This window comes from Diadema setosum, chromosome 3 (genome assembly GCF_964275005.1).
Source record: "Diadema setosum chromosome 3, eeDiaSeto1, whole genome shotgun sequence".
In the NCBI taxonomy this organism is placed as follows: domain Eukaryota; kingdom Metazoa; phylum Echinodermata; class Echinoidea; order Diadematoida; family Diadematidae; genus Diadema; species Diadema setosum.
Genome location: NC_092687.1, coordinates 48,540,066 through 48,612,154, shown reverse-complemented (window position 1 = coordinate 48,612,154; position 72,089 = coordinate 48,540,066). Strand labels below are relative to the sequence as shown.

The following is a 72,089-nucleotide window of genomic DNA, read 5'->3' as shown; positions in this document are numbered from 1 at the left end:
TAGAATGTGGTTGAACGTAATTCGAATGGTCCAAAATTAATCTAAATAGAGATTATAAAATTGAAATACCGAACTTGTTATCTACGCTAAATGTTGCTAATTTGAATGCAGCAATAAAGAATTGGACTGACAAAAGTGCGAAATTGGCCGAAAACCCCCTATAATATCTTGAGAGAAATAAAAAGACAGAAACTGAAATTCATAGACAAGAACAGAGATGGATGGATACATAGACAGACACGTCCATATGAACATTGACACATGCGTGACTACATAATATTATTATTAAAAATTGCGTTGAATGATACAAACTCGCAGAGCTGGAATAGAGGACTGGACAACGGAAAACTTCCAGCTGACCTAATATCCAAATGATCTCATACTCATCTAATCGCGTACAATGTTATCATAATTTCGAGTTCAATTTTCTTATATAAACTGGTCATTGTAAGGCAATTTGAATATCATCGTTACTATTATGATCATTGTAACAGCATGCAATCAAGGCGGATTCGTGGGAAATGGTGAAATTAGTGCGTACTAATGTTTTCAATTCAATTCAATTCGTTTATTTCCATTTCAATCACAATAAAAACAACATGAAGCATTCGGTGTTACAGATGAACATAAACAACAATGACATGTAAAAGAAACCACAACAACAACATCAGAATTACAGTCATGAATTGTTCCAGAATACAAAAGGCAACAAGTAAAATGGAAAATGGTGTACATATAAAAAGCCAATAAGGCCTGTAGGCGCGCATACACCGTTGTTACAAATCGTGTAGAATTGGAATCAAAGTTGTTTTCAAAAATCATAAATCAGTTTTATACAGAAGAATGTGCGTTTCATGCTGAGTGAAGTAATGTATAAATCCGGTATATTGCAAAATGATTTTCAAAATAATTCTGAGTACAAACTCGAATTGACTGCTTTACTCATCTTAATATAATAACTTCTTCAGGCTGTGAGCACTCCACCTGAATAGGGGATATAGGTCTATGGAATTACATATTACGTTAGCCTTTGACTACTCATGCAATGACATATCAGATTGGCCTTTGCTCACTAGAGTAATATACAATCTTTACGGTTTCAAATCCCAAATGTCGTTGCTTGCACTACTCAAGATCATTATCATACACCAGTCGTGTGTAAATACAAATTTACGGTACCCCTCATTGGACCTTGAACTACGTCTACTATAAAAAGACAAGAACTCCGTCAACGGTTTGCCAGGTGCACACGACATGATCTACGATAAAAGGGATTGAATGGTACATTAGCGGGCGAACGGCTGATTCGCAGGAAAGAACGCCACACCAATACGTCTTTACTCAAATTCTCCTAAAAAGAACCCCATTGGTATCAGATTGATCGACTGGACATTATTAGATTGATCGACTTCCTTCCTCTGTTTTCAGGAATGAAATGATAAAAAAGGATTACACAGGTTTTCCTGAGATAAGGATTGAGACGTGTCCTCGCTTTGATTACCATCAACTCTCAAAGTCTTGACTACCTGCCTGTGATGGATAGAAAATTCAGTCTCGTTCTGCTCTTGACAATGGCTGCTTCTATGTGCGGCTTAGCTGCAGAAGGTAAGTGCATTTTTGCACTTGTGTTTACATTGCTAGATGATACAAATTCAAATAAGTCACTAAAAAGTGCGTATATTTGACTGTGCATAACGAAACCATGCAGCAAAACAGTTCACGCACTAATTTGTGTAAAGACTGAAACATTGATGAAATGGGTCAACCTAGACAATCATGAGATTTTTTCTTTTCATATTTTATGAAAGAGTAAGTCTTCTTATTACATTATCCCTGTTTCGATTATAAAACAAATAAATTAGTTTTTTTTTCTTTGTTTTGGTAGAATAGTATAATTAGGTGCGTCGTCTAGAGTTCCCTTTTCATTCCATAAAAAAACACCCTGTACACACTTTCAGCCATACACACTTTCCAACTTCAACTCAAATAACTTTAGAAGGATGATACTACTGCTTTGAAAGTTGGCATTAATCATAACAGAATGCGTTAATGATGCATGCTAAAGACAATGCCTGGTGATATGTTATCTCGCATATACCAGCACATCCCCAATTTTTCATATTCATACAACTCCACAAAAACCGAAAAAGAAAGTTTTAACACTGAGTGATAGATTTATTACCCTTCGCCGATCGAAGAAAATGATTTTGAGGACATCAGGTCAGGACAACAATACGCATAGTTCAGCTGCACACAACATGCAATTGTAACTATACGATTCTCACCAAGTGGATTATGATAACCCTTTCAAGTAAGGTTGGTTGGGGTAGGGGGATAGAGTATATGATTTTGCCTTCATATTAGGCCTTTTTTATCATTTGTGACCGTGCACCTCAAAACGAACATAAAGTCGCACACACTGATTTTGCGTGAGGAATAAAAATAAGTGAACTGGGTGAACCTAGCCGAACTTGACTTTTTCATATTTTCTGAAAGAGCGGGTCTTCTTTTACATTATGCTAAAATTTGGTATCATAGAAGGTGCAGGAAATTGTGTTTTTTAGCAGTTTATCTCGAACACTTTTGGTAGAATAGTGTGATTATGTGTGCCTTTAGAATCCCTTTTTCATTTCTGAAAAACCTTGTCCACTCTTCACTTTCAACTCTAATAACTTTTGAAAGGATAAGGCTACTGCTTTGGAAGTTGGCATTGATTATGGACAGAACGTGTTAATGAGACTTGCCTAATTTCAGTTTAATCTGATAATCCCTTCATTGTTGTTACTCTGGTGGTTTACTTCCTGTTTTTTGTCCCATTCATCGCACAGCCAGCACGGTTTGGTATTCAAAAGATTAAGCGCTTGAATAGACACTGTACTTCAGAGCCTCTTTTCTCAGTTCACACCTTTTAAAGCTTGAAGTCTGCTCTTTCAGAATATGGTCTTAACTAAAAATTCATGTCCGGCGACTTTTTGTTTGTTTTGAGGTGCAGAGCCACATTTAATGTTTTAGTGTTGCCACATGGGTAGAGCAGCTCAAATTATTTTCAAATGTGTCCATGCATCACAAAATAAACATAGGTCGGGACCCATGGTTTTACGTGAGGACTCAAAACAAGTGAAATGTGACAACTCTGTCAATGTTGAGTTGTTCATATTTTCTTTCTTTGTCATGAGTTTTTAGTTTTGGATCATAGAATAATAAGGTTTGAATAAGAGTATAAAATGATAACGTATGTATTAGAGGCCCCTTTTCATTTCTTGAAAACTTACACCCTTCACTTTCAAGTCCAATAACTTTTGAGAGAATAACGCTACTGCTGTGCACGTTGGCATTAATCATAGACATAATGCGTTAATAGATCATGCTCAATTTCAGCTCAATCTAATAACCCCTTCATTGTTATTGCCCTTACGGTTTACATCCTGTATTTTGTCCCTTTCATCGCACAGCTTGCACGGCTTGGTAAAGACTAAGCTTGAATGGACCCTGCACTTCAGAGCCTCCAAAGAGTGTGTGTTTTCTTTCTATTCATTAAGTAGGTTAGGGGAGTTCAAATGAATTAAATTATACATAATTTTAAAGCTTAGAGTCTACTCTTTAAGAATCTGCCCTTGTAAAATAAAAATCCATGTTTGGCGACTTTTTGTTGGTTTTGTGGTGCAGGGTCACATGTGATCCTACATTTGAACATTCACAAGGTCATCCATTGAGGGAGGTATTGCTACAATATTATAACGAAGTACATAGGAAATATACGATGATAGAAAAAAAAATCCTTTTTATTTCTTTTTTGATCTTTAATATATCCTTATATGCCACAAAAATAACAAGTTAAAATCCACGATTTGTCACGGTTGACATGTCTCAAGCTTACTACTAAGAGGGAGCTACTTTATTTGTTACGATAAAGATATTATAATTATATGATACCTATGATGTACAGATTTGGATAGTTAGGCCTACATGAATAAGTATCACGTTCCATTTTCCCATAATTTTTAGAATATTGCAGATTGATATTATGACAAATAAACGATACTACTGGCACAACTTATGTGAACGATTTAAAACGGCACAAAAAGAATGGTCATTGTTGGAAAATAGTGTGTGTGTTGTTGTTGTTGTTGTTGTTGTTGTTTTTGGTAATCATCTCTGTTATATCTGTTCTTCGATGCCTGTGTGACGGATTGTTATAATCTGCAATCACAATGAAGGTCTAGTTTTACTTAAATGTTCATTTTACCAGGAATAAAACACTCCACCTGGTATTAACTTATCGTTAAAGCAGAGTCGATGTATAATAAATGTGTTCAGTTTGCAGGGTTTTTTTATTCGGTCTGGGAGTTCTTTAAAAGAAATCAAAGATGAGTAAAAAAGGTCAAAGCAAAAGTCAAGGGAGTCGCTATCGTGGTTAAAATTTCATTTTTTACTCTTTAAATACACAGTGAGAGACACTGCTCCCGTCTTTCGGGGATGGAAAGGGGAAGACATTCGGCTGCCATGTCACTTCCAAGGTGAGACTCAAGCTGTAATCTGGCTCAAGGAGAGTGACTCACAACAGCAGCGATTGACGGTGAAAGCTGGATTCATCGATGGGAACTTTGAGATCCTAGAGAAAGGGATTGACATCGACAAGAACTTTAGTCTCGTCATTACGGACTTGGAGGTTGCAGATGAGGGTCTTTACCTGTGTCAAGTGGTTTTGACGAATTCGGAGGAATTTGAGCTCTCCAATCTTTTGACGGTCAGCTGTAAGTGATATTTTGCCTTATCATGACAAGGATGGAAAACATCTCATTTGCTGATCAAAATTATAAGCTTTCCTGAAATTTTCTTTCAAAGCCGTGCGTAAGAGCATAAAGGCTATATTTGAACTCTCACAACAATTTGTCCCTAATGCTTGAGAATTGTCTTTCTAAAATATTATGTCTTTTGTAGCATGAACAATAAAATTATCCAAAGGAAGCAGCAACAATAAGTACAGTTAACCATAATTCATTATTGATGATCATGGTTACTATAAAATATGACAGATTTAAATATCAATTTCAATCATCTCTCATTGAGTACGAATCATACAAAGATCGTGAAACAGACAAAGGAAAAGTTCATCAATATTGCACTCGTATCTCTTCATGCCAACATAATATTCTGACATACAAAACATGTATGTAGTTCATACGATGTGGGTTTACTTTAGTCCCAAGGTACGTTAAAAATGATGGTTATTTATTCTGAAGCTTTATTATTCCAAAACACACAAACTTCCTACACTTACAGGTTCGTTCGTCTGTCATTCTCAAAACGCAATCTACAGGCCCTGATAAGGAATTACGTTTGAGAGAGAGAGAGAGAGACAGACAGACAGACAGAGAGACAGAAATATGATTTTCCTATGTCGATTTTGAGTGTTTTTGAAACGTGATTTTAGGGGGAATTACGTAAATTCCTCTAATCAATAGGAAACATTCGCAATTGGGGCGTTTTCACAGCTGTTTCATGCTGGTCGATACGTTACGTAAGGGTCAACTGCGGCGCGTGCTTTTTTGTGGTGATATTACTGTTCAGTACGTACAACACTGACGGCCGTATACACATCGTATATGCATGCTGCCTAGAGGGTCAACTTTCCCTATTTGGTCGACTCTTATATTAATGACGAGGATGAATGTCAGCGAGGATGAATATCCGCTTCCAGAATGAATGTTTAAACTGTACAGGCATTCAGAGCTGGCAAGTGCTGGTGATGCTGAGCACTGACATCTCTGTACAGAGTAGGAGGATATTACAAATTAGATACTTTATCCTTCTTTGAAGAATCCTTCTTTGAAGAAAATTGCCCGCGTACGCACATGCATCACTTTTTATATAGGGTCCAACTGTCTACGCAGCAATCTGTCTATAGCAGCCACCTTTTTATTGTGGCCACTGAAAAATCCCCGAGCAAAACTGCTGTATTTTAGGCCCTTTATAATAATTAGCTGCCACTCATTGTGTATCTCGTAGTAAACATTTGTCTGTCTGTAGCGGTAACAAAAAATTACAAGCACTTTTAACTCAGCCACGAATATATTTGAATTTTGCGTTCATTGCATGAATTCTGCGGAGTCCTAGCTCAATCACAATCACACGGATATGGATGATTGACAAAATTAATGCAGCTCTTTGTAATGAAATGCCGTCTTACCACTAAAATCTTACGCTAGATTAGATCTAGGCTTCAATAATGCCGCCCTTTATAAATGATTTAAAGTCAAAGAAAACTCTTATAAAATCTCAGCATTTTACCAAAATGTAGGCTATTTAGGTTTAATTCCTGTCGAATGAGAAAACAATATAGTACTTGTCTGGGTATTGTTTACTGTTTACGTCAGCTTCGCACATTATCACCTCGAACTCACTCGTGAACCCGTCCATGCAAATAGGTACGAACCGGAACATTTCCTTGATAAGCTCGAAATTGTATTTTATTCTTTTTATCAGGAGAATAGAAGGAAGCAAAAAACAAAACAAAACAAAGCAAAGCAAAAAATCGAAAACAAACACAAAAGCAAGCAAACTAAAGATTAGAATGTACAACAAACTTTTTTTTTTTTTCTAAGGCCGTGTCACACCTTTCCGGACAAGCTACTCGGGCTTGTTGAGAGGAGGAATTTTCGAGCATTTTCGAGAATTTCCCGAGCGGACAAGAATATTTGTGAGTTTCCCACTTGTGTCTCACCTGCTAAACGTGTACTTGCGTTTATTCCGTGTGACCTGCGTGAGAGCTCTGAAACCGATCCGTTTACTGTTACGAGCGACGTACGGGTACTGTAAAGTACCTTCGTTTGGAGTTGCCTGCGTGTTCTGCGCTTGTACTTCTGCGAGCAAACCCTCGAGACTCACTCCGGAAAAAAAAATGAGCATGCTCTAGGACTTGTTATACCGTATCTGGGGATTTTTTGCGGCTTGACTTGCGGGGAAACAACTTTGCTACCCGGAGCTCTCCGCAGTTGGTCCGCAACTGAGACTACCTGGCGCGTATTTTTCCCATAGTTGCCCGGAGGTGCCCACGCAAGTCCGATTTACCCGCAGCCAAGTTTTGAGCACGACAAATCCCCCTCCCCCCCTCCCCCCCCCCTCCCCCCCCCCTCCCCCCCCCTCCCCCCTCCCCCCCCCCCCTCCCCCCTCCCCCGATGAGTCGCGGGGATTGCTCGAAGAGGTCCACGCAGAACGCCAGTCGGAAGCCCTTAAGGCCGTTTCACACCTTTCCGGGTAAGCTTTAAGTGCGACTTGTGAAAAACAATTTTTTTTTTGCTACCCGGAGGTCCCCCCTGATGACCCGCGCATGACAGGACTTAGCACGTATCTCACTCGTAGTCGCACGGAGGGATGATCACTCAAATCTTTTAACCCGCAACCATGTTAAAGGACAAGTTCACCTTCATAGACATGTGGCTTGAGTGAATGCAGCAATATTAGGAGAGCACATCAGTAAGAGTTTGAGCAAAATCGGACAATCCGTTAAAAAAATTATGCATTTTTGAAGTTTCTACTCAGTCACGGCTGGATGGAAAGACTACAATAGCTTGTGATGTCACATGAGTACAACGATACAAAGAAAGAATAAACAAAATTCAATATATTTCCATTTTTCTCGTAAAAAAAAAGAACACTCGACTTCTCTCTTTCAGAAGGCAGGGGAATAATATTACCCTAAACATACGTCAGTAGCAAGTCGAAGAAAGGTGCACTTTATTCAAAAAGTAAAGTTTCGTGAAATTCTCTTATTATTTTCCTTATAAGTTGTACGCATATGACATCATACACAGTAGTACCCTTCTCTTCCAGCAGTGACTGCGCAGATGCTTAAAATATTTGTAAGTTTTGAACGGATTGTCCAATTTTCCTCAAACTTTCACTGATGTGTTCTACTAATATTGCTGCATTCTCTAAATACTTATGTATATGAAGGTGGACTTGTCCTTTAAGGCCCTGTCACACCTTTCCGGGCATGCAACGCGGGCTTGTTGTGCGGGGGGGGGGGGATTTTCGAGGATACCGATAATTTCTGAGGATGTACAAGGATTTGGGCGAGTTAGTGCATGTGTCTTACTTGCTGGACGAGTTCCACTTACATTTTACTAGCGGGTATACTGAGTGACCTGTGTACCAGTCGCGTGGGTGCTGATAACTCAATGAAGGAATTCCTCTAAGGAGTGACAGACATCCATACCTGCGTGGGAGTTGTCTGCGATGTGCTGCCGCTACGGAACTCCAACTGGCGTTGTGCGTGGACCTCTCCGGGCATCCTCCGTGACACACCCGGAAATACTTGTGGTCATGTTTGAAACTTGGCTACGGTTAAATAGGACTTGCCTGGGCACCTCCGGGCAACTACAGGTGAAATACTCCTGGAGATACTCCGGGTAGCAAAGTTGCTTTCTCGCAAGTCAAGCCCCAAAACTTCCCCAGATACAGTATGACAATGCCTTGAGCATGCTCAACACTTGTTCCGAGTGAGTCGTGGGGGTTCGCTCGCAGAGGTACACGCATAACACCATTAGGAGACCCTTACCGGCAGCACCTCGCAGGCAACTTCGACGTAGGTACTTCTCAGTACCCGTACGTCACTCGTAATAGAAAACGTGTCGGTTTCAAGGCTCTCACGCAGGTAACACTGAATACAGGCAAGTAGAATGTACATAGCATGAGTCTAGCCGGTGAGACACAAGTGCGAAATTTGCGGACATTCTTGTTGACGCGGAAAGTTAGCCTCCGTGCTGGAAAACCCTCCTCTCAACAAGCCCGCGCCGGAACGGTGTGACATGGCCTTTAGCGGCAGCACCTTCTAGGTAACTTCCACGTAGGTACTTCGCAGTCCCCGTATACGGCCAAGATAATGCCATTCTGTAGGACTTCTGTCATTCCTTCTTTGGAATTCCATTACTGAGTTGTAAGCCCCCACGCGCCTGGCACAAATGTCACACAGTATACCCGTAAGTAGGACATAAGTAGAACGCGTCCAGCAAGTAAAACACATGTACTGATTCGCCCAAATCCTTGTACGCCCTCAGTCATTATTGTCCGGTATAATGGAAAATCCCTACACATCTCGTGCGCACCTCCGTGAGACCACGGGTAATTACGTGCTAGGTACTGTCATGTTTGGATCATCTGCGGGGACCCTGGCCTGGCTAGTAAAAACTAGTCTTCGGAAGTCGCACGCAAAACTTGCCCGGAAAGATGTGATACATGCGGTATTTTCTTCATTAAATGTAAGTGTTGAAATTCATAATTGCAACCGCCTCCGGTTTATAGCGGCCACTTTTGTTGTTTCCTTGGATGGCCGCTTTACACAGGTTTAACCGTATACGAATTGTGTATCCGTTCTACGCACAAACACCTGGTACCTAATATGGTGCACGCTATGCGCAACCGGAAACCGTTAACTCTTTATGTGCCATGGTGGAAACCCCCTGTGTGCCACGTTATTCTAAGACACGAAGGTAGTCATGCTTTGAGAAAGAATTCTGTTTTTCCGATTTCTATAACTTCTACAAATTTCTGTTAAGATGGGCATAATAGTAGGCAAAGTCAAAGAGGAATGCCAAGCTTTGTTACGATATAAACTGCATGACGAATCTATTTTCAATTTTTCTTTTGAATGACCAGTTGCTACATTACTGTAAAGGCATGACTTTCGCACATAAAACCGTTACAGAAACTTAGAATGTACGAGCAAATCTAGTTGGGAACATCGCTTGATAGTCAACCACTACATAGAATGCAAGTCGTATGTGAGAGGAACAAAAGCACGAGAAACGCTTTCATTGTGCCGCGGGATTAGCAGTAATTCGCGGTTTATCGATCGGTTTCGGCGGCTTTGTTTGTTGAGCAGAATATGCGAAGTTGGCACGCCGTCGACTGAGTCGGACGTGCGAACGTGGCACATATAGACTTAAAAGAAAGCTTTGGCAGCTCGGAAATATACAAACGATTTAAACGGTACTGTGTATGATGCCCTAGAAGACTTGCAGATAAACGCATTAGATAGGACTAAATGGAAATCCTTAGCATTAACGCACATACAGGAACCAGATGAATAAGATTTCCCCATCTTAAAAACAAAACAAACGAAGAAATAAAAAGAGAGAAATCTGTGCAGTCTAACCCTTAATTTACGTTTATTTCTTAATATCAGACCAAAGAAATAAATCACTTTGCCTATAAGACTAGGGTTTTGTTTTGCCTTATTTTTGGTTTATTTTTTGGTTTGTGTTTGTTTTTTGTTGTTCTTCTTTTCTATAGCAACATGTGGATGAATTTTTGTCTAATTTACCTTTTCCATCTTAGTAGTGTGCTAGTTTGCAATAAAACTCTAATGCAGGCGTTCATAGCAAGCGACGCTGAGTTAACTAGATGTCGACTTCTGCTAACCTTATATGGAGTATGAGCGTATGATAGGCCCAGTCCATACTTCATTCATTCTCTCGTGTTCGATCGATATTTTCCTTGTTCGCAGCCATCAATGCAACTGACCGTGAAAATGGCATGCTAGTACATACTAATTATGTCCGACTTCTATCGCGCAGGTGGATCTTAAATACTATTCCATTTTCAATGTCTTCTTAGACATCGTAATATTTATGATTTGGTCACAATGATGCCTTGATTCTGCCCAACTCTGAAATGAAATATCTTTCAATCTACAGTATAACAATTCTGTCAAACGTAATAGATAAAGAGTTACTCAGATATTTCACAACCATAACTTATTAACTGTGTCCATTTTATATTAACAGAAGTATATTAGAAGGGTTTGTTTGCAAAAACCGAGTCCATTTTTGAAGATTTTGCAGTACGATCTCTATCATAAAGTACAAAATAATACCTTTTAAATGATATATTGGTCACTACATCTAAAGGTATATTTTTGAAGCTACGGTCAAAAGAATCAAAAATTTTCTTATCATTCTCTTTAGTTTTCTTGACCTTTATTCGCAAATATCTCCATTTCTCAAATATGGACTTATCGGTTTTTGCAAACAAACTCTTCAGTAGTTACTGTGTGATATTTATATCACAACAAGGAAAACACCAAATATTCCTAGGTGTGCGCCTTCCTAGGTAGCCCCTGAACTTTTGAGCTCTGTATATGTTTGGGATTGTGTTTGATTTTGTGCAGTGTTTTTTTTTTGTATTTTGATTGTAAGTGATGATTCATGGTGTATTTGTGCCGCAACTGGACAAATTCGAAGGGAAGATATCAAGCCGCTCCCTTGTATTTTTACGTTTTGAAAATCACTTTGCTAATATTGAAGGGAAGCCATCATTACCTGCACTCTTGCATCCCATGTAGGCCTACAGAGCCAATGTTTACAGCACTACAGACTGCAATCTTTAGTGAAAGGTTTAGCATCTTCCTCTGCAAGAATGAGGAGATCAAACTGTGGTCTTTGTGCCTTTTAGTGACTATAGTCAATGTATCTTTGACCTGTGGACTTGAATGCAACTATCCTATTGATGCCGATGCATGGAGAAAAGCAACATGCATTGAGAGTATTATCCTGAGGCTGCCGTGTAAAACTCTATTAATGGCCATTACCATACTACAGCAACTCTACAGCATGTTTTCAACTAGCCATCCAGTTGGCTGGAGAAGTCCAACTAAATTCAGATCCATAAAGCGACCAGCGCCACAACGATCTTCAAAACCGTCGTGACATGGAATTGCCCTTCCACAGTCAGGTCAACAAAAGGTATGAAGTTCCAACGCTACATCGTCTAAACATCAAACGCCAGCAGTCGATGTTATGGCAGGATTTATGGCACAGGATCTGTGAGCGGGGTATCAGAAGACGTACTTATCGTGGTTGAAAAGCCACCAAGACTCACTTTGAGATGACTACTACGTACTACCATCAGGCGTCACCATTCTTCAGACCAGAATGAAGAGACAACCGTTTGTAATTTTCTTCAAGGCGATGACGACATCAATGAACTCACTGAGCGTTTGAAAGAATTTTAGTTTCTCAGTTAATACATTCTAGAGGATTAAAACTAACACACGTAAACATTTGCAGTCTTTTTCCAAAATGTGATCAAATAAGGAAGAAATGTGTGATTAATCCCGTTAATGTTTTGGGTTACAGCTCGTTATTCCGAAGGTTCTTATTCCGAAGGTTCGTTATTCCGAAGATTCGTTATTCCGAAAGTATGTGAATCCAAAAATGTGATGAGGTATGTTATTAAGAAGGTTCGTTACAGTAGTCCGAAAGTGAAATAAGGTTCGTTATTATTAAGGCTCGTTAATCCGAAAAGGAAACAAAAATTCGTTATTCCGAATGTTCGTTACGGACCCTGTATCATTTCGGATCAACAACCCTTCGGAATAGAGAACCTTTTTTTTCATTTTCAGATTAACGAACCTTCGGAATAACGAACACTTTTTCTTTTTCGGATAAACGAGCCTTCAGAATTGCGAACCCTGTATCATTTTCGAATTAACGAACCTTCGGAACAACGCACCTTTGGTATAACGCCACAAACATTCGGATTAACGCACCCTTTATCATTTTCGGATTAATGAACCTCTATGTATAGGGAATTTGTTTGTTTTAGAATAACGAACCTTCGGAATAACGAACAGCACCCAATGTTTTGTCTTTCACTGAATCCCATCGGGATAGCACTATCAAAGACGCAGAAATACAACCTGAATGAATTTCAGTCGAACGGAGGGACCGGAACTGTTGCATGATTATCTGGCTGACCTTAACCTGTTAACACCACAACAATCAGGTTTAATGAAATGAAAAACTAATACAGTTTTAGCGTTTCATCAGCGATTATGTACCTATTCTAGAATGTGGACAGCGAGAAAATGACAGGTTTGGTATTCTTAGAGATACGGAAAGCTTTCGACTCCTTGGATAGCGGTTCAATTCATTATGCTCACACTTGCTCTCAAATCAGGAGTACCGCAGGGTTCTATTTTAGGATCCCTGTTCTTCATTTTTTTTTTTTGTTAATGACCTGTCCTCTGTTGTCAAGAACAGTTAAATCATTCTGTATGCAGATGACACTGCCTTTATTTATAGTGCTTCGGGTCCAAAATAATTACACACTGTAATGAATGATAAAATGGTTGAATTTAAACTGTTTAACACTCAACAGAGAAAAAAAAAAGCAAAATTTTTGTTAGTCGCCATCCCACAGAAAGTAAACGGTATCAGGGGAGACATTAATATTTAAGTTGGAAATGTGTTAATAGAACATGTGAAGAAGGTGAAATATCTTGGTGTTTGGTTGAATCAGCACTTTACATGAAATGAACATATTGCCAAGGTACTGTATCTGCCAAAATTGCTTCCACGCTAGCGTTGCTCCGGAGAGTAAGAAAGTATTTGACTGTTGAAAGCGCTAAGCTTTAAGCGAATGCTCTGATATTACCTTATTTTGATTTTTGTTCAAGTGTGTGAACAAATTTGAGCCAAGGAGTAAAGGATATTCTCATCAAGCAACAAAAACAAATAACAAGAATACTATCGCAGACAAACACTCGTACATCAACAAATGTAATGTTCACACGTCTAAAATGGGTAGATATGGAGAAGAGATCACTGTGTCAGAAAGGCAAACTTAGGTATGACATTCTGAATGGTTCTGCCCCTGTATATCTGCAGAGTATTGTTACATCTGCCTTGAGTGTACATCGATACAGTACAAGAAATGCTCAAAGTAGAGGTTTAATTGTGCCCAGAGTAAAACCTGAAAGTGGTAGAAAGGCACTTTATTTTGATGGTGCAATACTTTGGAAGAGTTTTCCTAGTGAAGTGAGAAATGCTCAAACGAAGCAAACATTTTGTACTCGGTTTCAAAACAGTCGGCAATATTAAAATGCTATAATGGTGATTATATATATTTAGTATTTTGGTATAATGTTTTTTTTTTTCTTTTTAAAAGCTACAGTTGATTTGGTAATGATTATTCTTTTGAAGATTATTCCAAAAAAAAAAAAAAAACATGTATTTTTTCTTTTCCGAGCTCCCCGGTTTTTTGAGCGTTTGACTTAAAGTTTACGCACATGTGATTACTATGACACGTAGGAGTGCAGACCAACTTTTTGTAGTAGTCGGATGCTATGAGTTGTTGTGACAGGTTTTTTTTTTCTTTTTTTCTTTTTTGGAAGGGCATTTAGAGTGCCAGTGGATGTGTAAACCTTTTGGTTAATTGTTTAATAATGTGTTGACATGGTAACAGCATATCATTTTGAATGAAGCATTATATTAAAAACATTGTGGAATAAGGTAACTCATTGTATGAATATTGAGTTTTTGGTTTTGAATTTGGCATATGTAATCATTTTATGATTTGGATGCATAAAATTCATTTTTGCATTTTTTAGTATTGAAAAGTATGCTGCCATGGTAATGATATAGTTTGAATGAAAATTATATAATGCTATTGTAAATTACTTTTTTTTTTTAGTATTTCATTTGAAATCTGGGATTTGTGATGTTTATGATATCATAGTTGTGTAGATTTTTTTATATTAGATATTGTGTTGTTATATTAACAGAATTTTCTACTGACAATAACAAAGCGCATCTTACGCTGCATATAAATTGATAACAGTGATGATAGTCTTTTACTATCCTCAGTTATTGATAACGTCTTAGGAACGTCCTTGTCCGTAAATTTTATCGTCATCAAATTTGAATAGCCTTTTAAGTGCGAGAGTAACACATGGTTATTGTTATCATTATCATTATTTGTTATTACTACTATTAGAGATTTGCCTGATATGAAGAAGAACTTTGTGTACCACATACAATATGAAATTTACGATATCACAGCTATAATGCATCCAAAACCACTGAAAGCAAGAAATGCACAAACCAGCATTTTAATGTACCTGAGGCAGTACACTCCATAATCATTACTCGTTTCAGAAGGCACTGGTAGTTATTGCACAAGACGAATTTCGCTAGTGTAACAAAAATAACCTAGTATAGTAGCCGTAAACATAAATATTTAAATGGATGCACTTGTCATGTAAATGGGTCACACTGTTATACACTTTACAAGCTTTCATCTTTTTTTTTATATCTTCCTACCTAGATATTGTGGTGTCTCTCAAAATTGAAAATATAGACAAATTCTAATTCGATATTTTATAAATAATATTATTTCCCCTTTAGCAATGGCATCTAAACATACAATCGAGGAATGCGTCGATATAACTCAGTCCCGTCAGAGTCGGTGTACATACCAAACTCCTAACACTCCCGCTTTTGAGCTGACTTGTGTTGTGAGTGGATTCAAGCCTAACATTTCCATGCTATGGACTGAAGAATCTGGAAAAAGACTGAATTCCGTGGTTTCAAGACAGAAAATGCTATCTGACAGCACATACGAGAGGAGTGAAACGATAACTGTTTCAAGTGAACATGGGAGAGAGCAAACATTCATGTGCATGGCTACCGGTGACTCGCTGAATGGAACGTCCATCGAAGAAATCACTCTTCTGCCCATATCAGGTTGTGTACAAAGTTGTCATTTGCTTATCTATTTGTTTGCTCGTTTGTTTTTGTTTTTCTCAACAATATAAGGTAAGAACATTATGGCTTTCGTCGGCACTACCAAAACGTTCATGGAAAAGAGGTAAAAATACTGACAAAAACTGGATTTTGATTAGACATAATTATGATCATATCCGAGTCGATAATTTGGAGCTATGAAATGATTTCAGGAAAGAGCTTAAACATATTCCCTACAATAAATATATTATCCCTTAATCAGTAACCTTACGTATATCAAATCAGTTTCTCCAAACGATGTATGACTGAGATAAAGATTATTGCGTATGATGACACTCATCGAGTATTGACATGCTTCCCACTACCCATAAACGTAATATGACAATGCGTTACAGTGTCATTTATTATCATGTTAATTAATATTATTTTCATTTGTAAATATTTTTTGTTGAAACAAAGTAACGGAAGATATGACGTGCTTTTTTTCAAATATCAATTTCCAGGAAAACGTAAGAATGTCGGTTTCATCGTTGGACTAGTCATCGGTATATCATTTGCTGTACTTGTCCTTTTTGTCCTTGTTGGAAAGTTTCTGCAGAAGTATCATCCGCATTTCTTACCAAGAAAAGGTGGCGATATTTTCGTTAATTATTCATTCGTCTGTTTGTTTTTCTACTTTTTGGGTGGACGGTGATAACCGGGGTTAACGCGTTCGAAATTTGTGCGATTTGTGTGCAGTACGTAAAATCTACGTCATAACAGGGTGACGCCTGGCTCAACAATCAAATTGAAAAGTTCGTATTGTCAGGCGTTGAAAACTGTCTGTCCTCCCGGTTACTATGACGGACACCAAAATTGTCCTTCCCCGACTTTCGGATCCTTTTGTTGTAGCGGGTCTTATATGTATATATATATCTAAAAAGACCTGAATATAAGAACAACGCAAGTCCAATATTTGGCCAAATTCAGTTTGATATGGGAAATTGTAGCTTATGCATAGACTTATCTTGTGTATAAATGATGATTCGTAATTACCCCCGGAATTGCCTGAAATTAATGAATTAATTCCCTCATCCTTCTCTCATCTCTATGGCAGAATATCATGTATATAATTCAAAGAACGACCCAAGTCACACAAACTGGCCTCTCCACAATTAACGTAAATGTTAATTGTCATAATAATATATGTTTTAATTTGTGTATATTTGCCTTCCCATCACAGTTGAATAAAATATTGTTGGACAAATAAATAGAAAGGAAGCTTTTTTTAAAGTTTACTCGGCATGGTCTTCCATGTTCTTGGGTCGTTCTTATATTCAGATACTCATATATTTACAAAAGAGGCAAGATCCACTTTTAGTACTTAAGAAAAAAAATGGTTTGTTTGAGAGAATTTGTACAAAAATATATGGATATAAAATTCAATTTTGCCATAATTCTTTCCAAATGATTGTCTGGAGTTGAAAAGAATATATATATATATATATATATATATATATATATATATATATATATGTATATATATATATATTACATCACCATGGATATCATTGTTGTAGCTTTTCCTTAATGTTATATTTCACAGGATGCGGCTGGAATCCCTGCTGGCGGAGACCAAAACGAGTTGATGAAGAAGAAACAGTAATGCTTGGTATGGGGAAGCTTGAAATGATTACCTTGTATTCCTTGTTGCCTATTTCTTCATTTCTTATATACCAGTATAACGTTTTCCAACGTGACACATTGTAATTCATCGTTAATTGTGATTTAAATACACTTAGGTGCCAAAATTAAAGAACATATTCATAAACTGACAGTTGATTGTCCCCCTTCCCCAAGATAATTGGCATGTATCCGCATAGAGTCGAGTTATTCAGAATGATGAAGCCAACAATATGTAAATGAATTAATAACATGTTCAAAAGAGCAGCAATATGCTCACAGGCAATTATAAATTATGATTTATTTCTCCTAATTGAATTTGACAATTTGCAGAATCCATAGTGTTAAAAAGAAATGTCACTAAAATAAAAGAGTTACGACGTGCTCATTTTATAAAGGAAAACTAGGGTTAAAAGTTATGGACTACTAAGGGCTGTGGAATAGTAGCAATAAAGACGTGTTGTATCACAGTAAGAGCAGCACCTTTTCAAATATATATCACCCAGAAGAAAAGAAAATAGCATATCTTGAATTTAGCGGTAGTTTTAAGGCCTGAAAATTAGAAATAAGGTAGAGAAAAACTGACTCTTCTGGAAAAAAAGATAATACCTGGTCTTCTTGGTTTATGCTTAACAAGAAACGTAATCTTGAAATCTATACATGATAATGCTAACATGAATAGTATTCCGCGCATAGATGCAATTACGCCTAAAGTACATACGTGATTATAATGTGTTTAAAAGAAATGGAGAGTGATAAAAAGGAAATGCTTAGAAATGTAAACATGGTAAACATAGGAGGAGTAATCAGAGTCGATACCAGGGCATCGTTTATTCTGTTTGGTGTTTGTCCTGCTGTGGCATTTAGCAGCGTCATTGGATGTATATACAGACCGTAATATCATTTCATTAACGTCTTAAAGGTAGGGAATCCCATTTGCATGCCTTAAATGAAGAGTTGTATAAATACAGTGGTATGTTGAAGAGAGTATCATTTTAGAAACTCCCATAAAGTATTGAAAGTGGAAGGTAACATTTAGTGCATTTTTTTGACCGTTAGATTTTGAATTGAATTTTTTTCGGGGCTCACCGTAAATTCCAGTACATTACTAGGCTACCTTTGCAGACCCATGCACTGCATGTGTGTCCATCATGTATATTTTGTGAAGAAAGTTCATCAACACTTACAAGCAGTTCTATATACATTCTTGCCACACACTCTATATGTTATTACATCAGCTCTTGTACTTTTAGATTTGTGTTTATAGATAACAAATACAGAAGACTGCAACAAAAAGGCTTAAGTGTGGCTGACACACAGAACTACTGAGTAGTTGAGTTTTGTGCATCATTCAAAATTTAGATAACTGTTGACTTCCAAATTTCTAAGCAGTGGCCTAAGCAAGTCCCCCGAGGTTCATATTTAATGTTTTGCTGCATTTTGGGAGGTCTGTAAAAGGTATCCCCTACCTTTAACTTTATCTAAATCACATCTGTAATCTTTTTGCTTTCAAACAGCACCTCTTTCACGATCACTTACAAAGGAACAAGTAGAGCATATCAAAGAAGAGCTGAAGGCGTATTACCGAATGTCACGACGCAAGGTCACAGTGGATCCACTCAACTTTATGGATCGTGTTAACTTGGATGACATTTACACCAATTTGAGTCTGATAGACCAAAGTGACATGCGCAAAACTACACCTATAGCGTACGAAGACCTTTTAACCAATGATGGAGATTTAAACCTTTCAAAGCGTCTTTTGATCCAGGGTGAAGGTGGCGTAGGTAAAACAACGCTGTGCTCTAAGATTGCTTGGGACTGGTGCCAGGGAAGGATTCTCAAGGATCTCGATATGGTGCTCGTAATTCCTCTACGAGATGTTACTGACGGTAAAAGTATTGGTGGAATAGTGCAGAAATATTTCACTGATTCCACGCTAGCAACGGAAGACGAAATAAACACATATATTTCAAATAATTTGGATAGAATTCTTATTGTGTTTGATGGATTCGACGAGTTTAAAGGGGAATTCGAAGAAAGGAGCAGTAGCGAAGTCATCCGAATCTTAGGGTTAGAGCAATATAAGCCATGCAAGGTAATTGTGACTACAAGGCCATGGAGAACTCATGAATTCACCGTTATAAAAAGCCTTGTCGAAGCTTATACATTTATTAGGGTCGATGGATTTAACAAGGACAATTTGAGAGTTTATATCAGGAAATACTTTGGCATAAGAGGGAAGGACACTGAAATGGCAGAAGACTTGGTCACTTTCATGGAAGAAAATGATGTAATCCAGTCGAATATGGCTCCGTTTCCTATCTACTCAGCAATGCTCTGCCTAATGTGGGAAGAATTCAGTGAAAAGAGACGAAAGGAAATGACAAAAATGCAAACGTTCTCTGAAATTTTTGGAGAAATGATCTCTTTTCTAAAAGACCACTACGCATCAAAAGCATGCCAAAATCTACAGAAACAGAAAGTTTTTGAGCATTTAAAGGAAGCAGAGGAGGCAATTCACGATATAAGTGAGATAGCATTCAACGGTTCTTTACAAAACAATATGACATTTCCTGAAGAAATGTTTAGAGATTGTCATGATGCCATGGAAATATGCTGCAGAGTTGGGGTTTTGACGATAGAAAGAGAGGTCATCACAAGGGAGCGTCGACGCCAAGTCAACATCCAATCCCTTCTCGGGCCAACGGTTTCATTTCCCCACAAATTGTTCCAAGAGTATATTTCAGGGTTATACATTGAAAATGTATACACCGATAATCACGTCACGTACAGCCAACTGAAAAACAAACTTCTTGCCCGATTTGAACAATTCCGCTACCTGCTGTACTTCATCTCGACTTTACGGAATGAGATTCACCTTGATATCATCGATGGATTGACAAAGTGTGCCGACCAGTACTTTTGTGTTGATGTTGCGTTTGAATGTCACACTGAGGAGGCAGCTAGAGCAGTGGGAGAACGATGGAATGAATACGAATTATCTCCTGATATGTCAGAGCATACAAAATCTGGAGTTGTGTTCATGCTGCACTGTAACCAAGCTGTGAGTTACTCATCGGTTTGCAAATCGACTAAACAACTATGCGTGTGTGTGTGTGTGTGTGTGTGTGTGCGTGCGATTGTCTGTTTGTCTGCATCTGTTTGTGTGTAAATCAGAGAGATTAAAATCTTCACCATCGTCAGCTGTAATCATTCATGAGGAGAACCATTGATAGTAAGCTGCGAATTCGTTGCATATGTTCTGGTCAGAAAATGCTTTCATATCATGATAACAAATAAAAGTTTTCTTCTTGAGGAGTGCGTTTTCTTCAATTTGTCTCCCATAATACAATTGAAAATTGTTAGATCGCAACTGCCGACCCGTAATATAACAAACATGTCGGAAATATAAATAATGTCCACCTTGGAATATTTCCCTTAAGAGTTTGGATATTTGTTCCAATTTCATCGTGTCACTGCTGGCAACCAAGGATAGCCTGGTGGTAGTGTCGCTGGGCGGAAATCAGTAGATGATAGGCTCAAGTCACGTGATTTTTCTTTTGCACATGCATGTTGAATAAGATAGGCAGTACGATTTTACAAATGTTATTAATTCGTAGAGAAAGAAGAATTGAAGAAAATTGGCACCTCAAGCTTTACCCCCTCAGATTGTCTCTTGCTTTCATTAGTTTTCTTCTTCTTAGGCATTTGCATCATGGACTGGTCTGTGAGGCGAGCTGAAATGATAATGTTCTTTGTTGATGACGTACAGTCTTTATCAAAGCCGTATACGAAGATGTAAATGTCAAGCAAAAGCTTCTTCATGTCAGAATAACTGGATTTCATGAGAGAAAAGAGCAACTGTTTCAGCGTATCGTTAGATAAGACCGATATTTGCGATATCCCATCATGTCTCAAGGCGAGCTGCCATAAAAAGGTATTTTGTAGTACCTGTAGTCATATCAAAACTTCTCGGTCATAGCTCATCTAGAGGAGAAAAAAAAGGCATTTCATCCTTCTCAACTATAATTTTGTTCCTAAAATACATCAATCACTCGTATTTTGCCATAATCCCTCCGCTCTACAAAAATATCTGCGTATGGATTTTTTTTTTGTTACTTTCTCGGTAACCATTATTGCTCAATCTATTGATGTTTCTTTCCATAAGCGATCGTTACATATTGACCGTTTCAACTGCGGAAGAACTCTCTCACTTGACCTGGCGGAAGGAATGAGCTCCAGCACTCTGCTGCGCGAAGTAGCCATGGATTCTTTTAGTTCAAAATTTCAAACAGATTTCTACAGGATCGTTGCAGACAAGGCATCGACCTGCCAGGTAAGATCTTCAGCGTTAGTTCTATAACACTATTCAGAGTAGATTTGATTTAGTAACTGTCTCAAATATCACCGTACGACACAAAACTAATGAGAAGTTGCACGCCTTAATGTTGGGATTCAAGTTAAGCGAAACGGCTCGATCTAGTCAGTCTAAAGTTCTTTTTATTTCTTGAAAAAAAAAACAATTATTCTTCTTTATTCTAAAATGAGAATGATTGTTGTGTTTTGAGCAGTTGCTTTTAACACTTTTTGTGGAAAGTGTGATTAGGTCTGTCAAAGAGCCGTCTTCAATTTTTACAGACTGATCACTTTCAAGTCGACATACGTTCGATATTACGGCAGTAAAGGTGATGGGTATAGTGACTGAGCAATCAGTGAGAATGCTGAGGGATGATAGTTCCAATCCTTGCGGGATTCATTAAAGAGTACATTATGTATCTACTGTTGTGTGAAAATTATTGCTTCAGAATGGTCTCATATCCAAGTAATGTGCAGTATAGTGTTTCCAGGTTAGTATGCCTGTACTGTGTCAGGGGGGATCGTTAACGATCGCATCAGTTTATTTTCAGTCCTATTTCTTGCATAGCCCACAATTTAGTGACATAAGCTGCACTTCAAATGGGCCTTTCACCTCAACAATGTTCAACACCTCTTTTCTCGGTATATCCACCATTGATACTGTGCTTGGAGTGTGTAATTTGTTTTAATTATTTAGAGAGGTTGAGAAAGGTCAGTTTTATCGAATTATAGGGGTCGTCATACAAGACCGACAGCAATGAGTCATACATCCCACGAATCATAGAGCCCACAAGTTCGGCAATAGGCAAATAAAGCCCATGAGACCAGGCCGGCACTAGGACTAGGACCTACCTGGTAACAACAGCACACGAGTTCGACCGATATAACACGTGGTTTAACGTGTCGGTCTCCAAGGCCTTGTTCGCTTACTGTTGAACTAATGGGTAATGTGACTCGTGAACTGTATAACTCGTAGACCCTTTGACTAGTGGGTGTCGGTCTCGTGACGTGCACCCGACATAATCATCTGTAAAATTACATTCTGTTCTTTTATAGAATCTGCCCCTAACTAAAGATTCATCGCTAACAACATTTTATGTTTGGTTTGTGATGCATGTTCACACATAATTTCATCGACATTCTAGCCAAAAAAAAAGAAAAAAAAAGAAAAAACAGTTTTCAACTTTTTTTCCTATTCAATTCAACAAGCCTCCCTCTTTTCTTCTTACCATTCTTTATTCTAATGGCAGTAAGTAATATTTTCTTACTCTGTTTAACTTATCGTTTCGACAATGAGAGGGCTCCGCCCTACGTAGTGCTATTTTACCGAATCATGAAATGAACGGCGAGCTTTTTCAGTTGCACGCACGTGTCTTCGAACACCAACGCTGGGTTTGCTAGAACGTGGTTTGCTACTCCGAGCGACTGACCTCATGGTGCTGAAATTGAACTGGTTTTCTAGACAAAACCCACTTTACTTTGATTTCTCTGGATTGGCAATAAATATGTAAGTGGTATACTATCGTGAGTTAAATTTGTTCAAAATATTTTAGTAATGTTGTGAACTATGCGCTAGAGTTGTAAAGTAACTTGAAACTTGTAAACGAATAAATTTGGTGAAGACGACTACAACTTCAAGTAACACTACTATCAGAGTTTAAGTTTCGAGCTTCCTGAACAGTTGCAATCAAAATCAAACACGAAAACCCGTTTGCGAATTTGATATAGGCTGTCCACGAATTGCTGATCGAATTCTGTTCTACTTTATCGAGTCTGCTTATGTGCTGTAGGCACCCTATATCTCTCCAACGTATGTCTGCATCGTCGCTTGGCGATGAACGATACTACTTCGATTTTTGTCATCATGAAAAGATAAAATTGAACATTTTGCGTGGTTGAATTAACAATTACTATGATACACCAATCGACTGTCGACTGTTTTTTTTTTTTGCTTTGTTTTTGTTTGTTTGTTTGTTTTGTTTTTTTTTTGGCCAAAGATATTAAAATATATATTCTCGACGATTGCAACGATTCTATTCGAGAGTAGGCCTACGTGATGATGTTTGTCCTTCGCTGGTGAAGACGACTACAACTTCTAGTAACACTACATTCATGCGCCTATGAGTAGTGGTATCATCTTTGGAATCCTATACTATAATACTCGAAGTTGTTGTTGTTGTCGCGGCCTTATGTATTTCCTGTTTTATTTCGGCGTTGCTGGTTTGTCTATCTCCTCCCGAGCCGTCGGCTCCGGGCAGCTGCGACCGGTGCCGTCGGCCGCAGGAGAGTATCCTACATCGAATGGCGCGGGTTTCGTCCCCTCTCCGCCTCCGTGTCGACGTCGAGGACGAAAAAGAAAAATTAATTAGCAACATGCATAATGCATTTTTGTGCGTGACGAAAGAGCCGAGCGTTTCAATATTCACGGAACCTGCGCTGGCCTCCTGCTTTCTCGATCTTCCATCTTTTAGCTTGCAGAGACACTGGGAAATACTAAAGATGATGGTGCAGCAAAATCTCTGACATCTTCCGGCGGACGCGCACGCACACACACACAATGTACCTCGCAGAACTCTACACACTCTACACTGTGTGTATAGGTCTGTGATGTACCTTTGCCTCCGCCTGTTACGTGTACTGAATGCATTGACGATGGTTACACGAATCTGTGTGTGCGTCATGATATGGACTGCAAGGGCATTTACGTACAGTTTGCCATTATTGGCGTCCCCAAATGAAAACAACGAACGTTGTTATGTAATTGTATTTTGCACAACTGTAGAATATTACACTCACTGCACTTCCGACATAAATACAAACCGAGAATGGCGTGGAGTATGCATGTTCGTGGATTTATTGGAGAGTACAAGTTTACCAAAACAAAAAGTGCTTACCACATTACATAACATAGTTACTCATGATAACATGATAGGGTTGTACACTTTATAGACGAGAAAGTAAAAACATGATCATACCAATGCTTGTTATACACAATTATACTTTCCGGTTTCAGGATTCGGTAATTTTACACCGACAAACAGAAATATTATCCAAGTAGTAAATGCTTTCAAACACGCCACTGCTATGTCTAACTCTGGAAGGACCCGGGTTTTCTCTCCGCAAATTTGTATTCATCTCATGACGAGCATCTGCACCGTGGAATACAACAACATATATACATGGCAGTGCTCTCTGCGTACGGGCCACCTACAGACAAGCACCCCGGATCCCGCCTTGCCTCTTAGGCCCTTGTCGGAGGACTCCCTGCATGGTAATCCGAGAAGTATCCCCATCGAGTATAACTACAATGGACTTCTCTGATTGACAGGCGAGCCCACTCAACTCGGAACCCACAAGCGCGTACAGACCCATATACAAAAGCCCCCTGCATCAGAAAAGTGCTCGGCACTAGTCACAGGCGGGCGCGTCCGTGACCCGCCGGCTTTCCTCACGGTGCCTCTTGATGCATAAATGGCCACAATAACAATTGTTAATAAAACAAACATTCCGAAATACACCCTTCCCTACGAGTTTGACATAACAAGTGGAAAACATTTCATGTACTGTATAAACTCCATCTGCGCAGAGGCCCAGAAATGAACAATTTCCGCCATACGGGCACAGCCCGCCGCCAATGCGCAGGAGAGCGGTACAGCGGTAAAAGGGGGGGGGGGGGGACGCAATAAAGATCCACGTTACACATATTTTGTTGTTGTTTTGCTATACACAACGTTAATCTAGAAAGCACACATCGGAACAAGGGCTAGTTTACATCCATAGTAAAGGCATTTTATGACTATCTCTAGCCCCAGAAAACATTACAAAACATTTACTACCAAACATTGGAGTTATCGAACTCAAAACGATCTCATAGACTCCCTTATCAATCTAATGAACACCTTTCATTACCAACCTCACTACCCGTGTCTATTTCAATTTGATTACTCATTACATGTATTTGATATTTGTATGTCTTTGTCTCCTTCACTTTCTCTTCCTTCCGCGCCTAGAGCACTCTGCAGAGTGGATTTGGCGCTATATAAGTCATATCAATTATTAATTATTATCATATCAATTATCATGTCGGCTATCCCGCTTCTGAGGTCTTTTAGAAATAGTGCTATGCCAACATCGGATAAATTTTAGTGTATGCCGTCCTGTTTGTAAAGAGTGGCGTCATGATGTCGGATGGCTTGATGCGTAATAACAGGAGCCCCTGCTTGCGGACAACATGCGCGTGTTCGCTTGTTCATAGCAAGGCGAATCCTATCAGCCCGATTCTGGTGGGAATCCGCAAAACGGGCGTATTTCCTCCTTGGCAGGATTTCCGACTAAACAATTATTGCTTCTGGAAGAAGTTGCTGCAATTTATTTTAAACATTGTCTCTGAGACCAGCTCCATCCGTGCTTTCTTCGGAAAAAACCCAATGTCGTTTGTACCCGCGTGGATGATGACGTGTGACAAGTTGCAGAAGTGCTGAGACGAAAGAATCGATTCCAGCCTGCTATGAACCTGGCCGAGTCGAAGCCCCCTATATCCTCTCCATTGGACTGGAGCCCGCTGCCTCATTGCTTGGACTCCCTCTCGACTTGCGAATCTCCCGGCCCAGTACGCTACGAGTCCCCATCTACCAGGATCGTACGCCGGCCTCGCCTGCCTGCAAAACAAAGAAAACTATCACCCGGCAGCGTCTAGCTCAACCAAATATTTGCTCTATGTGCCCAAGCCTTAGTTTGTATATAGTAAAATTGTCCATACTTTTCGACATAATTCACAATTTCTAAGCTGGGTTAACCCTGCTAAACTGGGTTAATCATACTTGAACTGCTCTATAATCTAACATGTTAATTTACAAAAGTTTATGTGCTCAAACTGAATGTTATAGCGAGCAAGACCCTCATTCCTCAGCATACCACAGTATATACCAACATAACAAAAACATATCCACTATTTTGGTAACTATACCAACATGAAGCTACGAACATAACTGTCCCCAACATGACGTAAGGGCCTATTCTGCCCCTACCAAATTTATACGAATGTAACGTTTATGTGTATTTGTCACCCAGCGCCCCATCTGCTGGATTACCTGCGAGTCAAAACCCGCTACTGCCGCCGCCGTGGCAGCACATATTCGGAATGAGTGGGAGGTGAAACGCGTCTCTAGTGCGCCAGCCATAGCCGGGAAAATGGGCAGCAGATCTAACGACGTCCATATACTTGAACAACTCTCTCGCCCGGGAACCGTGTCTCTCGGTATACACTGATGCGCGCATATACAGTGAAGGCACTAGTTCACTGCTCTATGGTGGTAATTCGTGGGACTTTGCGCTGCGGCTGTAGTTGTAGTGCAGCACTAGCCCCGGAGACCGCGCCGCAAGGCGCGGTCCTGGCGGCTACCTCGCAGCTGAGCGGGAGCAAAAATCACGAATAACTCCATTGCCACATTCACGGCGACTTCACAAATAAAGCACGGCTAAATTTCTATCATAAACACAGTGACAATAAAAAATGAAATATGCATTACATTTTCGATTTGGTTCTTCTCAACCATTTATCTAGAAACTGCAAAATTTTCCACATTTTAGGAGTAATAAGCGGCCTGCCCTAGTGCAACAGTGGAAAGACTTGCTGCTATATCCATTAGTACGCATGTACGCATGCGTGAACAATGACGTCAACGTTATGGACGCTCGAGGATATGAATGATGCACCATCGCACGGTGCATATAAGGTGAAATGAATATGCATCATGTAGCCAGCAATACAGCTGTCAATGCACTGCACTGCATGCATGCTGTGCGCATGTGCAAGTGGTTGTGAGTTTTAGTGAGCATCGGTGAGCTGAAGATATTCGCCTTGTAAGACAACATTTTCTGCATCATAAGCAATGAAATGCATCAGTCACCGAAACGAATCATTTAGGTTTAATCGACCCATGTAAGTAATCCTAGTAGTTTTTGTTGAAAAATTAAGAAAATATAGCGCCGAAACGGCACCGTTTTGTACAACTCCTCGATCTGAATGCGAAAAACGGCGCAGCCCCAACGCTGCACGTTGGGGCTGGTCGCAGTTAGTGCAGCACCCGAGTATAGGGGTTTGATCACTTTGAATCGGGGCATTCTTGAATAAACAACCCAAATCTACAAACTCGCCCTTCCATATCTTTTCTTTGGTCGATATGGGAACCGTTGAACCTAGCTCTTCCCTAGGTGTCGACATCAGGGGAGGCTTCGGGAATCCAGTGTCTGACGACTGACCCTGTTCATCGTCCTCGACCACAGGCATTTCATTAACCTTATGTACGGTCACCGTAGGCCAAGGCACTTAGAAGCCCTTCATTACTTGGGTACTCACCGTTATCGCCGACCGCGCCACCCATGTCCTGCTCAGGCTGGGCCGTCACATGAGCTCTCCCGGCCGCCTGCCCCGTAGCACGGTCCTCCGTCTGCACCCTGTAGTCCAGCTGCCCAACAGCGGAACTTGCGCCGGGGCCCCGGCTGGTATTATGTTCGTCTGCTGGGCTTCGGGCCGCCGACCCCGCGGATCGCGAGGACACTGGAGGGGGAGTAGTCGTTCCTTCCCGGCGTGTACTGGGTGCGGGAGCATTTCGAGCAATCCTCCTTGCTCTTGTCGGTACCGGAGGAGCGCTGGCCGATGCTGCAGCCCGTGAAGCTTTCCGCTGCGAATGTTTTGGCATCTTGGAAATTCCACTGCCTCTGATCGTAGCAAGAGTTGACGATTTTGTATCCGAATGAATAGCTCTATACAATAATTTAAGCGAGGGCCCAAAATTGATGCTCTCTCCGTGAAATCCACGCACAGAATGATCCCTTCTCACATTAACTGCTAAACTTTCCCACGCTAAATGTTCAGCTTTCCCACGCGCACTGCTAAACGTACTAATGCGGTTGCGCCATCGGGAACCATCAAAGGAGATCACTCGTTCATGTTTTCGGCGACGCTCTTTGCGTATGCCGCCTGCTCTCAGGCTCCGACTAGCGCCGAACGCCCTCAAAGGCAGAAAACAAGTCAGTGAGCGAGTGTAAACCCCTTTTAACGACTAGCGCCGTTAAAGGAACTATATGCAGCTCAGGTACGTCATTTAAGCCCCAGTCACATAATGCTCTGCGTCCGGCGTTACGTCCAAAAAAGTCATTTTTTCCGCGGACCCCCGCGGATCCTTTGCCGTCACCAGAAATTTGTACAAAACATGCGGGCAAAAAATGCGGACGATACGGACAGATACGTCCACTTTCGGATATTCTTACGAATTGGCACATAATAGTTCTGAACAGTTGCGGAGAGCTGCGCATTTTTTTCGGATAGTTACGGATAGTTACAGATTGTTATGAATAATTATGGACAATTTGGATTTCTCTTACGATCCCTGCTAAGTCAGTGTATTATGACAGCAAGGTTATCACATTTTGGACTGTCTTACACTGCAAAAAGTCCGGTGTTAAATAGTGAACACCGAGCTGGTGTTAAATTTTCGGTGCTCATTTATGGCGTTAAATTAACACCTCCGGGTGTCATTTCCAAATATAAAACTGTTTTTTGAAGAATTTCTTAGTGACTGCACTTCTTGTTGATTTTTAATTTAAACAAGACGATCAAGAATTTGACATTGAAATACTAGATTTTTTTTGTTAAATGTGAAAATACATTTACACCACAGTAACACCAGCTGGTGTGGTCTCTTGTTGAAGCTGAACGGGTGTTAAACCATTGATATTAACACCAACAAATATCAAATCAACACCATGTGGTGTCATTTTTAAATTAACACCAGTACAGTGTCAAAATAACACCAGGTACAGTGTCAAATTAACACCACGAAGTGTCAGGTGAACACCATCACAGTGCATTTTCTACACCTGTGGGTGTGGTCCTCTATTGAAGTTTGATCGGTGTTAGATTTAACACCCATGGTGTTAAATCTAACACCGATTTTTTACAGTGTACATTGTACACTGGGGAAAACTGAAATTAGATTACGTACAAGTTGTGAAAAAAATCGTAATCCTTTCATTTACTTTACAATAATAAAAGATATATGAAATTTTGAACTTGAAGTTTGAATTTTGTTTGTGCAACTCAAATATGAATAAACGTCATAAATGTAAAGAATGTATGTGACCGTGCATCACAAATTGAACAAAAAGTCCCCTCATTGTTGTTACTCCGGTGGTTTCCATCCTGTTTTTTGTCCCATTCATCGCACAGCCAGCACGGCTTGATAAAGATTAAGCGCTTGAATAGACACTGTACTTCAGAGCCTCTTTTCTCAGTTTACACTTTTTCTGAGTGTGTGCATTCTTTCTAATATTTAGATAGGTTAGGAGAGTCCATTGATTTGAGTTATACATCATTTTAAAGCTTAAAGTCTGCTCTTTCAGAACATGCTCCCAACTAAAATTTCATGTGTGGCAACTTTTTGTGTGTTTTGTGGTGCAGGGTCACATATAACATCACTATACCACAAATAAAATACAATATAGATCGAAAAGTTAAACATTAGAGTAAGAAAATATTACTTGCAGTCATGGAATAGACAAACTGTGGTTACGCTGTCGTTGTTCAGCGATATTCATGACTTACTGGGTTATGTTAAGGAGATATTTAGGATAAAGTAATGCTTATCAAAATAATTTACAGAAAAAAAAGACATCAAATCCTTCAAACACCCCTCCCACACCCAAGTACAATATCAAGTCATCTCTTGAAGTAATGTATCTTATGTTTGAATTTCTTGTATGCATTTCATTTTGTAATGCGCAGTGAATATATAGTATATTATTATAGTAGCTGCGCAATATAAATGTCCTTTATTATTATTATTGTTATTATTATTATTATTATTATTATTATCATCATCATTATTATAATTGTTATTATTATTATAATAATTATTATTATTATCATTATTATTATTAGTAGTAGTAGTAGTAGTATCATTATTATCAAAAAAAATGTAATACACATTCGATGGAGCGTAAAGTGCATGGGTAAGACTATAGAGAAATACTAAATTCGTTCTCATTTTATATACTTGTCCCTGTTCCACACCTTCCCCGGCCAGAAAAGTTAATAAAATGCTGTCACCCCATCCCCTACCCAAAATATTGCTTTTTTCGAAAAATATACATTCGAAGAGTACAAGAAAAAAAAATTCAGCACCAAGAGTCAACCGATGTCATGAGTATATTATGCTTGGTATATGGGTGCCACTTAAAATGACCATTATTGTGGGAGAAATTTCATAATTTGACCATGCAGTTCTGCCTCTCCACCGCTCCGACTGTGTTGTAGCATTCCTTCAGGTAAAGGCGCTGCAGCTTGGCAACAGGAGCAGTGTGCCTTCCCACGAGTCTCTGTGTTCCCATGCGACTGGAAAACGGAAAACGTCGAAGGACGTAATTGTCCGCAACATTCGTAGCTGTCCGTAAACGTTGGTAAATATCCGAAACTGTTGTGATACGCTAACTTGCGGTTAATTTCGGATACTTACGGTGGACGTAAGCGAACGCAAACGGACGGGAGGTAAATTTTTTTGCGGATGTTCTGCGTCCAAGCCACGGGTAGTTACGTTCAGTTACGGATAGTTACGTTTTGTTGCGGTTACTTGCGTAAGTTTGCGTCCGTGGCGTCCCTCTGCGAAATTTTGAACATTTCAAAATTTCGCAGGTTCGGCGACGTCATTTTGCGTTTCTTTACGGATGAGTTACGGACAGTTACGTCTACATACGTCCCTGCGGATGCCTGCGTCCACGCTGCGTCCCCCTGCGTCCACTTATTCGTATCTATCCGCGGCGGACGTAATCCATCGTAAAGCACTGTGTGACTGAGGCATTAGTTTGCTCGCCGTTTGCTCTCAAGTCCGATGCCATTGTACGCAGACTGTTTAGGACGCGGCTAAATATATTTGCCGATCGTACCCTTCCATATCAGATTACACGCGCAGCTGTGTCCATTCGTTTACTGCAGAGCTGCTGTAATCATACATATTCATAAGATGAGCGGACGTAGAGGAAAACCTCGCTTTGCCGACCGCCTATTTTTAAAATTGCAAGTGGAAATAAAATGTGTGGTTCTATGGTCTATCAAACCAAGTTTTGGTGACAAAAAAAAAGAGGGAGCAAATGAAGACGAATGCAGTGATGTATATATTCTTCTTTCTTCCATAACATGGGAAAAATATTAAAGAAAAAAAAAAACGAGGTCGTGAGACCCTACTCCCACGGGTGCCTATTAAACCTGATGACTATGATCTCCCCCTCCCCAAATAATAACAATGATAATAATAATAATAATAATAATAATGATGATAATAATAATAATAAGGATACTGATAATAATAATAATTATTATATTATAATAATAACTATAATAGGAGCAATAATTGTAGGCCTAATATTGATTATGATAATGTACAGTCTGAAGCAGATGTAGTTCTATATGATAATTATATCAAGCCAAGTTTTGGTGATTAAAAACAAAAAGGAGGGAGCAAAATTATGAAGACGAAAATATCTTATTTTTCTCTCATAACGTGGGGAAAAGAAACATGAAAAAAAAACACAAAACAAACCGAGGCCTTGAGACCAGCCGTGGATTCCCGCGGGTGCCCGCGTGGATGCAAGAGCAGGGGGTAATCAAAGTTATAGTGTTAATATCTTCCCGTTTCGACGGGAACAACATGTGGGCAGAACTTTCGGGGAATCTCATTTGCGTTTTTGGTAATTTTTCCCTGAATGTTTTTGTTTTTTGCCCTGTGGAGGTGGAAATGTGTGTGTGCGTGAGGGGGGGGGAGGGGTGAGGGGCAACAAGACAATCAACTGTTGGACTTCAACGGGTGCAAATAACCCCTCGAAACTCAAGTTCTATAATAAAAGCAAGTATAGTGGCGGGAATGATCCCTACCAATGGACCGGATCGCCGGGCATATACTACAAAAATGTGGGTGGTCATTTAGAAGACAGCACAATTAACGAAAGAATGAGAAGACTTTTCGTTTTATTTCTTCAATAAAAATGTGCAAAATCGTATTATGAGAAAAAAAATAACCCCCCTCAGACCCGTGGATTTCCACGGGTGCTGCTAGTGATAACAATGATACTAAATTAAGTTGTGACTTGCGCGTGAATTCGATTAAAGTGAGGAAGAGTTGCGCAGGGTCGTCAGCCTCACTCTCTCGTCCTGGCCCATCTATATCCAGTGGCAAGACATAATCAAGACGGCTGGAGATAAGTCAGGATGCAGTGGATGGCCATCAGTGAATGAAGTTAGAGACATTTGCTGTTCCCATAAAGCAAAAGTTGTTTACACGCTATTTATAGCCGGAAAGCTACAAGAACCAAAACATCCTTCAAAATACGGCAGCAAAATGACAAATTTTACGAATACGGAGACATGCACAATGCGTGCAAACTAATTCTATTCAAAATGTATAGGGAAAAGAAGAAGCGACAAAATAAGAGACTGTTGAGAAGGCACGCCGAAACAGGTAGGTACCCTACAGTATACTATGAAGACCAACTGAAGAGAAACTCTTCTAAAAAAATGCAACGGTTAACGCAAGCACAAAAACAAATACTAGTACATTGAAAACAACATAGTTTGACCACTTTTCGTCACATACAGAAAATCAGGCGCTTTTTAATGTAGTTTCATATCCATGGAATTGAACCAATACAGCCAATTTGCCCCCAAATGACAGAGAATATTAGGTTTATTTCTGGTCACTTTCGTAAGTTGATTAGTATTTGTACTATTTGCACGTCGTCGCTCAAAACAACAGCTCTCTTCGCGCTTTGAGAACGCTGCCTACAATGAATTTTGAAACTGAACTGCGCAAAACAATGTTCATCTTTAATGCTCTATATCATGAATTATTTTGTCTGAAATTCCGAAATACTAGAATTCTACCTTGAATTTCATTTCACTTCGAACTAGGAGACGACGATCACACCAAAAGAAACTACATGAACTACGTGCGATACCAAGCGACATAGTTTACAGGTCGTACTTTCCGTTCACTGTACACGTTCAGAGACAAGAACAAAGGCGTCTTCTTCTTTTGTATGCCAGCGTGGGGACGATTTAAGTTCACCAAAACAAAAGGATGAAAGACTTGACCGACGAACGAAAGCTCAGCGTCTCTGAGGGACAAAACCAAAGCAGCTTCCCGCAGGACAGCGTCCAAGTGGAACAATACAAGTGGAACCCCATAGACAATACACGCAGATTCAATAGCATACACACACGTGGTTTACCAATGAATCTTCTGATCTATACACATCACACAAAGGGTGCGCTCGCTGCGGATTTCCCGACGCGAAAAAAAAAAAATACATCTAAAAGAAAAATCACGTATTTACTCGAAATTGTCCAATGTAAGCATACTCATATTTCTAGTGGAAACGATGGTTATGCTAGTCAGTTACCACTACATATCATTGTCAGTTTCTTGGTGTAACACATTATGGTACCACAAGAATTCAAATGTGGCCCAGCACCTCAAAACAAACAAAGTCGCCAGACATGAATTTTTAGTGAAGACCATATTCTGAAAGAGCAGATCTTAAGCTTTAAAATGATGTATAACTCAAATCAAATGGACTCTCCTGACCTATCTAAATATTGGGAAGAAAGCACAAACCTAGGAAAAGTGTGAACTGAGAAAAGAGGTTCTGAAGTACAGTGTCTATTCAAGCGCTTAATCTTTACCAAACCGTGCTAGCTGTGCGATGAATGGGGGAAAAAAAGGAAGTAAATCACCAGAGTAACAACAATGAAGGGATTATTAGATTAAACTGAAATTAAGCATGCCTCATAAACACATTCTGTCCATAATTAATGCCAACTTTCGAAGCAGTAGCTCTATCCTTCCAAAAGTTATTAGAGTTGAAAGTGAAGAGTGTGGGCAAGGTTTTTCAGAAATGAAATAGGGATTCTAAAGACACACCTAATCACACTATTCTACCAAAAATGTTCGAGATAAACTGCTAAAAAAAACACACTTTCTTGCCCGTTTTATGATACCAGATTTTAGCATAATGTAAAAGAAGACCCGCTCTTTCAAAAAATATGAAAAAGTCAAGTTCGGCTAGATTGACCAATTTCACTTATTTTCAGTCCTCACGCAAAATCAGTGTGTGCAACTTTATGTTCGTTTTGAGGTGCACGGTCACAAATGATCAATGTTTTTCGCGCTCTTCTTTGTCGCCGATCGGCGACCATGGCACGTCAGGACTATTCAAGGTCGCCGTTTGGCGACCATGGCACGTTAGAGTGAAAGACCGGACACCTTAAAAGGGAGATGAAAAAAAAAATGAAAGAACTAAAATGAATGGAATGGGACCGGTGTTAATATTCAATTATCAAAACGGTAGAAATTTTCCCCCAAAAAATTGCATGGTAGTTATGAATATGAAGATTTACTGACTGTTTGTAAAGCAGTCCTCGGACAGCTGATACAACCGAGCTGACGATGTCTAGATGTCATATATAGCATATATATATATTTTTTTTTTTTTGCCTCAATTGCTGGATGATGTATAAACAATAATTGCTTATAATTCTTTATTATAATAATTGTTTTTTCCCCTGATTACGCAGTGTAAAACGCTGTGTGATTTTTTTTTTCGGATTACTATAACATAATGCTTTGAAAAGCGTCATTTCATTTCGGGTGTTTTTTTTTTTTGTGACAAACATGTTAATTTGTCCTCTCAAAATGCCAATGTGTACTATAGGCCTACAAGGAAAATCATGCGATATGGCGTAGGGGGCCATAGAGACATACCATTTTTTTTTTTTTTTTTTAGTTTGTCGATGTTTGTTGGTTTGCCATTGCTACAGATACAGGACCTTACAGTGACCACTGGCTACTGGAATGACAATCTTCAATATCACTCCTCAATGGGAAAAGACTTGGCTCGTTGGGTTTGTACAATGCCACGTCTTTCGACCTTCAGAGTGAAGTGCCACAACTTGCCAAATGGTTTCTTGTCAACAGCAGCTGAAATGGCCCAATTCTGCCAGGTGTGTTATATTCTACTGTGTACAAATACGACCATGATGATATACTTCAAAGTTCAGCCTTTATTTCTATAAATCACCCACCTCTTATTGATGCCAATCATCACATTGTAGAAGTAACTCTCACTCGTTGTCCTGTGTCTAAAGTATTAGTTTATAGCGCATCAGCCTCGGCATGTAACCATTATCTTTATTTATTGATTCCATCTTAGCACTGGTTTCGCAACACAATAATTACTTGCATTTATTTTGTTAGGGGAAAATAACTAGAAGTAAGAAATGCTTGCAAAATAGAAATGTATGTGAAATACAGAAATGCCTGCTTAAATCTTACATCTTCATTCAGAAAGTTCTGAACTGTACAATCGTTTTACTGAAAGGGGGCCGCATGTAGATATGATGTTTTGTCAACTCATCAGAACCATAAATATTGTGATTAAAAACACTACTATAAACATTAAGAAAACTAAGAGAGTTGAGTACCAGATATCATATCCATTATAGAGGTAATGTGTATCAAAATTGATGAATGAGTTACAACAAGATGTATATCTTCATTCCAAATTGTATTCTCGATGTCATGCATTTCATTATTTTTCAACAATGGATGGATTATTTCTTTTAAATAAAGGACATTAAAGTAGAGGAAAATAATTGATTGAAAAATTTGACAAAATTTTGAAAGATAGAAGGGCCATCTTGTTTTAACACGACCTCGTTCTTCTACTTTAATTTGGGAATAACTGCCATTTCATACCGATTTTCATGAAATATTGATTGATTGATTGATTGATTGATTGATTTCGTTGATTCTTACATTGTATCATAGTTCATGCAGATACATACACATAATTATATGTGACTGTGCACCACAATTCGAACATAAAGTCGCACACACTGATTTTGTGTGAGGACTGAAAATACGTGAAATGGGTCAACCTAACCGATCTTGACTTTTTCATATTTGCTGAAAGAGCAAGTCTTCTTCTACATTATGCTAAGCTTTAGGATCACAAAACGGGCAGGAAAGTGTGTTTTTAGCAGCTTATCATAAACTTTTTTTTGTAGATTAGTGTGATCAGGTTTGTTTTAGAGTCCCCTTTTCATTTCTTAAAAAAAAAAAAAAAAACTTTTACACACTCTTCACTTTCAACTCTATTAAAGGATGATGCTACTGCTTTGAAAGTTAATATCAGTTATGAACAGAATGTGTTAGTAAGGCACGCGTGATTTAAGTTTAATTTGATAATCCCTTCATTGTTGTTACTCTGGTGGTTTACATCCAGTTTTTTGCCTCGTTCGTTGCACATCCAGCGCGGCTTGGTAAAGACTTAGCGCTTGCATAGACACTGCATTACAGAGCCTTTTTTCTCAGTTCACACTTTTCCTGAGTGTGCGTTTTCTTTCCAATATTTAGATAGGTTAGGAGAGTCCATTTGAGTTGAGTTATACATAATTTTAAGGCGTAAAGGCTGCTCTTTTAGATTATGCCCTTAACTGAGACGTTGTACATGGCAACTGCCTGTGCTTTTTGTGATGCAGGGTCACATATATTGTATGCATTGTTGTTGCCATACATATACATAGGGATAGTACAGTATTGGTGGAGATGAGAATTGGGCTTTTAACTTTTTGCGAGATACCAAGAAAACACTTATGATATAGTACAGAGCATACCATTTTAAGAGGAATTCAAAGTTTATTTGATGAAAATCGGGTTTGGAGTGAATGAAACATCCAAAAACAAAGTAAAACAAAGCGATCATAATAAAGTGTGGGTCCCACACTTTATAGAATCGCTCTTTTTTGGATATCTCAGCCATTTCAAAACCAATTATCATCAAATAAACGTTGAATTTCTCATAGAATTACATGCTTTTACATATTTCATAAGAGGTTTCTCATTATCTCACCCAAAAATGTTAGAAACCTGAAATTATGTCTCAACCAAAACTGTACGATCCCTTTAAAAAAAGTTTCTTCATTGCCTTTACAATGTACAATAAAACATATCAGCGATACAGTGAATAACACAGAAAAGCTACAGCTTTATAAACACTGCTTGATTTGCATTCAGTTCTCGTACATAATACATTACATACAGCGAATTAGGAGGGATGGATGACTTAGAAATAAGATAGAAGAAAGGAGAGAGGAGAGATCTGTCTGCTTTCGCTAATAGTACACAAAGTTATATCAACCAGGTCGCTGAATAGTAAAGCATGGCGAAGTATTTTCTCACCGAGGTACAGGTCAACAGTCGAAGGTCATGGTCGGTTACATGATCATAATACATGCATGCTTTCACATTTGCAACACATTTCCCATTACATTGGGAAAATGCCTTACACATGCACATTTATCCTATTCAAAAACGAGTGTGTGTGTCAGTGTGCTTCACTTCTTGACACTGCGGACAACTTAAGATGTAAGTCCATTCGCAAGATTTGCAACCCAACTGATTTTTGTACCACGCACAGTCATTGGACTTATCTGCTCTTTGCGACAAAACAAGAAATGGACTTGTCAGTTTTTGCCGCAAAAACTTTAAAAAGTATTTTTTTTTTTACATTTCCTCTTTGTATACATCTCTAAGGATTGGAACTTTATTACGTGACTAACGTGTATTCATATGACCTCTACATCAGTTGCTTTCTACGTCAATACAGTGTAATGAAAAATAGTGATTTAAAAGAATTTAGCAAAAATGGACTTATCGGTTTTTGCGAGCAAACTCTCATAACGAACTCATAAAAGGGACTTCACAGTACTGGTTGAGGTGGGGATTCAGGTTTACAATATTCCTAAGTGAGACAATTTGATGAAAATTTGCTTTCAAATGGCTGAGATATCAAAAAAGTGATAATAATAAAAGGCGACAGGCCGTGCCTGTTTATTAAGATTTCTTTGTTTCACCTTGTTTGGTTTATATTTATTTTTTTTTTTTTTGGGGGGGGGGGATATCTCAGCCATTTCAAAACCGATTTTCAACAAAATAAAATTTGATACCTCTTAGAATTGCATGCTCCTTGACGTCTGATATAGAGCGGTTCCTGAATATCTCGAAAAACGTGGAAAGCTAAATCCTCACCTCAACGAGAACTATACACACACTTTAAAACCCGGGTACCCCCGTGTAGTTTGTATCCTTGTTGCGCTATAGAAATGTCCTGAATATTACATTTGTGACATGTGAAAATAACGTTCTCCACTCCTACATATTAATAATATCAATGACTAATTGTAAACGCGCCAAATGAGGAGATATTTGAGCAACAACTTGAACTTTTCCTATGTATTTATCCACTAGATTGTCGCGATCACCGGTTCACTTAGATAGTAAAATGGTCCACAACGTACTGCTAATATTATGACACTTATGACTCAAAGTCGCATAAAGATATAAAAATGTACTAGTATAACAAGCATTGTCAACTATTTAAAGTATAATACTGTATTACATGGGGGTTGTTGCGACACGGATTGTCGCCCCTACACGGATTGTCGCCTCCTGCTCGGGGCGACAATCCGTGACAGGCCTTGGCGGCACGGATTGTTGCCCCCGTCACGGATTGTCGCCTGGCGATGATCCGTGACGAGGGCTGGCGGCACGGATTGTCGCCTGCCCTCGAAGCACATTTTGCCGGGTAATATCGTTCTGGACATAATCATAATTATAGACATGGCTACATCCATGCAAACATGCCATGTAAAAAGTCATGGTGAGGTTTCAAGGGTGTGTGTAATGTCCGCGTGCACATGATAATTTAGTGTCCGTTTGTGCGCGCGCGCGCGCGCGTGTGTGTGTGTGTGTGATGGAAGAATGTGTTTATTATGTCAGTTTTTTGCGTATGTGTTTATTAGCTGCGCGTGGGGAGGGATACCTAGCAAACTGTTGCTGGCATAAACGATATTGATTTTATCAGCAGCTTTGAATTTGATGAGTTTGTTTGGCAGATTTGTAGTTGAATTCAGAGTGGAGCTTGCGTGCGGGCGGATGCTGCTTTTCTGTCCATTATGTCTTATTTATCAACATTGGGAAATCGTTTCATCAGGAAGGAATGTGGTATCGGTTCGGAAGGGGGTTACATTTCGTTAAATGCAAAAGTTTGTCATTCTGAAGGCTTATTCGTCCGAAGGCTCATTATTCTGAAGGTTCGTTATTCCGAATTTCATTTTTGGATCAACGAACCTCTAGGTATAGGGAATTGTGTGTTTCGGATAAATGAAGCCTCGGAAAAATACGAAACTTCGGAATAAGGAACCTTCGTGTGTGTGTGTGTGTGTGTGTGTGTGTGTGTGTATGTATTTGGGTTGGTAAATGTGGGTGTGGGATGATTTAGGATTTGTTTAATCAGGGGTTGGTGGGTTTGGGATTGGATCTGAAGAAGGATAGTTATAAATGGTATGACAGATGTTGGTAGGATTTAATATTTAGGATAGATGTAGGCGCTAGATTTGTTTCTGTTGGGGAGGGGGGGGGGAGGGAGGTGGTCGGCATAACCACAGTTTGTCTATTCCATAACTGTAAGCAATTATTTTATTACTCTGTTTAACCTTTCGATCTAGATAGCATTCTATTTGTGGTTTAATTATGTTATGTAGTCTTTACATTTATGATGTTTATCCATATTTGAGCTGCACAAATAAAATTCAAACTTCAAGTTCAAAATTTTATACATCTTTCATTACGTAAACCAAATTAAAGAAATGCGAAATGCGAAAACTTTTCACAACTTCAATGTCAGTTTTCCCCAGTGCACAATGTAAGAGAGTCCAATATGTGATAAATTTGCTGTCATAATACACTGACTTAGCAGGGATCGTCATATTGTATATAATTATTTATAAAAATCTGTAACTATCCGAAAATATCCGCAACTCTCTGTAAATTATAGTCGCAACTCACCGCAAGTGTTCCGAACTATTCGGAAGTTTTAAATGCAAGTCGAAAGAACAAAATTACGTGCCAATTCGTAAGAATATCCGAAGGTGGACGCAAGTATCCGCATCTGGTCGTATTTCTCCGTATCGCCCCGCATATTTTTTCCCGTATGTTTTGTAAAATGCTCTGGTGACAGCAAGAGATCCCTGGGTGCCCGCAGAAAAAAAAAATGACTTATTTGGACGTAACGTCGGACGCAGAGCATTATGTGACTGGGGCCTTACGTAAACACACGAACGCTCACACACAACACACATACGTAGGGCCTACGTAGCCCACGAACACCAAACCCCTCAGATACTCATGCAGGCACAAAACTGCGCCCACAAACACGCACCATCACATACCCTTTGATATACACATACGGCACTATATACCACATACACACATAAGCATACAGGCACACGTATACACACAGACAAACACAGACAAAAAAAAAAACACTACCACTATACAACCACCACACATGCACAGTTTCTACATATTGTATTATTATACTCCACACACACACACACACACACACACACGCACACACGCACACACACACACACAAACGCATAACTTACCATTCATACCCATCCCACCAAAGCTGAACACCGGAGGAACCACCCCGAGCCCGGGGGGACAATCCTTGACGGGGCGACAATCCGTGTCGCAACAAATTTTTTGCCATCACGGATTGTCGTCTTCGAGGTCAAAAACTGGGAACTGCACAAGCGTCACGGATTGTCGCCAGGCGACAATCCGTGACGGGGGCGACAATCCATGTAGGGGCGACAATCCGTGTCGCAACAGGGGTCATCCCATGAGACCGACACCAACGAGTCATACGGTCCACGAGACCGACATAAAAAATAGGTCCACAAGTCATACAGCCCACAAGTTATACGGCTCACGAGTCATATAGCCCATGGGTTCGACACTAGGCACAAAAGGTTCACGAGACCGACACTAAGCAAAGAAAGCCCACGAGACCGACACTACAAAAGGATCACGGGACCGACAGTACCCAAAAGAGGCTCACGAAACCGACACTTGGCAAAAAAAAAGGGCTCATGAGACCGACACTAGGCGAATAAATCCCCCGAGACCGGTACTAGGTAAAGAAGGCTCACAAGTCTGACAGGATGAACAACGTCATCTGCATATAAAGTAAAAATATGTAGCTGTACAGGATGTTCAATTAAGGGGAAAATTACATACTGCTGGGTGCAATTTCGTTACGATGTCGAACGAGAGATTGTAAGTATAAAAAGCACCATCTACATATCAGTGACATAAAGTATGTATTTCTACACCTGTGGCTTTTAGGGGGCAGTTCTGTCACGCTACGGGAAACGACATTGTTACCATTTTTTTTTTTTAGAATTGTTCTCTTCATAGGACTCTCGACCCTCCCCCCCCCCCCCATCCAAAAAACAACAAAAAATTATAATAAATAAATAAATAGATAGATAAAAATAATAAAGGAAATGAATTATAGAGGAAAACAACGATTAATGGTTGATTTTTAGATGCCATCATGCTATATTAAGTAGGCTTTCATAATTTCTACGTAGACGGTGAGCAGGATATATTTTTTTAACCCCTTTTCTTTCTCTCTTGACAAATTCAGTAGGCCTTATTATATATACTTTCTGAATGCTTTTACCCGCCTGCTTAAAGTTCCATTTGTATTTTTCTCTTTAAGTTTAGGTGTACGAAATTCAAGGGTTGAAAACGTTTTTTTTTTTTTTTTGTTATTTTTTTTTAATGCCGCGATTCAACTCGATTTCAGTAGCTTGTGTTTTTAAAATCATTCTTCTCCAAGCAGTACATTATTCATGGATACATCTTCTTTTTTCCGAATTCTTATCGCTACCTTAATTGATAATTACATTTTTTTGGTGATTTTTCATCATTTCAACACCTTTGCAGATGAGAAGCCCCCCCCCCCCTCCATAACATGTAAAGCAGGTGTGCACTACAACATTGACCATTAAGTGGACTTCATTTCATACCTGGGCATTTTTCTAGTTGGTTGATTTGAATGTCCACATCATTTTATTCGTTTTTCTAAGTAGGTATACACCGGGTATTGGCGTTTAAGATAGGGAAACAAGTGTGTTTTGGCATTTTCCAAAGTAATGTTGAAACATCTCATGCACTTTTACTGAATCTTCCATTTTTTTTTTTCAGAAACACTCACAAACGCAAGAACAAATACAGATCTTAAACCAATCAGGAGTGAGGGAGGGCAATTGACGGAGTAATACCATAGCAACTCTCCTTTTCCATTCCTTAATGATACCTTCTTTATGCCATTATCTGGACATCTTACACAACTTGGTCTATAGGTGGCGCTGTTCATCCTGTCGGTCTCGTGGGCCTCCTTTGCCTAGTGTAAGTCTCGTGAACATCTTTTGCCTAGTGTCGGTCTCATGGGCTTTCTTTGCTTAGTGTCGGTCTCGTGAGCCTTTGTGTGTAGTGTCAAACTCATGGGCAGTATAAATCGTGGGCTTATTTTACTTGATGTCGAACTCGTGGGCTGTATAACTAGTGGGCTGTATACCTGTGAGCTGTATGACTCGTGGGCTGTATGACTTGTGAGCTGTGTAACTTGTGGGCTGTATGACTCGTGGATATCGGTCTCGTGGCATTCACCCTATAACATTGTGCATGTGCTCTAATGCATGTGAGTGTATGAGTATATGGATTCATGTGTCTTAGGCTGCGTTTATCAACTTTCCCCTGTTTAAAAGACTTTCGAAAGCCCTTTCGATAGCCCTTTTGAAAGCCCTTTCGATAGCCCTTTTGAAAGCCCTGTCCACTCCCTGTACTATCAATGCGCCGCTTGTTTTCGTCGGATGCGTTTATCAACTTTCCCCTGTTTAAGCGACTTTCCATAGCCCTTTCCATAGCCCTTTCCATAGCCCTTTCGAGAGCCCTTTCTAAAGCCCTGACTGCCTGTACTGTTAATGTGCCGCTTGTGTTCTAAAAAGGGACGGCGAAAAGCAATTACAGTTAAACTCGCATAAGTCGATCTTCTCGGGACTGAGCAAAACACATCGACCTAGGCGATTTTCGTATTGTGCGTAAGTCGAAAAAAAATCGACTTACAGTTACACCACACGTACATATATGTATATTGTACATGTATGTTGTCTATACTCTGGAGCCGAGAGCTGGAGCGGTGTGCCCGACATTTGCCCTTCAGCAAGACACTTTATCCACGTTGATGCAGGCCAGGGCTCCACACTAACTTTTATTTTGTTTGGTGGCCCGATTGGGCCACTAAAATGATTGATTTTTTTTATTTTTTGGTGCCCCCCCCCCCCCTCCCCCCCCCCCCAAAGAAAAAAAAAAAAAAAACAAGCAAAACTAAATCGGTCCTACGTTCGGTCCGAAAGTTACCGTTATTTATTTCTGATTGTAAAAGCAATTATTCACCATTTACAAGTATTTTAATACCTTCCGGAGCCGAATGTTACTGTTAATCATTCTCAAATGTAAAAACAAGCAACCGACATTCATTCTAGGATCTTACGGAGCTGAATATCATCCTTATTCATTTCCGAACGTGAAAGCAAACATCCGCTTTTTATTTTATCATCTAACTGAGCCGATTGATACCGTTAATCATTTCCAAATGTAAAAGAAACAATCTGTTACTTATTTTAGCATCGTACGGAGCAGAATATTACCGTTATTCGATCTCCAAATTCAAAAGCAAACACCCGACATTCATTTTATGATCGTAAGGAGCCGAATGTTACTGCTGTCCACTTCCGAAAGTGAAATGAATCATCTGACAATTATTTCATCATCGTAAGGAGCCGAATGTTATACTGTTTTTCATATTCGAACGTCAAGGCAGACATCCGACATTTACTTTACCATCAAACGCAGCTGAATGTTATTGTTATTCATTTCGAAATGTTAAATAGCAAATGGCTGATATTAATTTTAGCATCTTAAATTATGGAGCAGAATGTTACTGCTATTCACTTCCGAACGTATAAAAGCAATCATCTGACATTTATTTTGGCATCTTCCGGAGCCGAATGTTACATGCTATTTACTTTCGAAAGTAAAAGCGAACATTCGGCATTTGTTTCATCATCTTACGGAGTTGAATGTTATTGTTATTCATTTCCGAACGTCAAAGGGATCATTGGACATATATTTTAGCATCTTCCGGAGCTGAATGTTATTGCTATTTACTTTCGAACGTAAAAGCGAACATCCGGTATTTATTTCATCATCGTACTAAGTTGAATACTGGGTATTGTTATTCACTTCCAAACGCCAAAGCAAATATTCAACATTTATTTTAGCATCTTCCGGAGCTGAATATTATTGCTATTTACTTTCGAACATAAAAGCAAACATCAGACATTTATTATATCATCGGACGGAGTTGAATACTATTGTTATTCATTTCCGAATGTCAAAGCAATATCAAACATTAACTTTACCATCAAACGCAGCTAAATGTTACAGTTATTCATTTCGAAATTTAAAAGCAAACATCCGACAGTTCTTTAGCATCGTAATGGAGAAGAATATTACTGCTATTCACTTCCGAACGTAAAAGCAATCATCTGACATTTATTTTAGCATCTTCAGGAGCCGAATGTTACTGCTATTTACTTTAGAAAGTAAAAGCAAACATCCGACATTTATCTCATCGTCGTACGAAGTGGATTATTATTGTTATTCATTTCTGAACGTCAAAGGGATAATTCGACAATTACTTTAGCATCTTCCGGAGCTGAATGTTATTGTTATTTACTTTCGAACGTTAAAAGTAAACATCCGGCATTTATTCTATCATCGTACGAAGTTAATTATTATTGTTATTCATTTCCGAACGTCAAAGGGATAATTCGACATTTACCTTAGCATCTTCCGGTGCTGAATGTTATTGTTATTTACTTTCGAACGTAAAAGTAAACATCCGGCATTTATTTTGTCATCGTATGGAGTTGAATATCATTATTATTCATATCCGATCGTCAAAGCAAACATTCAACATTTATTTCAGCATCTTCCGGAGCCGTATTTTATCATTATTCATTTCCGAACGCAAAATCAAATATCTGACATTAATTTCAGCACCGTACGGAACTGAATCTTACCATTATTCATTTCCAAAAGTATAAGCGAACATCAGACATTTATTTTAATATTATAGAGAGTCGAATATTACCGTTATTCATTTCCAAAATTAAGAGCAAACATCTGACATTTATTCTAGTATCTTATGTAGCCGATTGTTACCGCTGTTCATTTTCATTACCTATCGTTAATGTTAACGAAACATCGTTAATTTGCGTTAGGGATCGTTACTCATCGTTACTACAAACGTTAATTTTCCCGATCGTTATTTTGCGTTACTAACGATTCAGATAAAACCGCTTGCGTTAATGAAACGTTAATGTTTATTAACGCAAAGTTTCTTTTGGTATATACTGTATGTAAACAAAAACTGGCGTCTCGTGATTTTGACAGTGATTTATTACACAATAAAATCTTATTCGACTTAGGCACAGTAAATTCAATGGTTTTTCCGTAAAAGTGTTCTTGGAATTTCATCGACTTAGGCGAGTATTCGACTTACAAAATTCGACTTGTGAGTGAATTAATACACGTAAGTCAATGGGGAAAAATCGGGACTTTTTAAAATGCACATATTCGACATATGCGACGTCGACTTAGGCGAGTTTAACTGTACCATCATAAAGGCATATCTTCCTTTGAAAGTGACGAGTCGTGATACATTAGGCGTTTTCACATCAGCCCGATAAAAATCCAAGCTCGAGATATTTTTCGCAGAAAATAGTCAGCAAAATAGCGCGTTATTTCGAAACATCGGGCTGATGTGAAAACGCCTAATGGCACATGAATCAATTGAGTATATGAATATAAGAACGACCCAAGTCCATGGATGACCATTTCAAGTAAACTTAAAAAAAAAAAACTTCATATTTTTTTTATTTGTCCAATAATAGTCTATTTAACTGTGATGGGAAGGCAACATTGTATATACAATTTAGAGCATATATTATTATGACAATTAACATTTACATTAATTGTGGAGAGGCCATTTTGTGTGATGGACTTGGGTCGTTCTTTGATTCATATTCATGATATTCTGCTATAGAGATGAGAGAAGGACGAGAGAGGGCGCTATAATATGAATGTAAGAACGACCCAAGTCCTTCATGTTTACATTCATATAAGATTTAACTCATTTATTTCAGGCACTTCCGGGGGTAATTAGGATTTATCATTTATACACAAGATGAGTCCATGCATAAGCTACAATTTCCCATGTCAAACTAAATTTGGCCAAAAATTGGACTTGGGTCGTTCTCATATTCATATACTCAATTGTCTTCTTGTCTGTGAGGCAGCTTCAGTTTAGCACATACATCAAATATTTCTGAGTGGCGGCATGAGACATGGGATCAAAGGGAATGAGACTGTTGTTACTCTATTTCTCAAACCTTGTTGGTGAAAGTAACACCTCCTTGTTCGTAGCATATGCGTGCATTACACACAGCTGTATGTATACACCTGTGTACACGTACTCGTGTGCACTTTACGTGGCGCGCGTCTATTCAGAAACCGGAAACGCATGGTTGCGTAACCGCAGTAAGGGTGGGATTTCACAGAGCACGCGAACGATTTGCGAAGGGCGCGAATGACAAAATCCAACATTCGGAAAAGTTTTTCTCCGAATGTGTTCCGACAATGAAGCCGGAAACTATTCTTGCGCAATTTGTGCGAAGTTTCCACGATGTATGTGCGAATGTCGTGTGTATCATTGCTAAAGTACAGCATGTTTACGTACACGAAGAACACGCGACGGAAATGCGAACAACGAAAAATGTTTAATAATCATGGGAGAAAACGTACCCAAGGAGAGGTGGAAGCTGTATTGAGTTGAATTTTTGTTCTTTCCTCTATTTCTCCCTTCTTTTTCTCTAATTACTCTATCGTGTGCTTGCCTACATTTTTTTTCCCCTAGGACCTATCTCCACTAGTAAAGCATTTGATTTTTTTTTTTGGCAGTTCCTCCAACACATAGTCTTTATAGTTCAAATGTAATTTTACATACTTTAGATTAATTTTAAGTGTATTCTGCGATTTTTTTTTTTTTTTTGGGGGGGGGGTATATCAAACATTTCTTTCTCTTTGCTAGTCTTTAATTTCTTTTGCTATTATAGTTGTTAATAATTCTTTGATGTTTAGATGTATGCTACGATATTTATTTGTAGGAAACATAAAGGTCATACATTCCCCACACGTGCGCTAAACGTTCGCGAGAATGTCTCAAAATGTACGCGAACAGTTTGCGATTTCGTCGTAAAATGGTCGGAAAAACTTCGCAGATATCGCGTAACATACGCAAGACATTCTCCAAAGTTTCGGAGTCTGTTTGGGGTTTCACGAGCATTTTGCGAACATCGCGCGTGTCTTGCGAAGATCTTGCGCATATGACGAGGCTTTAAAGGCACTTTCGAGAACAATTCACGAGCAAATCACGACCAAGTGTGCGGAAAAGGTTCGCAAAAAAAATCAAACTTTTTTTGAAATTCTCTCCGAAGTAAAAACGACATTTGGGAGGGAATCCAAGATGGCGCTGTGCGGTTAGGACGTGCCTGAGTGTTACGGAGGCATTAGGAGGAAATAAAATTGCAGCTCATTTCGCCTATTACAGTTTGAAAAGTCAAAATGACATCGAGAAAAAGGAGCTTAGACCAAGGAGTCGTTACAATCTCCCATTATTTCAAGGAAAAGGAGGATTCTGACCCTAAGATGGATTTTAGCGACGCTACTACGGAGAAGGCTACGCAAGATCACAGTGACAGTGATAATGCACACGGCTTAACTGACTCGGCAGTGCACACGGTAGTGAAACCACTTCACCGAGATATGGAGGGAACCAGCCCGGGCGCGTCGGCGGAATCACCTCCACGCTCCTCGCTTGAGAAAAAACGACGAGTAGACGGGGAGAAGTCAACCACAGATGAACTACTCGCGGCCCTTATCCACAAGATAGACGAAATGAACTCCAATCTCACATCCAGGTTGGACACAGCTCTTGGTAAGATTGAAACAAATGAGAAAGAAATCAGTAACTTGAAAGAGGAGCAAGAGTCGTGCCGTTTTGATATCAAACAGTTACAGGACCAAGTAAACAAGCAAGAAAAGGAGAATATGAAATTGAGAGAGCGCCTTGTTGACCTCACTGCGAGAGAGATGAGGAATACGGCTGTGTTTTACGGGTTTCCTGAAGGTGCTGAAAACGCTGGGAAGTGTGAGCAATTGATCAAAGAATTTGCCAAGTCAAATATGCAAATGGAAGGTGAAGTGAGCATTGAAAGAGCTCATCGCACAGGCCGCATCAGGCCAAAACCCGGCCCTCCTCGCCCAGTTGTGGTATCTTTCAGTAGATACACAACCAGACAAACAGTGATCAGCAGTGCCCGCAGATATTTGAAGGAGAGGCCTTTTCAGCACAACGGAAAGGATCACCAGATATTTGTCGATGAGATGCTGCCGGTAGAAGTGCGAGAAAGCAGGAGGAAATTGCTGCCACTGAAACGAAAGCTGAAAGAGGAGGACCCAAAGCGAAAGGTGTACTTCAAATATCCGGCGCGATTGTTTTACAGGGAGACTGAGAGCGGAGAAGAAGTGGAGTACAAGCAGCACACCACAAGATAGAATGGATATTGGCAGTTTGCTTTTGCACAGTAGACAATGGTCTAACAAAATACGAAATACTTTGAAAAACTCTTGACACGACTGCGATAGCACAGCAGTCAGCACCCTGTCATGCCAGCAGTATATTAACAGTTGATATCTCCGAAGACAAGATACACTATTCATGTGATTAAGTGATAGGGAAAATCATTTGTTTTTGCCAACCTGAGGAAAAAAAAATAACTGTGAAGATGCCCAGGGGCACTTGGATTCGTTGTGATCATGTTTTATTCGATTTCATGCAAATTGTATGTGTGTTTTTTTCATTGCCAATGTTTTGTTGTCTGTTTTGTCTTGATCATGGTGGGTCATAAGAATTTACAAGGTTACCTACTTGTGAAATATGTATAAGGATTTGAAGTTAATGACCCATAATGTTAATGGGCTAGGGGACTTTAAAGCCAGGAAAAAATATTTTTGTTTTTTATCCAAATTAAAAAAGGATATTATTTCATTACAGGAAACCCATTCGACTGATAAGGATGAAAGTTTATGGAAGAACCAATTAAGAGCCGATATTGTATTCAGTCATGGAACCTCCTCTAGTAGGGGAGTGTGTATCATATTTCGGAAAACCCCACATATAAAATTGATAGAGACAGTGAAAGATTCTAACGGGAGATTTTTGCTGGTTAAAATGGAAGTATATGGAAAAAAAAATTATGATATGTAATGTATATGCACCAAATAATGAAAAAGACCACATGCATTTTTTTTAAAGCTGTAGACTTGACTATACAAGAATATTATGATGCTGAACAGACAATATTAATAGGGGGAGATTTTAATTTTATTCAAAATTTGGCATTGGACCGAGAGGGCGGTAATATGAAGTCCACTTGGAAGCACTCTTATGAAATAATAGAAAATATTAAAAACGTTTATCATGTAATAGATATATGGAGAGACAAGAACCCGTTATTAAGACGATTTACTTGGAGACGCTCCAATCCTTGTGTTCAGTCAAGACTGGATTTCTGGTTAATCCATGAGTCTGTACAAAATATGGTGACAGATTGTGATATGGTCCCCTGTGTTTTGTCAGATCATGATTTTGTGAATTTACATCTGAGAATTAAAGAGTACACTGTGGGCCCATCTTATTGGAAGTTTAATAACAGTTTACTTAGTGATGTTGAGTATGTTGAAAATTTAAAGGGACATTATGAGACGTGGGTAAATGAATGGGAAGATAAAAATGATAAAGGAAAATTATGGGATTGGGTAAAATTCAAAATACGAGAATTTACAATCACATTTTCTAAAAGGAAGAAAAATATAAAAGAAATTAGAAGAAAAGAATTAGAACAAGAATTGAAAATAATAAATGACATGGACCCGACAGAAATGAATGAGCAAAAATGGGACAAGAAAGAGAAAATTGAACAGGAACTTAGCTGCATGTACAATTATTTAGCAGAGGGGGCCATATTACGTTCAAGATGTACCTGGTACGAGAAAGGAGAGAAGAGTACAAAATATTTTTTATCATTGGAAAAGACACAAGCACAGAGTACAAACATAGATGTATACATAGATGTATCTAAACATAGATGTATTAGATACAGGTGAGGAACTTATTGAACATCCCCATCATATACGAAATTTTGTGATGAAATCTTTTGGTAAACAGTTTGAAAACAGGGATACAGTGTCTGACAAAGTGAGCTATGATTACATAAAAAGTTCCTGCTTAAAACACCTCACGGAAGATGAAAAGATGTGAAGGCCTGATAATACATGAAGAGGCAAGGGAAGTCCTCCTTGGGATGTCAAAAAATAAAACACCTGGTAATGATGGCTTATCGGTGGAATTTTATGAGACATTTTGGCCTTTGATTTCTAAAGAACTAATAGGATCATTTAATCATGCTTTTGAAAAAGGAAGTATGTCCGTGTCACAGAGGCAAGGAATAATTAAATTGATTCCTAAATCCAATAAAGATAAGAGATTATTGGGCAATTGGCGACCAATCACTTTAATAAATGTGGATGCAAAGATACTTTCTAAATGTTTAGCGAAACGTATGTCCAAAATTATTGGTAATTTGATAAATCCTCAGCAAACAGCATTTATTAAAGGCAGATATATAGGTGAAGGTATAAGACTGATTTCAGATTTAATGTTTTATGCAGATGCCAACAATGTATCTGGAATTGTGTTAGCATTAGATCTTACCAAAGCATTTGATTCACTCAGTCATAGGTATTTACTACAGTGTTTAGAATGTCTTAATTTTGGTCCGTCAATGATACAATGGGTGAGAACATTGCATGCAGGTATAAATAGCTGTGTATTGATAAATGGCTTTACCACTGGTTATTTTGAAATTGGAAGGGGTGTTCGCCAAGGCGACCCCCTTGCCCCCCTTTTATTCATATTAGGGCTCGAGATATATCTAATGAGATTGTTAAATAATCCAAATATTATTGGAATGGAGATGCTCGGAAAACAGATTAAATATACAGCTTACGCTGATGATATAACATGTTTTTGTAAGGATACAGAATCATTATCAGTATTACTAGAAAGCTTTCAAGAATTTTCTGAGATATCAGGCCTTTGCCTCAACCGAAGCAAATCAGAAGGAATGTGGATAGGAAATGATAGACTATCGAAAGAAAAGCCACAGATGATAAAGTGAACAGACAATGGTCTTAGAATTCTTGGAATCTGGTTTTCATATGACAAAAAAGAAGCAATCCGAAGAAACTTTGAAGATCGATTGGGTGAGATTAAGAGAACATTTTTTATCTGGAAAAATCGTAATTTAACGTTAATTGGTAAAATTCAAATTTTGAAAACATTTATTATGTCTAAGATAATTTATTTGATGTCAAACATTGAAATTCCTCAAGATTTTGTGAAAGAAGTAGAGAAGTTAATGTTTTCCTTTTTATGGAATGGCCCAGATAAGATTTCAAGGTCAACTATGTATGCACAATATGCTGAGGGTGGTCTCAAATTCCCCAATTTACAATGTATGATTGATACGCAGTTAGTTAAGTGGGTTAAAAGATATTATGGAAATCGCAACCATCAATGGGTGCTATTGGGAGATTATTTCTTAAAAAGGCTTGGTGGAATTCTAGTGTTTCAAAGTAATTATTCCCTTGAAACTATTGATAAGAGGGGTATCCCTCCATTCTATGAGAATATTCTACAAATATGGTTAAAGACAAACATACATGAGGATTTTATTGGTGATGAAAATAGCCATGCAGACATCCTACAACAACCAGTATGGAATAACCAGAATATTTTGATTGATAAGCACTCAATATTCTGCAGGCCGTTTTTTGAAGCAGGTTTATGTTATATATATCAAATATTTAGTATTGATGGACGGCTCATTGATTTTGAATTTTGGTTAAGGAAAGGAGTGCCAAGCAAATATAATATGATGTATATGGCAATTGTAGACTCAGTTCAAAAATACTCGAAATGTTCCTTCAATACACTCCTATTGGAGATGTTTTGGAAAGAAGAAGTGGCTCAAAAACAAAAGGATCTTATTATTTCACAGCTACAAAATGTGAAATCAAAACCAATATATGAGGAATTTTTAAAAGAGATTAAATCAAGACCTGTTTGCGAAACAGTTTTTGCTGGCAAGTATGGAATTCAACCAGAAGATTGGACACAAATATATATGTTGCCATTTACATGTACAATTGAAGTAAAATTGAGAAAATTTCAGTTCAAGTTGTCGCATAATATACTTTACACAAATGAAAGATTGTTTAAGATGAAAATATCAGAATCAGAGATGTGTACGCTTTGTAAGTCATGTGCTGAGACCCCTGTACATCTGTTTTTTTATTGTAAAGCTGCCAAAGAATTACTTCAAAAATTTGTGGATGAAATTGGTACGATCTTTCATGTCAAATTAGAGGATTGTACAAGAATTAGAGCAATGTTTGGATTCATCAAAGACTGGAAAGGGCCCCACAGGAGTTTATTGAATCATTTAATATTGTTATACAAAAGGTACATATATATTCAGAGATGCAAAGATACAGGTGTGAAATTTCATGGATTGACAGCATTTATTGTTAATATCCGATATATAGAATCCAACATTGCAAAACGAACAAATAAATTAAATTTTCATTATAAGAAATGGTCCCCTGTAGAAAATATTTTTTTAGGTCATTGTAGAAGAACATACAGTCGACTCTCGTGATAAAGAATATCCATATGGCAGAACCCCGACGTGATGGGGTAGCTTTTTGGGGGTCCCAGGGTTTGAAAATTTTCCTATTCAGAGGTATTTGCGCCCTGGATACGGCAAGGTTTCAAAAGTGACAAGATCACGGTGGTTTCGCTGGGCCCAAGGAGTTTATTGTAAAGAGAGCTGACTGTATCTTTAGGATATTGTTCAATTGTTGAAGAGTTTGATACCCATCTTTTACTGTTGTTGTTGTTGTTGTTAATTTGTTAAACAAAACATGATTTGTAATATGATTTTGTATGTTATGTTGTATAATGAAGAGGAAATAAATAAATTTGTAAAAGAAAAAAAAAAACGACATTTGCGAACAATTCGGTGGATTCCAAATACGGTGCGCCACCTATCGGTTGTAGCGGACAGGCCGATTTTCAACTTTGGGGTCGACATCGCGCTATGCAGCTAGAGCTACGCAGACAGTAGCTGCATGCGCAATGCACTGTTTACTGTACAATCGTACTGGCCTAGCGCCTGGCATTCGGTATACGCGGTAACTAAAGGTACGCGTTACGGTCGCCTCAAAGCACAGCGGACTTAAAAATATGGCAGACCCCCACCCCCCCCCCCCCAAAAAAAAAAAAAAAAAAAAAAAAAAAACCAAGGCCCAAGGCGAAAATGGCAGACCCCCAAGACCTAGCTGTCTTCCGGCGGATGCGAGTCGACGGACTGAAAAAATACCTGGATGATTGTGGTATACCTCCCGTGCAGACAGGAGAGGCGGGCCAAACCAGACCAGAAGGCCAAAAACGCAAGGAAGCTTTGGCAGCCCTGGTTGAGTCTGTTTAGAACCGCAGGTAAGTGACAATTTGGCATGTGAGATGCCTTTTTTTCCAACCTGCTTTGGTGTCTTTGGCCAAAGAAATAAGTCAAAAGCCAAGCCTGCATTTTGGAGTGTACATACGTCGCGTCGAACATGCAACACGGAAAAGCCAGTTTGCTGCTAATACCATACCGTATCGATCTATCTCTCGATCTCGCAATTGATATCCGGCCGGCCCAGCCCGGGCGCCCGCCCGCCCGGCGCGGCCGGCTGAGCTGAGCTGCGCTGCTGCATGTGCATACAATGCGAGTGATTTTGATGTCGACTTTTTCCCATAAGGCATTGCGGATTTACGCTACAACCGATAGATGGCGCACCGTATATGGAATCCACCGAATTGACGACGCTTCCGAACCCTCACGTTCGTTTGGCGATCTTTTGCAGAATAAAATACGAATGCTGGATTTTGCCATTCGCGTCCTTCGCAAATCGTTCGCGTGCTCCGTGGAATCCCACCCTTAGGGTGGGATTTCACGGAGCACGCGAACGATTTGCGAAAGACGCGAATGACAAAATCCAGCATTCGGAAAAGTTTTTCTCCGAATGTTTTCCGACAATGAAGCCAAAAACTATTCTTGCGCAATTTGTGCGAAGTTTCCACGACGTATGTGCGAATGTCGTGTGTATCATTGCTTAAGTACAGCATGTTACGTACACGAAGAACACGCGACGGAAATGCGAACAACGAAAAATTTTCAGTAATCATGGGAGAAAATGTACCCAAGGAGAGGTGGAAGCTGTCTTGAGTTGAATTTTTTTCTTTCCTCTATTTCTCCTTTCTTTTTCTCTCATTTTTCTATTGTGTGCCTGCCTACATTTTTTCCTAGGACGTATCTCCACTAGTAAAGCATATGATCTTTTTTTTTTTGCAGTTCCTCCAACACATAATCTCTGTACTTCAAATGAAATTTTACATACTTTAGATTAATTTTAACTGTATTCCGCGATTTTTTTTTTTGTATATCAAACATTTCTTTCTCTTTGATAGTCTTTAATTTCTTTCGTTACTATAGTTGTTAATAATAGTTTGATGTTTAGGTGTATGCTACGATTGTTATTTGTAGAAAACGTATAGGTCATACATCCCCAAACGTGCGCTAAACGTTCGCGAGAATGTCTCAAAAGGTACGCAAACAGTTTGCGATTACGTCGTAAAAATGATCGGAAAAACTTCGCAGATTTCGCGTAACATACGCGAAACATACGCGAGACATTCTCCAAAGTTTCGGAGTCTGTTTGGGGTTTCACGAACATTTTGCGAACATCGCGCGTGTCTTGCGAAGGTCTTGCGCATTTGACGAGGCTTTAAAGACACTTTCGAGAACAATTCACGAGCAAATCACGACCAAGTGTGCGGAAAAGGTTCGCAGAAAATTTCAAACTTTTTTGAAATCATCGCCGAAGTAAAAATGACATTCGCGAACAATTGACGACGCTTCCGAACCCTCACATTCGTTTGGCGATCTTTTGCAGACCAAAATGCGAATGCTAGATTTTGCCATTCGCGACCTTCGCAAATCGTTCGCGTGCTCCGTGAAATCCCACCCTTAGGCGAACTACAGGGCCTTCAAAACAGCTTTGCATTTATCAACTTCGAAGGGCTTTTACAAACAGGTTTCTGATAAACTGCTTAATAGGAAACCTGTTTGTATCGTTACAAATTTGGGGCTTTCGAAAAGGCTTTCCTAAAGGGCTTTTCAAAACAGGTTTGCATTTATCAACTCGTGAATATTCCTTAGCTGTTTGGATAACCTGTTTCTGCCGAGAAAGGAGAGTTGATAAACGCACCCTTTCGTAAAAGGCTTTCCTAAAGGGTTTTCAAAACAGCTTTGCGTTTATCAACTCGTAAAAATTCCTTGTAAGCTGTTTGGATAACCTGTTTCTGCCGAGAAAAGGAGTTGAAAAACGCAGCCTTAGTCTGTCCTGAGGCAACAGTGTGTTTCGTCCTGCGTTTTGCAAGAAGATTATATTAATGGATATCGTTCAATTCGACGTGCTCACGTGAAATTATCGTTTCGGTGTGATCATCGGACAATCATGTACCTAAACAACTTTTTACCTGCCTGCTATCATCGCCACCTACTGGTACACATATGAAGACATCCGCGCAAGCAAATCTGTTACATCGTGTATAATAACCAATTTACAATAGTCCTCTTCAACAATAAACCATAAAAACAGAGCCGGTATAATAAGTAACAAGGAATCAACGCTTTTTCTTAACTAACGAGCTTAAGTATACATGTGCCAACGAATGAAGAAACAAACGAATAGCCGTAATCATTCAGTACTTATCTACAAAGTTTATGAACAAATATCTCCATTTACCAAATTAACATATCAATCGTAGGAGCAATTTTTGATTAAATTACTTGTAACAAACTTTACGCCATGTTTCCTTTTACAGATGTTCGGCTGCGTAGATTAATGAATTTTGTTATTTTTCTAAAATGACATGTGAAGCCTCAGTACTAGTAAAGAGATTCAGTGGCGGATCCAGAGGGGGAGCAACCGGCGCAGCCCCCCCCCCCCCTTTGATTTTCGTAAAAAAAAAAACAAAACAAAAGAAATGAAAAGAATGACAATGAAATGAAACCCGGAAGTGGCACTAGAAATATTAGTCACGCCCCCCTCTTTACAGAATTCCTGGATCCGCCCCTGAGAGTAGCGATATGGGGTGACCGCAATCTGATTTTAAGAAAGAGAAACGAGTCAGGTGCCCATCAATGTCTGTACAGTCATGCTCTGCTCGCGAGTGCGGCAGACCGGTGAAACAAGATGGTGTCAATGAGCGAGTTGTACTCTTTTTTTTTTTTTTTTGTACGTACTCTACTTAAGCCTTATAACAACTCTGATTGATGTATACAAGTAATGTTCCCCTCCTTAACGCGGCTTACCAATCATTACATTGTGTGTGTGCGTGTGTTCCGTCATATTTACAGAGTTGAGGACACCGATACAACATTAGAGAAGAAAAGGGTCATTCTACATGGCAAGATTCGATAATGCTTGAAACACGTGACGACATGCTATCATTACGAGGGCCTTACATTTTCTTTTCAAGCAGATTTTTGAAATGTATGCTGAGTCTTAGGAATGACACAGGTTACAGAAGCAAAGTGACCCGATGCTATCAGTGTGTCAAAACAAATCATTCTGGTTTTCTGACTACTTGCAGTCATTGACCAAAGATGGAGTTAGTAATTTTTGTTATTTTTATTGTTTAAAGAAACCCTGCTTTACTCAGTATCCTAAAGCTCAATGTTATATGCCATTTTTTGCAAGTCTTGTGTGTGTGTGTGTGTGTGTGTGTGTGTGTGTGTGTGTGTGCGTGTGTGTGTGTGTGTGTCCGTGCGCCAAATGCCGTAACATGGTGTCTCTTTCAATGTTTCGTTGGGTCTCACGATGTGTATCACGTAAAAAGTAACATGCCGTTAGGACAGAGCAGAAGAACGTCATGATCCTTCCTTTTCCTTTGCGTTGTCTTTGTGTTGATTTGGGGGCTTATTTCATTTACCCCCCCCCCCCACTTTTTTTTTGGCAGCTCTACGAACTATCGATGGTGATTGACTCAGGCCAGATTTCAGAGTCAGAGGCAACAGCAGCTGCCAAGTTTTTGTGCCATATTCCCCATCTTAGACGCGCCCGTATCACATGCGACAACCTACCCAGGACATTCTTCACGACAATTGACTCACAGACCTCAACATTGGAAAAACAAGTGAGATGTTTCGATTGGTTTGCTAGTTGGAAAGGATGAGGGCACGTTTTACATTGATTGTGCCTCTTTCACCTGACGATGAATCAAAACAGTGTGTGTCCTCGCGCGATCCCAATTTGCATAGCTATTTATTGTACTGTACTACGTTTTTATAACCTTTGTATCAGACAGGTATCGGATATGATTAGCATTCATGCTATTTGTGGTATCTTTTATCCTGTATTCATGCATGTGTTTTTAGTATCATGACATGTAAACGTATGGTAATAGATAGTAAACTTCAACTTCAACGTCAAAGTCAACTTCTTTACACCCCAAACAAAGATGTAAAGCGAGCCTTGTAGTGGAATATACATGACGTTAAAGGTTAGATGTTTGCCAACCCTGCTTAAGCATCAAAATGGAGAATTCGAAGAATCCAAGTATAATACTCGCAGTCCTGTTAGGCGTGCCTACCGGTCAAAAAAAAGCTCCGTCCACTAGAAACTGCTCGAAGCTGATTTTCTGGTGATAACGTATTTCACTGGAGAAGTCAGTTGTTCAAGTTTAGAAGGCGAACGACTTATTATATCCAGTGGAATGAACAAACTTTGGAAAGGTTAAAAAAAGAAATAGTTTGTTCCGATGTACTGTTAGAAACGTGAAGATGCAGCTGCCCAATACGCTTCTTTCTCTTCCCCCACTTTCTCTCTCTCTCTCTCTCTCTCTCCTCTCTTTCTCTTTCACATGGAACGAAACATTCAATCATCTACATAATAATACATAGGCATTTTTCGAAGGATGCTGTTCGTTATTTCGAAGGTTCGCTATTCCGAAGGTTCGTTATTCCGAAGGTCGTTAATCCGAAACACGCAAATTCCCTATACCTACAGGTTCGTTAATCCGAAAATAGGTGGCGTTATTCCGAAGGTTCGTTATTCCGAAGATTAGTCAATCCGAATATGAAATTCGGAACAATGAACCTTCGGAATAACGAGCTGTAACCTTTTCGAAGACCACATCTAACCCACATCTAACCCTTTATCTCATCACTTCTTGGGGACAACTGTTTTAATCCTTTTTATACTTTGAATGCACATTCGTTCAAGGCACGAACAATAAGTTGCCAAACATATTTGTGACCCGTCACGTCAAAAGTATCTACAAGTCGCTGGCACCATGAAAGAGAGAGAGAGAGAGAGAGAGAGAGAGGGAGAGTTAAACAGACAGAGAAAAGGAGAGAGAGAGAGGAAGAGGGGAAGAGCCCATCTCGATAATTCGTCACGCGCATGGCAGATTGTTGTTAGCGCACTTCCTATGGGCATGGCAGATTGTTGAATTCTGTTAACTCTATGCGCACTCCCACACCCTAACGACAATCTGCCATGCGCACTCCCACACTGTAACGACAATTTACCAGGCGCAAGGAAGCGCTGTAATGACAATCTGCCATGCGCACGACGAATTATATCTTCCATTAGGTCGTTGAAATCTTCCATTAGGTCGTTGAAATATAAAAATGTTTTTGTTTTTGTTTTTGTGAGTATTTTTTTTTTTCTCTGTTTTGGTTTCTTCATCAACTTTTACACTCTACAGATTGCAAGCATCACCATCAATGAAAAACCGTTGAACAACTTGCTCGGTGGCAAGCATGAGAGTGCGACACAGGTAAATGCACGTAATTCAGAATCGTGTTTTGGCTAACGTAATTGTATCTTGCTGTCGTTTACTGCCTAATAGAGGTAGATGTCTGGAGATTGATAGATATGTCGTCACAGGAAAAACACTGAAAATAGTGAGGATTTTACTCCTGCAGCTGCTCGGGATGTTGCAGGGAATGAAGAATAATGTGAAAGGGACATCCTTGGTTACACAGAACAAAAAAAAAAACAAAATAGAATTGCTTTTAAAAAAGCAGAATGAACACTTGGTCATGTTTATCAGGCAATAAATTTATGTTTTCTAACGCTGATTGCGTTCATAATATGGCCATTATCGAAATAAATTGAAACTGAAACTTTTACGTTTTTTTTCACATGCTAAAAATTGCAAAACTCAGACTACTGAAGGGCCTATGCAATGCGAATGCATGTAATCATTCTGTTCGGTATTCCGATGGTTCATTATTACGAAGGTTCGTTAATCCGAAACACACAAATTCCCTATACCTAGAGGCTCGTTAATCCGAAAATGAAAAAGGGTTCGTTCATCCGAACATTTGTGGCGTTATTCCGAAGGTTCAAATAAGGTTTGCTATTTCGAAGGCTCGTTGATCCGAAAATGATCCGAAATGATATAGGGTCCGTGAAGAACCTTCGGAATAACGATCCTTATTTCGTTTTCGGATAAATGAACCTTCGGAATAACAAATCTCATCACATTTTTGCATTAACGAACCTTCGGAATAACGAATCTTCGAAATTTATAACGAATCTTCGGAATAAGGAACCTCGGAATATCGAGCTATAACCGATATATCAAACCCTTAACATCACTTACGTTGCAAAACGGATATCTAGATAAACAACGATATTTTTTTATACATTGCTGGGATACGCCAATTAAAAAAAAAAAGAAAAAAAAACACGAGCACAAAAATAATTCCAGACCAAACATTCTGCGTACAACATCACGTGTCCATTATTTTTTTTTTTTTAAGTACATGTACTAGCATGTTCACAAGCGACTTTGTAATGCAACTTTTCTCGAATAAGCACAACTTGCTTGTTTCCATGTTGCTATTAATGTGACGGAGGTAATACGTTACAGGGGGAAATGGAAGAATTGCTCGGTCAGGGCCCCGTTGCAAGAAAGTTGCAATCAATTGCAAATAATTGCTAATTTTGAAACAACCATTCTGATTGGCTCAGGGTCTGCCCTATTAAGAAGACATGCATGCAACAATGATTTTGATTGGCCAGTGACAATCAGTTGCAAGTTGCGTTTAAACGCAAAGTTTCTAGCAACGGAGCCCTGGTGGAGGTGCATTCCAATGTCTTTTGTTAAATCAAACCGGTACTTTATTTATGATTGACAAATAAGATCATGAGCAAACCATTGTTTGGAAGGCTTATTGAGGGAGTATCCGTTATTGATCTGACGAAAAGATGGTAGAAAAATATCATAAGATATGTTTCAAGTATCTAGATATTCGTTTCTCCACATAAGCAAAGTTAGGCTACCATGAATCAACACTATTCAACATCCATTTACACAACATGGTCCTTCGAGGAAAAACATGGTTTACTGATTACCGTTATAAATACAACAAACATACGAAACAATAGTAATAAACACTTATGGTTTTTGGCTGAAATAAACTTCTTGTTTTGCTTTCTATTTTCTGTTTCAAGGATAATCACATAAACAACGCTGATCGAACTGGCTTCCCACCAATGGAACCGGCTACAACGTACGGTCATTCATCTGTCACAGAGGCTCTTGTAGATCACAATGCTGACTTAAAAGTGTCCTCGGAAAGTCGTCGAACATATTTCTACACATCTGTCAGACTCGATGACGATGAATGATAACGAGATGAATGTTTGCCAGAAAGAAAAAAAAATATATATATATACATATGACCCTGCACCACAAAACCGACAAAAAATGGCAGACATGGATTTTCAGTTAAGGTCAGATTTCGAATGAGCAGACTCTAAGCTTTAATGACGTATAACTCAATTCAAATGGACTCCCCTAACCTACCTAAATACTGTGAAGAGGGCACACACTCTGGAAAAGTGTGAACTCAGAAAAGAGGCTCTAACGTACATGGTCTATTCTAACGTTTAATGTATGGTGAACGAGACATTAGAATCTAGAAAATCATCCAAAAGAAGGTGTCAAAGCAGTGGGAAATGTCTCCTAAAACATATTTAATGTGACTTGTTAAAAGATATTTGTACCACTGAGAAATCACGACTTAAAACTGACGTATTTATTTCACCGATTTTCGCTCCGGAACAGCCGTCTTCTTTGAGCCCTTGATATGAAGTCATGAAATGAACAAAACCCTCTACGAGTGCGCAGCAGGAAATCGAGGCCGCCATTCATAAAGCACGTATTTCTAAATGAGCGGATGCAATATCTTGCCTGTCTTTAGTCGCATCTGCTTTCTCCGCTGAACATTTTAACGTCTAATTTTTACCTTACATTGTACGGAAAGACTTTGAGTTTGACATCGAGAGTGAATTGAGTGATGGCAGTGACAATGACACTGATATAGTGACAGTGGCAAAGTCCGGGTGGTAGAAGGGCCGAGGGAGAGGCAACGGAGCCCACTGTGTTGTTGTATTTTGTTCTGGTGGGCCAAAAGTAACCGTGTCTGGTTCTGTTACAATATCACTTCCCCGCTAATAATTTTTGTTTAAAAATGCCTGAAAGCTTCACATAATGATGCTGATGCTCTTGATTTTGACATATTAATGAATTCCTGATTTTCATATTGTATTTATAGTACCTAACATTATTACTTTGGCGAACCATAGCAGCAAACCAGACAGTGTTCAGCAAATAAAGGGCTACGCTTTAGTCGGGTAAATCTACAACAAAACATAGCCTTACCCCCTTAAACAAAAAGTTTTTAACGGCTTTGGTAGTGTTTGACCTCAAAAATAACATACTGAAATCTACTCAAATCCACCTACCGGAAAGGGCTTATTTTCAAGATGGCGTCCAAAAATGCCGCTGTGGGCTCAAATTGCCATACAGTGGGCACTAGTTGACCTATATTTGCGATTTTTGTGTCAATTTCTATGTTTCGGAGGTCAAGAAATCTATCGAAATAATTTTTGAAGTTGATCAGTGATGGGAAAGCCTCAAGTCCAAGATGGCGTCCAAAATGGCCCCCAAATGACGGCTAAGAGCATAAAATTGCTATTAAATGTGACCGTGCACCTCAAAACGAACATAAAGTCGCACAAACTGATTTTGTGTGAATACTGAAAATAAGTGAAATGGGTCAACCTAGCCGAACTTGACTTTTTCATATTTTCTGAAAGAGCAAGTCTTCTTCTACATTATGCTAAAAAATTTTTCCCCTTCCACAGGGTTCCTTTATTGAATTATATCATACACACAAATATATACAAAAAGAGATATGTATGTACATGCAGATTTAACACATGATATTCTTGGCCATTCTAAATACAGTAAGAACAGCAAACAGTTACAAAAATCAATTATAAATTGCAAATTCTTTTCAAAGTGTCAGAAAATTACCTGACAAATCATTTCATAAGAAAACACAATCAGAAACATTTAGTAAAATGTAACCACTTTTTCATAAATTTCTTTTCTTTCAGATTTGTTTTACATATATACTTTTCCATATCATAATAACTTTTTATCGCTGACATGATTTGTTCAAAAACTGGCAAACAATTTTTGCATTTGGCTGTAAAAATTTCTTTCCTTACTATAATCATAATGCAATTGAGGGCACTGTTATTACGTCCATAAAAACCAAATAATTTATTTTGATTTGTAAGCTTGATATGAATAGCATTACGGGACAGCCAAAGCTCAAGTTTTGACCATATCTCGTTTGAATATATACAAGAACAAAATATATGCATAATTGTTTCTTCGCTGTTATTACAAAAAGTACATAAGTTATCTGTTACTAATTTAAATCTCAATAAAGCGTCTTTCATATAAAGAATTCTATTTAGCATCTTGAACTGAAACCATCTCATGTTTACATCGACAGTTGAATAAAAGGGAATTTGGTAATAAAAACTCCAAATGATATTGTCAAAATCAAACTCCTGTTTCCATTTTATAAGACTTTTACATTCCTTTGTCTTATGTTTCAAGAAAGCCTGGTAGATATGTGCACAACCTTTTTTCACTTTCATTATTAAAAGCAATGTTTCAGGGATAATACATGTAGGTTCCATAATCTTAGGTATGACATTTTTATTATAACCAAATCGAATAGCATTACACAAACCATAATATTGAAGAAAGTTTACTTGTACATTGTATTTACGTTGAAAATCAAAATATGAAAGAAATTTTCCATCTGTTTCTAGAACATCGTTAACAAAACGTACCCCCTTAGCACACCATGACTTATAATAAATTACATTATTATTAACTTGTATTCTAGGATTGTTCCAAAGGGGTTGACATGCGATATTATCTACAATGGACTGAGTTAAATCTGAAAAGGCTAATAATACCTCTTTCCAAAATGGGTTGCGCATTGAAATGGCTAATTCTTTGTAATGTTCAGCCCCCATGAATAAGTGGAGGGATGTGTATGATGGAGGCAAGAATGATTGGAACATATGTAAAGTGAAATTTTCGTTACTTGGATAACAAAAGAATCTTCTTATCCATGATATTCTGAGTGATTTAGAATGTATAAAAATATCTGTCATTTTAACCCCACCATCACTGTATAATTGGCACATTTGTTTCCTACTTATTTTATCAGATTTATCGTGCCATATAAATTTATAAAAAGATCGGTTAACATCATTCATAATTTCTAATTTTGGTTCTGGAAGAGATAAAAGCAAATAATTCAGTTTGGGTATCAATAAAGATTTTACTATCGTTACTCTCCCTAAGGGAGTCAATGTTCTTTTCAGCCATATCGCTATCTGACGTTTTATCTCTTTAACCTTTTCTTGATAATTGTGATTAACCATTTCAGATAATTTAACTGAAAAATCAATGCCCAGGTACCTGAAATATCCTTCAGATATCCAGTTTAATTTGTACTCGTGTAAAATCTCTTTTTTGAAAGTTCTGTTCTTCCCAATCCATATTACTTGAGTTTTAGTTACGTTAATTTTGAGGTTGGACATATTTGCAAATTCATTAAGTATTGTAAGAGCACTTTGTAAATCCTGGGTTGAACCGTTGAGTGTCAAAAGGGTATCATCTGCATATTGCAAAAGTTTAAGCGATTTCCCATTCATATGCAATCCAACTAAAGAATCCGAGTGTCGTATTAGGATACCAAGTATTTCACTGACTAACAAAAAGAGGTAGGGGGACAAAGGATCTCCCTAGCGACACCCTCGTCCTATTTCAAATCTATCTGTACAGAATCCGTTAACTAATACACAAGAGGATGTATTTGCATAAAATAACTTGATCCATTTCTTTACAGATGGACCGAAGTGAAAAAAATCCAGGACCTTGAATAGAAAAGTATGCGATACGGAGTCGAAAGCTTTTTCGAAGTCGACAACAAGAAGCATGCCTGCTATATCATTTAATTCAGTATAAAGTAGCGTGTCATATAATAGACGTATATTTTCGCCAATGAAGCGACCACTCAAAAATCCTGTTTGATTTTCATGTATTAAAAAAAAAGACAAAACGCCCTTGAGTCTATTTGCAATACAACCGGATGCCAATTTGTAAACTACATTCAGTAAAGTGATCGGGCGCCAATTTTTTAACAAATGTCTAGGTTTATTTCCTTTAGGAATCAAGGTTATTATTCCCATTTTTTGTGAGTTTGACAATTGTCCTGAGAAATACGCATAATTCAGTGATCTTACCAGAAAGTATGTAATATCTTCCCAAAAGTAACGATAAAATTCTACAGTAAAACCATCCTGTCCGGGAGATTTATTATTTTTCATGAGTTTTAAAGTGGAATAAACCTCATCAACACTAAGTGGACCTTCCAATAAAGAGGACAATTGTGAAGACAACTTAGGAATGTCAGGATGATTTAATAACATTTCCAAATTAATTTCATCAGTTTCTTTTTCTGCATAAAGATTAGAGTAAAAATCAAACACTTCCTTAAGTATGTCATTTTGTTTATCTAAAATATCACCATTTTCAGTCGATAACTGACGTATTTCTTTATTGATATTATTTTGCTTTTCCAAATTTAAAAAGAATTTAGAAGGTTTTTCTCCAAACTCCATCCACTTTATCCGAGATCTAATCGCACTTCCTTCATTTGATTTTAAACGGAAAGCTTCCAGTTCTAATTTCAATTTATCAATTTCCTCTAATATGGAATTCTTATCATTTAAAATTGTCAATTTTCTTTCTAACTCTTCAATTTTCTTTTCTAAATCCTTTTCACTATTCACACTTTGTTTTTTAGCGAAAGAAGCATATGATATTGCTTCTCCCCGTATTATCATCATTAAAGTTTCAAAAAATAACTGATCATTTACAATGAATTCACAGTCACCCACTATGCAATCATTTTGATCGAACTGTACTCCGTCTTTTGCATAAAACAGAATAGTATCTTTTATTTTTTTCTTAATGTGTGAAACAAAACCTTCGTTTTTTAACAAAGAATTATTAAATTTCCAAAAGCCAGGGCCTCGTTGTAACTGATTCAAACTGAGACTTAGAAGAATTAAAGAATGATCTGTTCGATAACCTGGAAGAATATCAACCTTATGCACTAATGAAAGAAGTTCTGAGGATATCAAAAAGAAATCTAATCTACTCTGTTTAAAAGGGGTAGGTTGTCGCCATGTATAATATTTTTTATCTGGAAATCTAATTCTCCAAGGATCACATAAATCTAATTCATCTTTCATGTTATTTACTTGTTGTTTTGCTCGCGGGTTATTAACATGCAAATAGTTATATGTATCAAGGTTTGAATCTTGTACTAAATTCCAGTCTCCACAAACAATAGCATGTGGATTCTCAAAATCTAGTATAATTTGTTGAAGGTCTGCAAAAAATGTTGGGTTGTCTGTATTTGGCCCATACAACGACGCGATAGTAATATTATATTCGTACAGAGTTACATCTAAAACCACAAAATTCCCTGCATTATCTACTTTAAATTTATTTATATTTACTGGGACAGCGTTTTTAAAAAGAATTGATACTCCTCTTGAGTTGGACGTATTGAAAGAGAAAAAACATTTACCTTCCCATTCCCTACGTATATCGGTCTCTATTTCCCGAGTAAAGTGTGTATCCTGAATACAACAAACATCATATTGTTTAGCTTTTAAATACAACAAAACATCTTGTCTTTTGCGATTATCTCCTAGGCCGCGACAATTCATTGAAATAAACGTAACGTTATCCTGCATCATGTACGAAAAGAATGAAGGAAAGAAAAGAGGAACAACCTGTGGAAGTTTTCATTTTATGTACACAAACAGTAACGACACAAAAAAGACTGTACTGTGACGAAAACATTACAATACACACAACACAAAACAAAACACACAAACGTTTGGACGCAACGCAACGCATCAGAGCTGACTGACGACAGCTGCGAATAACAAATCAACCCCCATAATTTCCGGATCAATGTATGGAAATCAGTCCGAAAAAAATCTATGCCCCAGACCATCACTGTCTAAAGGTAAATATTTATGAATGTAACCGTGAAAAAAAAAAATTGTCTATAACAAACAAGCAAAATGTTTTTAAAGTCAAGAAGTATGACTATTAAACACGATGACCATTTCGCACAAAATGTTCGTTCAAAATGAATATCTATAGTCAGTCTCTCCTCTGGATCATACTTATTCTCTCATTTTCATTTGCGAAATGACAAGCTCCATAATTATGTCAAAAATTAACTAAAACATTTCACTTCGCGTGATTTAAGCTCTTTTTTCTTTCTCTCTCTTTTTTTTTCTTTTTTTTTAATTTTTTACAAACGAGATAAATAAAAAACAAAGATCGTGTAAGGATTTTAGCACATCAAACGGTGATAAAATATCACGGATGTAAAAATCGCCACTCAAAAAAGTCCAAAATAAGGCGTCTTATGATAATTCACTTCACGTGAGATCAAGGTTCAAAACTTTCCATTTTGTTTCATCCAAATGAAGAAGATTTACATCATTCAATCAATAACAATACACCATGCTGACGGAGATCCCTTCTCCCTCTGCACTCTAGATGCAGATTTACACCATTTAACTTGATTTTGTAGATTTGCTATTTTTTTTCTCACCATATTTCTAATCTTGGACCCAGTAGAAGCACTTCCAAGAAGTGTACATTAGAATTATCCATATACATGTATAGAATTCGTTATATGCACTTTTGAAAATTCAGAACAAGTGCTCAGGCATTAATGATAAGCATTGTGAAAAAAAGAAACAACCAACACGTCGCGTATGTTATGACCTCGCTAAAGATAGATACTCTTTTCACTGCATATAGTGATAACCCTGACTTTACTAAACCAATTTAGGTCGCACATTTCTGTGGTCATGACATAGTTATTTCACACATTGAACCAATCTGAAAAATATTCTTTAATTTCAATTTTGTGATTACAAACTAGCTATAAGTTTTACGATAAAATGGTTAGGTGGTGTTTTCCCACTTTTGGCTGTTTCTTGTTACAAACCACACACACACACACACACACACACACACACAAACATTACTCCGTCTTGAGTTACTACATTTGAAAAACTCAACTATACAAAACGCCTTTATGTCCTTGTACAGGTAGTATTCATAGGAACTGATTTGTATCATTAAAACCAATAAACTTTTGTCCAATCCAACAAACTCGTTTAACAAAACCCAAAACATTTTTCTTTGTCGAAAGTATTTTTCTTTCCTTTTTTTTCTCTCTCTCCTATTGGATGTATAATAATCAAATATCTATTATCTCTGCTGAACAGTCTCTTTTTTTTCCAAATCCGTAAATGAAAGTTTTAACAGTTTCTGAGAGATCTCAGTATCAATTTCTTTTCATCACATTTCAATTATGTCTTCTTCTTTTTTACCTCTATGATTTTCTAACAATATAATGGTTAACAAATATTAACACTCAATTATATTTTTTTTATTAATTATATTATGCTAAAATTTGGTATCATGAAATGGGCAGGAAAGTGTGGTTTTTAGCAGTTTATCTCGAACATTTTTTGGTAGAATAGTGTAATTAGGTGTGTCTTTAGAATCTTTTTATCAATTCTGAAAAACCTTGTCCACGCTCTTGACTTTCAACTCTAATAACTTTTGAAAGGATAGTGCTACTGCTTTGAGAGTAGGCAATTATTATGGACAGGATGTGTTAGTGACGCATTCTTAATTTCAGGTTATTCTGATAATCCCTTCATTGTTGTTACTCTGGTGGTTTACTTAATGTTTTTGTCCCATTCATCGCACAGCCAGCACGGTTTGGTAAAGATTAAGCGCTTGAGTAGACACTGTACTTCAGAGCTCTTTTCTCAGTTCACACTTTTCCTGAGTTTGTGCTTTCTTTCCAATATTTAGATAGGTTAGGAGAGTCCGTTAGATTTGAGTTATACATCATTTTAAAGCTTAAAGTCTGCTCTTTCAGAATATGGTCTTAACTAAAAATTTATATTTGCCGACTTGTTGTTTGTTTTGAGGTGCAGGGTCACAAATTGTCAATAAATGCCGAACATGATATATGTGCCGAATTCTATGTTTTGGAAGTCGACAAATCCACTGATATCACTTTCAAAGTTGACTAGTGATGGGAAAGCCTTAAATCCAAGATGGTGTCCAAAATAGCCCCATCATGGCGGCCATGGGCATAAAATTGCTATTATATTGTCAATAAAAGCCGTGTATTTGTGATGTGTTTGTGTCAGTTTCTATATTTTGGAGGTCAACAATTCAACTAAAACTATTTTGTCACGCTGATTAGTGAAGGGAAAGTCTCTAAAACCAAGAATGGCATCTAAGATAACATCCAAGATGGCCACCATTGGGTTAAAATTTCTATAAAACGGCCAATAATTCGTTATACTCAAAGTACTCAATACGTATCTGATACTTCCCATGTTTGGATTGGATTTAGTCAATTACTGTGGAATTCAGCTGTATAATCCAGGCCAAAATCATTTCTAGCCAAGTGCTAGAGTAACAGAACTTGAAATTCTGATATGGAATTCCACTTACTTGCATTTTCCTTACTTTGTAACTACTAACCATGCTGTGGATTATACATTTCAGCTTCAAGTTTGTGCGATCTTAGGTCGTGTAACAAGTTCTATGTCCATGTGTTCATTGTTGCTTCTAAAACTTGCACCAACTGTCTATTTGACACCTTGATCATTTGTGCGAAATTCAGCTGGTTTGTTTTTTAATTTGTATTGTCCGACTGATAAAATATAGACTTTTTTGATGGACCTAGTGTCACAGTGAAAGTGACAATTTTAAAATCCACACTGCTCTGTTTTGCTTATTTTTAATAAGTTGATGAGACTAGTATGTCAAACACATGTTTATTGGATTGTAACCAGGAGTAAACACCTGTATTGTGTATGAGTAGTGCCATCGATGGTGAACATGCTCAAGTGCCATTGATGGTGAAACTAATTAACATGATAATGATTGAAATCTGTATGTCAGTGTCGTGAAGTCCACACTACACAGTATAGAGACTTGGTAATACAGGTGTATTGAGAACTGGTTCTGGCTGGTTTGAGGTTGGCCATTTGGTTGTATCTTGGTAGAGGAGGGTATTAGAAGGAGGCAGACACACCCTAGCTGCCATGTTGAGTGGACAGAGTTCTTCAGAGCTGTCACACGGTACAGTCTACTTTGCAACATGCAGTAATTTGTCTGAGAAGTTTAATTTAAGCAGCTGTAAACTACTGCACAGGGTTGAGGAAGGCTGCCAACCTGCCAGCAGAGTTGGAGCTGGTTTTGCAGTTTGTAAGCTGTATTTGAGCAAATTTTGGTCACCATCGGTGAGTTTTATCTTGACTTTGTTCTTCACTAGAAACAATGGAGTTTAAGGTGAAAAACAATGAATTTATAAGTGAATGTACAAGTGACAAATACTAAAGGTCGTATATGAAAGGTGAAGACTGTTGTGAACTGCACTTATGTAATTACAAAGTAAATTGATAAGACTGGAGTTCAGCCTTTCAGTAAGTACAGGTATTCACCTCATATTGACACGGTCAGATGAAGTATTTGACATTTTTAGACAAACCTCATGTCAGTAGAATTGAAGAATACGTGTAATTTTGCTGTCCACTTTTGTATGTCAAATTTAAATGTGAAAATGTGAGGTAGGAATAACTTCATTGGTTGGTCACAAAATGTTGATGTATTATTGTGGGTTTTTAAACGGAATGTCATTGCTTGGGGACTTTAAATGCCCACTAGTGCAATGCTCATTTTTACATAAGTGTATTTCATTGTGAATGGCAAAACCATAAGGCACTTTGGTAGGAAATGTGTTTGGGAATTATGACTATCATTGCTATAGATGGCACTAAGGACGGAACACAACTTTCCGTGTCGCACTACGGACTGGACTGGAGTTTGAGTGATGCACCTAAGCTGGGACTGCATGGCCTTGCGTCTCCATGTTGCTGAGACAACGTGCATGTGAGGTCAGACGCGTTATCGCGATAGCCACCTCGCGTTGGCAGTGAGAGTCGCGTGGTTACATCGCCAGTTAGCGAGACTAATGGACACGTCAATAGACTTACAGAGGCCGGATTATGGTGATGTATACATTCGATATAAATTCGCATTTGAGAGCAGAAGGAGTTGCAAAAGTCTGACAAACTTTCAAAGACTAGTAGTGAGATGAGATACACTGAAATACACCGAGAGATATTTGATTTGTACCTATTGAGACCCAGGTTGTTGTGAAACTTTCGAGGGGTTTATAAGTATGAAATGCCAAAATTCCCAGATGTAACATTGGTCACTATTGAGTTGAATTATAATATGCATAATGCATTCAGGTCAAGTCTGTTTCAGGTAAATCAATGGAGAATGTGGCTTGAAGTGTGATGATTGGGTTTAAGACCTAAGTGAGATGATGGAGTAAGATGTGACAGTGATTCCGAGTCAGAATTAGCAAATTTTCAGGACAAGTCAATTCAGGACTGTCAAGTGAGTTGTGGTAGCCCTGTAGGTGGGCGCGATATAGATAGCAGACGTGAAGAGATAGAGTTTTAGATGTCAGGTGAGATTAGGACCTGGACATTTTGGTGAATTTTGATTGACTCAGAATCAGAGAGGTCACACAGAGTCAAGTCAGCTCAGGACTTGCTGTGGACCAGAGGTAAAGCCAAACTTATTTGTTTAACAGAATCAGCAGCACATATGACC

At 38.5% G+C, this 72,089-nt stretch overlaps 2 protein-coding genes across 2 annotated transcripts; both read left to right on the top strand.

Moving 5' to 3' along the window:
• The first annotated feature begins 21,423 nt into the window (after nt 1–21,423).
• Nucleotides 21,424–61,576, top strand: LOC140226482 (uncharacterized). The gene is made up of 4 exons (XM_072306948.1): nt 21,424–21,528; nt 35,416–35,598; nt 57,891–58,067; nt 61,400–61,576. Exons 1-4 carry the CDS (start codon nt 21,424–21,426, stop codon nt 61,574–61,576), a joined length of 642 nt encoding a protein of 213 aa, XP_072163049.1.
• Nucleotides 48,263–49,429, top strand: LOC140226481 (uncharacterized). The gene has a single exon (XM_072306947.1). The coding sequence runs from the start codon at nt 48,263–48,265 to the stop codon at nt 49,253–49,255; it is 993 nt and encodes a 330-aa protein (XP_072163048.1). The 3' UTR covers nt 49,256–49,429.
• Nucleotides 61,577–72,089: the final 10,513 nt, after the last annotated feature.

Coding starts and splice junctions, on each gene's coding strand:
- LOC140226481 (XM_072306947.1), top strand. CDS start 48,263: ATGACATCGAGAAAAAGGAGCTTAGACCAAGGAGTCGTTACAATCTCC.
- LOC140226482 (XM_072306948.1), top strand. CDS start 21,424: ATGAGCTCCAGCACTCTGCTGCGCGAAGTAGCCATGGATTCTTTTAGT. Junction 21,529..35,415: donor ACAAGGCATCGACCTGCCAG/GTAAGATCTTCA, acceptor CCATTGCTACAG/ATACAGGACCTTACAGTGAC. Junction 58,068..61,399: donor CCTCAACATTGGAAAAACAA/GTGAGATGTTTC, acceptor TTCTGTTTCAAG/GATAATCACATAAACAACGC.